The 72,089-nt window shown below is 34.5% G+C and overlaps 6 protein-coding genes across 8 annotated transcripts; all 6 read left to right on the plus strand.

The window, feature by feature from the left end:
• Positions 1–2,764: 2,764 nt before the first annotated feature.
• LOC145563340 (transcription factor TCP20-like) lies at positions 2,765–4,438 on the plus strand. The gene has a single exon (XM_081623785.1). It carries the CDS (start codon positions 2,808–2,810, stop codon positions 4,053–4,055), a length of 1,248 nt encoding a protein of 415 aa, XP_081479911.1. The 5' UTR covers positions 2,765–2,807; the 3' UTR covers positions 4,056–4,438.
• A 14,592-nt stretch (positions 4,439–19,030) lies between these two features.
• Positions 19,031–22,841, plus strand: LOC145563341 (ACT domain-containing protein ACR6-like). The gene is made up of 7 exons (XM_081623786.1): positions 19,031–19,244; positions 19,479–19,524; positions 20,278–20,392; positions 20,533–20,600; positions 21,125–21,733; positions 21,940–22,044; positions 22,158–22,841. Exons 1-7 carry the CDS (start codon positions 19,198–19,200, stop codon positions 22,500–22,502), a joined length of 1,335 nt encoding a protein of 444 aa, XP_081479912.1. The 5' UTR covers positions 19,031–19,197; the 3' UTR covers positions 22,503–22,841.
• Positions 22,842–26,838: 3,997 nt separating this feature from the next.
• Positions 26,839–27,747, plus strand: LOC145563342 (protein TAPETUM DETERMINANT 1-like). Its single transcript, XM_081623787.1, has 2 exons — positions 26,839–26,986; positions 27,268–27,747. The coding sequence occupies exons 1-2, from the start codon at positions 26,926–26,928 to the stop codon at positions 27,576–27,578; spliced, it is 372 nt and encodes a 123-aa protein (XP_081479913.1). The 5' UTR covers positions 26,839–26,925; the 3' UTR covers positions 27,579–27,747.
• Positions 27,748–28,707: 960 nt separating this feature from the next.
• Positions 28,708–31,322, plus strand: LOC145563344 (pentatricopeptide repeat-containing protein At5g14080-like). Its single transcript, XM_081623788.1, has 2 exons — positions 28,708–30,367; positions 30,467–31,322. The coding sequence occupies exons 1-2, from the start codon at positions 28,708–28,710 to the stop codon at positions 30,796–30,798; spliced, it is 1,992 nt and encodes a 663-aa protein (XP_081479914.1). The 3' UTR covers positions 30,799–31,322.
• A 2,780-nt stretch (positions 31,323–34,102) lies between these two features.
• Positions 34,103–34,636, plus strand: LOC145564688 (uncharacterized). The gene has a single exon (XM_081624924.1). It carries the CDS (start codon positions 34,103–34,105, stop codon positions 34,634–34,636), a length of 534 nt encoding a protein of 177 aa, XP_081481050.1.
• Positions 34,637–38,258: 3,622 nt separating this feature from the next.
• LOC145562107 (actin-related protein 2-like) lies at positions 38,259–49,515 on the plus strand. 3 transcript variants are annotated; one of them, XR_014094281.1, is made up of 16 exons: positions 38,259–38,501; positions 39,143–39,253; positions 39,440–39,574; positions 39,677–39,748; positions 39,892–39,970; positions 40,098–40,147; positions 40,837–40,940; positions 41,055–41,123; positions 41,200–41,263; positions 41,341–41,409; positions 41,759–41,842; positions 42,927–42,985; positions 44,081–44,147; positions 45,974–46,057; positions 49,020–49,207; positions 49,301–49,515. XR_014094281.1 is itself a non-coding variant. In XM_081622287.1 (15 exons), the coding sequence occupies exons 1-15, from the start codon at positions 38,460–38,462 to the stop codon at positions 49,098–49,100; spliced, it is 1,170 nt and encodes a 389-aa protein (XP_081478413.1). In that variant the 5' UTR covers positions 38,259–38,459; the 3' UTR covers positions 49,101–49,515. The 3 variants fall into 3 exon arrangements, 2 of the variants coding, with proteins under 2 accessions (XP_081478413.1, XP_081478414.1); XM_081622287.1 differs by having other exon boundaries at positions 49,020–49,515; XM_081622288.1 differs by having other exon boundaries at positions 41,055–41,118; positions 41,195–41,263; positions 49,020–49,515.
• Positions 49,516–72,089: the final 22,574 nt, after the last annotated feature.

Below are 72,089 nucleotides of genomic sequence, written 5' to 3' on the forward strand. Positions count from 1 at the left end.
CAACCTGATCAAATTCTATTGTTAAATGCATGCCAAGTGGATGTCTTAGCCTAAAGAATCTCACTGTAAATTTTGATGAGATGGCTTTCATCATCATACATAACGCTAACTAATTACACTACTTTAGCATGCTATAGAAAGAAAATAAGTAATTGTGTGGACTTATATACATATTTTTTTCATTGATGCTTGATTTGTCTTTTTTTTCAACAAAAGTCCGATTACTCACTTTTATTTCGATTTATCATGATGAGAGGCAGACTAGATATATATTCATCTTCATTAGATGATTCTTAATACTATCTCTGTTTCACACTAGTAGAAAAATGTAGAATGACACCGGTTCAAAACTCCCCTATGACACCGGTTTGATATACAATATATAGTTGGTTAAAGTTGACACACATAAATTGTCAATACACTAGTTTATCATAGCCCTATATATATACAAATAATTAAACATTAATTAAAAAAAAAGTTGATATTATGAAATTTATATCAATATCTTATAAACAACAATTATTTAATTGTTAATTTTTTTGTATAATACATTACGAGTAGTACAAAATCTATAGTCAAAATTAATATTTGTTATATTTCGTATAAAAATGTACAAACAATCGAATTTCGAGTTTATTTTTAGGCTATATTTTTTTAAATGGTAAAATATGGGAGATCTCTCTCCTATCACAGGAGGGGATCGGAGGGAGGGATGAGGAGTCTAACCTAGGTCACACCTCACACTTGGGAGAGATGGAGGGACTAACCAATTAACTATCCCTCCACTCATCACTCCTTTAGGAAAAAAAAAATATGGTACAGTAAATGATTTTACACAAAAAAAATATCCATATTCATCTACTTTGTAATTTTTTTATAGAGTAAAACTTATTTTTATGAATTACGGTAAAATAAAATTATTTACTTGTTGTAATTTTATTTATTTTATTTTTGAAGAATACTTGTTGCAAATTTAACTACGGAGTATGACTCTACGTGCAAATAAAATTAGGGGTCGTTTGGTTTGCACAGGGTAATCGGAATGGAATGAAGAAAGGGAATGAATCGGAATGGAATGAAACTCCCCCAATTTTGCTGTGTTGTTTGTTTTGAATAACAAAGGAAACACTGCCACCAATCCAACCACCACACCACCACCACATTGCTTAACTTCCTACCATTTCCAGCCACCACCTAGCCACTCCACCACTCGCTGCCCTTCTCCGCATCTCCCCGCCCCTCGCCGCCGTTCTTCGCGACCGCACTACTATCATCTCCCCCGAAAAAACCTCCCCCAGCTCGCAAAACCTTAAAATCAAATTCTCTCTCCCCGTAAAATCGTCGGCGGCTCCCCCACCACCCTCGAAACCCTAGTGTCGAAGGTTTCAAGGGTGGTGGGAAAGCCGACTGATCGTTTTACTGGGAGATAGAAAGTGTTTCTAGGTTTTTGCGGGGTTGGGGGAGGTTTTTTAGGGGGAGAGGAAGGCTGTGAGATCACGGCGAGCGGGAGCGAGGGGAAAGGGAGGTGCGGCGAAGGGCGGGGGGACGACTGACGGTGAGGGGCTTGATTTTCTGGTGGTTTTGGTAGGAAGTAGGATGGTGGTATGGGGGTGTTGGGGTGGCTAGGGAATGGGAATGGAAATACCTAGTGGGGTGGGGAATGAAGTTGGAAGGATTTGGGGGAATGGAGAGGATAAAAGGAATGGGAAAAAAGACTTAACAAACAGCAACAAAGGGAATGAGGGCAGTTGATTCCCATTCCCTTTGATAAATATCCCGAACCAAACGGGCCCTTAAAATTTACAGAGTATTAACTTACTACTCTAAGAACAAAATCAGCCATTAGCCGATAATCATAATATTAATTTTATTATTTTATTGTTTTTTATTTTTTTTTATAAAAAGTGAAACAAGTTTGTTGAAACAGATTAAACATCAAAATAAAAATCACACTTTACATACATCATCCCTCTGTAATATTATGCCACATGGACATTAGGCCATAAATTATGGAAATTGACAGTAAGTAGGGTGTTAAAACAAAGAAAAAGACTTTCTTTTTTAGCTGAAAATAATGAAGTGTCAAATGAAAGACAGTCAAAAGTCAAAAAGTAGCAGCAATCAGTTAATAAAGAGTACGAGACCAGACAAAATAGACTAAGGTTACCTTTTTCTCTGAATCTGAAGCAACAGCCACTGTTTTTAAACTACAACTACTCACTTCCTTAAATTTTTTTTTACCATTATTTCAAAGTTTTACCCTCTGATTCCCAACACTTGGGTCTGATTCTCTTGTCTATGACAGTATAAATTTCTGTGAAAGCTTTGGACTTTCAGCTAACCGTATCCATTTTTTTTTTTTTTTTTTTTTAAGGTGAAAACATCATTCTATTAAACGTTACAAAGGTCAACTGTTAGTAATCAAGAATAAGATCAGTTCTTTTGAACGTCTAGACAAACAGAGTAGAGCAGATTTCAATATAACAGGGCAGATTGAGTCGTAGAATAAAACAGAACAAGACCTCTTGTAAGAGAATCATCTCTAAAGGCCTCCAGTGCGAAGTAATTACATCAACTTAAACTTTAAGGTATGTGTATCCCATATGATATGATATGATATGATATGATATGTACCAGTATTAATATTACTAGTAGTAGTATTATCTTTTCCTTTTAAATTAGGTTCATTAAATATTGTTGTATAAAAACCTTTTAATATTCTTTCCGTTTTATATTAAAATTTATATAGTATAGATTTTAATATTGATAAATATATATAGATTTGAGGGAAAGGTGGGACAGATTTCATGGATCCCAAGGGCACAAAGCAGCCACCATCACAGGAGGATGTACCACCACCACCACTTCTTCAACCCCACCACTTCTTGAGCCTCCCACATCCTTCAATTACAACATCATCATCAACATTAATCCCAATTAATATGGTTGATAATTCCCACAATCACCTTAATCCCACCCCCAACATCTCTATTAAACCTTCTGAAATCAAGGATTTCCAGATTTTAATTGCTGACAAACAGAATCAGCAACACCATCAACAACATGAGCAACACCAACAACAAGAAGATGATCAGCATCAGCAACAACAGCAGAATCAGCAACAGAAGAAGCAGCAACAGCAAAATCAGCAACTGGGGCCTAAAAGAAGTTCAAACAAAGACAGACATACAAAAGTAGAAGGCAGGGGAAGAAGGATCAGGATGCCTGCACTCTGCGCCGCAAGAATTTTTCAATTGACAAGAGAATTGGGTCATAAATCTGATGGAGAAACAATCCAATGGCTGCTACAACACGCTGAGCAGTCCATCATCGCCGCCACAGGGAGCGGGACGATACCGGCTTCGGCTTTAGCAGCTTCAGGGGCCTCTGTTTCGCAACAGGGGACCTCAATTATCTCTGGTATCAACCAACAACAACAACACCATCATCATAAAATTGATGACTTGGGTGGTCCAAGTAATAGACCTACTAATTGGGCTGCTGCTTTGGTAGGCATGGGTGCTGCTGGGGGTAATTTGGGAATTTGGCCACCTCCGCCGCAACCCCTTCAAATGTCAACAACATCAACAACAAGTATTAATAATAACAACAACAATCCAGCAACAGCAACAACAGGAGCAACTGCAGCAACTTTGGTTGGTGATGGTGGTAATTACTTGCATAAAATTGGGTATCCTGGGTTTGACTTAGGAGGGGCTAATCTTGGTCATATGAATTTTGGACCGATTTTAGGACATCATCAACAACAACAGCATCAGCAACACCAGCAACATCAACAACATCATCAACAACATCAGCAACATCAGCAACAACATCATCATCATCAACAACAACATAGTAATCATACAATGCCTGGTTTAGAGCTTGGTTTATCACAAGATGTTCATGTTGGTGTTTTGACCCCACAAGCATTATCTCAGATTTACCAACAAATGGGTCATTCTAGAAGTGTTCATGATGTTGGAAGTGGGTTGAGTTCTTTGCATCATCAACAACAATCGGATTCGAAAGACGATTCTCAAGATTCAGGATGATTGTTTTCATAGAAAAGTAGCAGTTTGAAGGTAGGAGACAGAAACATGAGTTTTTTTTTTTTTCTTTTTGGGTATTGTATAATTTGCAAAGTTGAGGGAAGATGAGATGGATGAATGGGGGATTAATTTCAGTTTAATGCTGAATTTTCTCTCATTTTCTGTTTTTAATCACTCAAAAAAGATTCACAATTTTGGGTTTTTTTTTCTTATGTAAATTTTTAAGTGTGATTTAGAATTTCAATGTCATAGTTCTGTTGTTTGTGATCATAGAGTATGCAGGGAGAGGTGTGTTGATTATATTCAAATTATAATTAGGTTTAATTTTTCATGGAGAAATGAGAATCTTTGATTTGGATTAGAGGTGTATTGATTAAAATTTGTGATTTTTTTTTGCTGTCATGTACTCCCTCCGTCTCTCAAAGTTATTTCGTATTCTTGTTTTGAATTTTTTTGCGAGACAATCACCCTCCAAACGGGAAGAATAGTTAGAGGCGGACTTTTAGAGGCGGAGGGAGTACTAGTAATATTGTGAAATTCATGAGCTTTATTTTTAGTGTATGATGATCATCATAAATAGGGTAGACATCTATGTCTGCTGCTTCTTATGGAAATTAATGAAATAGAGGTGTAAGTGCACCATATATTTGTCATACTGTATTTTTATATAGTGCATGAAAAGACCATATGCTGACATCTGCCTCTGCATCTTACTTAATTTGTACTGAAGGCCATGTGCAGCCATTTACAATTGCAGGTTGAGGAGGTGCATTGTAGTGTTTTCAGCTCAATCTTTCTTTTTACACTATTGTTTTTATGATCATCAAATTTTATATGGTATGATTTGTACAATAGGCTAAGATGTTCTCTGATTGTTAACTCTCTAGCCTAGTGGGTTGTGGTAAGCACTTGGTACACGAGCCGGGTTAATTGCTTAATTAGTTAGGCAACTAACCGGGGATGTATAATGCCCTTAGTTTCTTAATTATGAACTAGTTTGAGTCATTAAGGGTGTACTGATAAAAATGTTAAGAAATAGACTTATTTTGCAGCAGAATAGCTGTTTGTATACAAGCATTGTTTAATTTTTTGGTAAGACTGCATATATCAAGCCTCCTAAACCGCCTTTTGCATCAGTTTGCACTGTAAGCCCATCAGCAGATGATTCTTCTTCTGTAAAATTGATGGCGCCTGTCATTTGAGACCTGAGATGTGGAGAGTGTAAGTTATTGCTGAGAAATCTAATGTGACACTCTAATAGTTAATATAGATATGGCCATTTACCTTCATTTCCTGTGGTAAGTTATTCTTTAAGTTTTTTTTTTTTTTTTTTTTGAATATTCTTTAAGTTGTTCATTTGCAGTTTAGCCACAAGTAGCAGATTGTGAACTAATATGTATTTGATGCAGACATGATTCCTATCTTACAGATAAACCTCGGTGTATAATATTGCCCTTGTCATGATCCGAGTCTTTGATGATAGCCTTTTTTTGACCGGAAGGGTAAGCTTTGTCTATACTGTATTTAATGTGCCTCCCCATAAGCCGTTTTAAGTCGAGCATTGTGATTCTCTGCCTGCTTATCATTTCTGTCACACATTACTAGGAAGCATTTCCTCAGGTTCATGAATATCATGTTATATGCCTATTTAAGAGTGATGTCCACAGCACTTGAAAAATATCCTGAAAAACTTCAATATTTGTTTAGGTGTAATACAGAGTTTAGCACATTTCCTAACACATCATAATACTGTCTTAAATTTAGAGTAATACAGAGTTTAGCATACTTCCTTTAGACATAAGAAATCAATACATATTATGTCTTAAGAATGAGTTTTGACCAAAAGATTTTGTGCTGCAAGATATTACTGTTATATTCTGTCACACTCCTTCAATTTTCCTCTTCTTACTCACTAATTTTAGATGTACAATTTTTGTTGTCCTAACATTGATTTTAATCAGCAACTATATATTACTACGTATCAAGTATTCTATGTCGGATCCTCTACACTTTGAGATGAGGATGCATGGACACTTCATAGCTACTAGCTAGTTTGACACTTCCATGGAAAATTTTCATAACAAGCCTAACCTTGCACTAGTACTCGTACTCGTACTCGTGTTTGACATAGGAATAGGGGGTGTAAGCAACATTGTATAATGTATAGCAATAATTTGTTCCTTTCTTTTTGTGTGTCGTAGTTCTGGACATGCCACTGCAAGTCAGTTTCGGCATGCATTTGCTACTGCATATCTGCAAGCTGAATTACTTCATAACCTTCCATAAAGTTTTTTCTAGTTTCATGCATGTTTCATGCACTTAAATCTGCATAAATCATGCATGTCATTACCAATATGCAGTTGTGAACTCTTCAGCCTCTTTGTAACTTATTTTGTTAGTTGACACAGAGTTCACAATACACATGCCATTGCAGGGACACATACCCTATTTTCCTGGGATTAGTTTTCTGCCTCATATTAAGTGCTAGTTTTGTTTAAATGCAATTTACATTAATAAAATGTATACTTTGTTTGTTGTTGTCGTCAACTGTTAATCTGTTGTAACAAATTATGCAGGAAATGCAGAATTTAAGCCTTATTTTTGGGTGGGTGTAACTTTTCCCGAATTGAGGGAAGTTTATACAAGTATGTGTTTAGTGCAATGTTTATGCAAATAGGTAGACATTAGCTAGTTTTGTTTTGTTGGTTGAAGTCTTGGGGAGTGCCCGGAGTGGTGTATAAAAATTGGATCAAATCTCGTTACATCATTGTCCTTTTTGATTCCTCTACCCTAAAAAAAATGTTGTATGTTAATGATTTCCACAGAAAGTGTTAAAAGACTTTAATTTAGACATAAGAGATAGAACAATGTTATAAGGATTGGAAGACTAAATGATTTGTATATTTCTAGTTAGCACGTAATATGGTTGTTTTCCTTATACTAAATAGTTTATATTAACTTTTTAGGAATGTATAATTTATGATACGGCTATTGATTTATAAAAAAATAACCGATTTACAAAAATTTGCGTTTTTATTTGTTAGAATTATCAATACTTGAAACAATACCGTCTTATTTGTCTCAATAGTAAATAATTAACTTATTATACATTGCATATTCGCATGCATCATACGGAGTATATAGTATCATACACCAGTACACCACCTATTTTTAGTGACGAATATGGTGAAAATGTGTCCTTTCACTAAGAGAACATGTCTCTTTAATTAAAGGAAAATCCTTAATTTGATTGCTCCATGTGAAGCAATTTCACTAAAATGGGTCTTTTCATAAATAAAAAAAAAAATCTATTAAATAATAAGATTTCTCTGATTATAGTGAATCAAAGCATATTCATCATATAAATGTTTTAACAAATTAAAAGCCTTAAACTTAACATCATTGAGCTAAACCTCAATTTTCTTATCTGCTGCTAGATTTGTGGAGGCGAAATGTGTTATAGTCCCATTATTTTTCAGTTTCATTGTTTTCTTTAAGCTTTTCATGACTACCTTTTATACATTTGTTATCATCTACTACTACACTTTATAAGACTCTATTATACGAAGTATTTAATTAAATGAGTGTTATTTTTTTGTGATTAGAGAGTCACAAGGGCGTGCGTGAGAATCGATCTAATGATCTCTCCTGGAACCAGGAAGGGAACTCTAACCACTTGAACTATCCCTCACTCTCTAATTTAATGAATGTTAATAGTAAAGTTGTCACGTGTAGACATGTAGAACTTGTATTCATCTTAAGATCGATTTTCTTGATTTCCATTGCTACAATAACTAAGTTAAATTATGAAAACATTGCAGTACGTACTACATGAATCTTGAGTACCGTACCAATCATAGCTACGGAGATAATTTCTTACCCTATAAGACTAATTTCTGAGAGTGAGGGAGTATTATACTTGTATTATTGTAAAATATCTTTTTTAATCTTTTAAAGAATATTGGACTTTGGTTTCAGAGGGCCAATAATACACATCGTTTTGGATATATAAGTCCTATTACTTCCATATGTACTCTAATTAGGCCTGGCCCAGTTTAGTATTCTTGTAAGAGAATATAGTGCGTTTCCAATGATTGCTTAAATGTTTGACTTGTTCTCTTGAAATTGATATTTTGTTGACAAATTTGTCAACACATAATTTTAATCACTAACAACAGATCATGTCAACAATACTAGATAAGTGAAATCAAAGTTAATTCAACCATTTAAATCAATAATGTGATGGCATAGCCCATAAGCAATGTATTCTTCTAGGAAATTTTTTCTATTCTCTCCAATAATTTAGGAATTTAAAATTTCAACTTTGACATTATTATAAATTTATTATAATTTCTATTTTGTGAATATCTATTACAAAATATATTTGGTTATAATTAAGTTTATTTATTTTATGTATTTTGAAAGACTTAATTTAGTTTAGTTGTATTTGTTGACCAATCAACATGATTATTAAAATTGTCCGTGGTGGAAGTTGAGCAAATACTCATTCTAACAATCTCATACAATATAATGAAGATTACGGATTTGATTATATGTAAACGTATTATATTCCTTATTTAAGATAAAAGGTGATAATTTTGGAATTAAATCAATCATTCATAATATCTCTAAACCAACGTGATAATGCTTTTGTTAATTTAGCTGTCTGTTGATTAATGCATATACAATAATACAAGTATAATACTTTCCTCAAAAAAGAAAAAAAAAATACAAGTATAATATTAACCTTTTATAATTCTATTAATTAACAATGAAATTTCCATATCTAAAATGGTATCTTTTAATCTTGATTGTTCTTTAGCACGTGGGAGTTGTTTTATTTAGATTCCCACGCTTGAATCTGAATCTGAAGTATAACTAATTATAAGTAAATAAGAGGAAATCTTGAATCTGATGCACACACCTACACAATCGTAAAAAGCATGGAACAAAGAGTAGTATACTAGTATATTAAGTAATTTTTTTCTAAAATATGCATCTTAAATTCTTACTATTATATGCCAAAGCCCCCTTCATCATCAAATCATATTTGTGTCGTGTTTTTCAATTATTAGTATACGAAGTATTGTTCACTAAATTTGAAAATTCAAGATATTTATATGTTCTATAATTTACATTTGTGTGGATCATTATGCTCGCTATGTATACCTTTCCAATCAAAATAATAGTAGTTCGTATTTGTTAAATTCAATTTTTCAAATAATTGTAAAATTTATAAAGCCAAACCCCAAAGTTATTAAAATTTGATTGAAATCATTTTATAACACACTTATCTAGTATTCTAGTTCATCATAAATCAATTTTGAAGAGCTCTAACAAATAAAGGGATCATTATGTTGAATAACGAAATAATATATAGAAAGTGAAGGTCATATAAATCGAACAAGAATAACATAGCTGGCTAATCGAAAGTGAGCTTAATGTCACATACACCCGGAAAAAAAAAAAAAAAAAAAAAAAAAAAAAAAAAAAAAAAAAAAAAAAAAAACTACATGGAGTAAAATAAAGTGGGCTTGTTCTCATTTACCGAACTAAGCTGAACTGAATTGAATTGAATTGAATTGTTTATGAGAGAAGGAAATTAGGAACTGAGCTGAGCTGGGCTGAGCTAAACTGAACTGAAATTAAGCTGAAAAGAACAAGTCCTAAAGATTGAGATATCTTCATTTATTTTATTGAAATCCAATATTAAGAATTTGTAAATTAAACCAATTCATATTATTTTATGAGGTGATATCACAAAAATCTACTACATACTTCCTCTGTTTGTTTTTATTTGATCCGCTTTGACTTTTACACTAATTACCACCCCTCAGCTCTTTTGACCGTCTTTTGTAAATTTTATGCAAGGAAAAACATATTCAAGTAAGATCTTATTAGAATCCTCTCAATAAGTACTATTACAATATATAACTATTACTCGTATAATTTTTACTTATAGAGAATTAAAATTATTAATGGATAAAGTTGTGGATCGATAGACATGTTAAGTAAAAAAGAATGGAGGAAATACATTACGGAGTATAATTTTAGGTGATATCACACCCAAAAAAAAAAAGAATCTTAACTTTTGGCACTTAAATGCCAAAACACCAAATGCATGTGCAAGTAGATATTGTAATTAGGAGGTCTACTTCTATAGTTCTATATAAAGCTAAAAATATCTCAATCGCAAAAGGGCATGACAAACTTTTTTATTATAAAAAATAAAAATTACACTTATAGGTTGTTTATTTTTTTCCCAGCAGCCACTTTTATTCCAAGACAATTAATTATTAAAGAGATAAGAACCTCCTCCTCTTTTTGTTAGGCCACAAAAATTATGCTACTCTTTGAATCTCATAAAAGAAGACACCCTATAGATACAATCTCCAAATTCGGTCTCTATGCACTTTTTAAGATTTTGGCTTCATTTCTGAAGCTCTTTCGGGTACTCTAAAGGACGTTTCACCATACATACCAACTCTAGCTAGATATCTAGAATTCTAGCTTTAATCTATCGCATGTGTGTAGGGATCTTAATAGGGTTGGTCGGATAGTATCTTAAAATTTTTGTATGTAAACGCTTGTACCTTAAAACTTTCATTGGTTGGATGCGTAGAGAAATTTCTTTTACCAACTTAAAATCTAATCAATCTCATATGTGTTTATTTTTAAAGTATTCTGATTTAGTTATAAATTGTAGTACTTTTTTGATAGGGAAACACTAATTGTCGTATATGATGCGTGTTGTATTGTCACTCAAATTGTAAGTTAATCAGGAGAATTTTATTTTATTTTTTTCAACGACATTTGGTTAAGGTATAAAAATTAATAGAATTAATAAATAATTTATTTAACTATCACAACAAAAACAATTTACTTTTTTGTTAGTTTGCAAAGTCTTTAATTAGATTAGTTTGTTTTTTGCAAAAAAATTTAAAACATCTAATGCTTATCTATAAGTTGTATTCTCAATTATATCGTATCTTGTTAGTATCATCGTTTTAACTTTTCGTTATACACAATACACACGAGATGTGCTTAATTTATATAGTAAGGAGTAATTGGCCATTTGCCCCCCCAAAGAGAACAACGACAAGAAGAGAGCAACATCCACTAGTGATCAACATCTATCTAAATTAATTGGCCAACTTCGACTAAAATTGACACTGAGAGCTATTGTCTTAATTAATTAATTCGTAGAAAGACTTAGCCGCTGCAAATCAGAAGTTTCAAATTAGTGTTGAAGAAAGTAACACGAGTGCCATTTATACGTCTAAGACAAATATTGATATTTAGTTAACCTTATGTGAATTGATTGCTTTGGCTCTTAATTTTTGCAACTTCGTCTAATTTAAGTTTGTACTAAAGTGTAACTCGATATTGTTGCCATGCAAGCCTTATATTATAGGATAAGGTGAACAGTAATATTTTGCAGATTAACTTCTAGCCTTTCCTTATTTGTACTGTGTTGAAAAAAAAACCTTTTAGCCTTCAAAACATGGGCTGGAGTCCTAGAGATATACATAGTATGATAAACCCTGTGTTTCAATTTTATTTTTTTTAAGAAAATTGAATGGTAGCCTGTCTTAAATAAAAGTCAAAATAGAAAGAAAATCTAAAAATAGAAAATAAAAATAGCACGTTTTCTGCCACAGCATGTGATCGACTAACACACATCAAAATACAAATCGGGTAATCTCTGATCGGGTAACTCCTGTCGAGTAATCCATGACCGAGTAACCTCTGACTGACCGAGTGATCCTTGACCGATCGAGTAACCCCTGACTGACTAACTTTGACCAATTGAGCAACCCCATATCAAGTAACCCCAACCACACAAAATGGTCAACCACATATGAACTCTATGAAATAAAAAACAATGTGCTTCACTATTTATCCATTGACTCCACACATTATTCTACGTGGTACTCTCTCCGTTTTTTTTAAATGCATCACTTTGACACTTGCACTATTCACATACCATGGTTGACTTAATTTTTTTACCTCTAAAAAATAAATAAATGTTATTATATAATATATCAATAGATTTGTCATAATGTCTAATTTCATAATATAATTTTGTTACTCGTACAATTTTTACTAATACACAATTAAAGATATTAATGGTAAAAGTAGCGTCTCGGAAAATGTGTCGGTTAAAATGATGCATATAAAAAAAATAGAGGGAGTATAATTTTATGCAATGAAATACTAATAATGATTAAAAATAAAAAAAATAAAAAAATTGTTACTCCCTCCATTTCATAATGTTAGTCCCATATATTATTTTGGGCGTTTCAAAAAGATATACCCATATTGAATATATTTCATTTATAACTTGATTATTTTTGGAATTAATAAGTTGTGGATTGATGACATTACTCCAAGTAAGAAAATCTTTACCTTAAATTATGCAATTATAACTTGTGCTTTCCTAATAAAAAATTTAAAAAGTTAAATAAGATAAACTAATTATGAATTATGTTGTACTTTAATGTTAGATTCCAAATATATTTCTTTTCTTATTTTATGTGATTGATTCCATATGGGACTAACATTATGAAACAGAAGAATTATTCTATATTATTTGTTTAATAATAAAAAAGCTATACCTCGTATGGACGTGACATAATAATAACATTGCGGATAGAAGAGAGACATGATTAACTAAAAATTGCAAATAAATTTCCAAAAAGATGAATAAGACCTTTTTTTGGTTGGAAAACCTAAAAAAAGACATTTGATTGGCACTTTATTGATTAGTTGACAACTTAAGGGGATTTTAGTTAGTCGTAGTATCAAGTATGAATTGGACACGTCCGCACAACTGGACGGCACTAATTGGATGGTGATTGTCCATCCAAGTGGCATCTTTAATCATCTATCATACTGTTGGAGGTGGTTCAAGGTTAGCGAGGATAGCTAATCAAGCAGCGGATTATTCCATATTATAACAATACAAAAAAATTATTACAGTACGAGTAGTTGTTTATTTGAAAATATCCTCGTTATTTCAGTGATATAGAAAAGATTGATGGATGGAGAAGAAAACAAAAAAATTTAAAAATATAAGAGCAAGCTTTACGACATTTTTTTTTCCACTAGGAATAACACGTGTTATTCTTGATATAATTTTTATTATGTAATTATTATAGATATATGTGATGATATTGGTTACAATCTACAATGGGATTAGGATATGGATTCTAGCCTTGACCTTTTGGTGCCACATATTTTGCCATATGCAAGATACTGTATACAACTTGTTCTAACTGGATTTTGCAATAAAAACTTCAAAAAAGATTGATTCTTATCGATTTTATTCCGTTTTGTAGCAAATTGGCTTATCAGCACTTGATTCTAACATCTTTTCATAAAACTTAGCTAGGTATTATTGAATCATTTTCTGATCTTATCTTAGAATCCTTCAGTATGTGGAAAATTGGGACCATTATTTATTGTAGATTCCCTCGTGTGTCTGATTTAATCAATTCAATTTTAAACATTAGACAAAAAATTTTATATCATTATCCTTTACGGCTCTCTCCACATCCTATTCAAAATTTGTTGGAATATAACTTTACACATAATATATATTCCCACAAATGCTGACAAATTGGAAATTTTTTAATCAATGTTCAGGGCCTATTCATATTTACTGAATTGAAATGAACTGATTGGAGCTAAACTGAATTGAACTGAACTGAGCTGAAATGAATATTTTATGAGAGAAGGAAATTAAGAACTGAACTGAACTGATCTGATCTAATCTGAACTGAACTAATTAGAGCTGAACTGAATTGAAGTGAAATGAAATTAAGATGAAGTGAACAGTCCCTTAATCAGTGAAAATTTACAAATAAAATTCATTATTTATGGAAATAATTGTCAACCATCTATTTCCAAGACCAAAACAATTTTTATTTATTTTTTTAGTAGATAATGCAATTAATATAATTTCCAGATGGCAGTGCCGGGTATTCTCTACGTAGATGGCTTGTGAATCACTTTTTAATAAAAGGATAAAGATAATAATATGCCAAATAATTAGTTGTTTTAATTGGATTAATATTCCAAAATTTCCGAACAGGAATCTGTCTCAAATTTGAATTTTCTTCCATGTCCAACTTTCAATATTCTAATATTTAGGTAGAAATTATTGTCTAATAAATATCTCAAACATTTGTTTGTTTGTGCCAATACCTTAGGACTTATTCTCTTCGGTTTATTAATTTCAGTTCAATTCAGTTTAACTCCAATCAGTTCAGTTCAATTCATTTCATAATTTCCTTCTCTCATAAACAATTCAATTCAGCTCCAATCAGTTCAATTCAGCTCAAATCAGTTCAGTTCAATTCAGTAAATTTGAACAGACCCTTAGCTTGACAAGATTTATAAAGGGACCATATTCCTTCTTAATTATAAGAAGTTAGTTATTCCATTGTATACTAGCACTTCATATTGTACATGTTAAGCTAATTCTTCTAATTAAGCTAAGTCTTCATATAAAATACATCAAGGTGCATTAGGTTATTTATAAAACACCAAACGAAAAAATTAAGATTTCCCATTAAGCTAAGGCTTCTAGTTAAAATCAATAACTTAAACAAAAACACTACGGAGTACACATTTTTTATTGATATGGGGAAATAGACAAATAGTAGTTGAGGATTCAATACAAAATGTTTGGCTAATTAGGTAATTAGACGTGAAAGGTAATTAACTAGCCAACTTCTTTGCATTAAAACTTCCACCGGTACTTTCAATTCCCTTTTCATTAGGTAATTAGACCTCCTAATTCCTTATAGTGTTTTATTTTAAGTATATTTATGCCTACTTCAATACTAAATTAAATAGATATGACTCATACCAGTACTTAATTCCAACTTTTGAAAAGCTTGAATTTTAAAAATAACAAGTTATAGCCCGGGTGATGTCTCGCGTCATTATAAATTTATTACTTAAATTGAACTATATATATTTTGGCTTGTTTGTCACTGAGAGCTTAAGTTTTTTTTTTTTTTTTTTTTTTTTTTTTTAAAAAAAAAAATTTAAAATGATGATAGCTTAAGTAGTTTGTTGATTGTATGGGCTAGTTTGACTATAAAAATAATTTTTTTGCATCAAAATCAACTCGTTGAAAAAAAAAATGATAAGTCAAATGTTTATAAATTTGATGAAAAAATATATATTACTCCATAATGCACAAAAAAATCTTTTACTCTATAATTGCAATTTAAAATAAAAATGGAGTAATGTTTAATTTCTTACAAAATTTATTATTGTATAATTATTAAGGAGTTACATTTCAAGGGAAATTGTTATGCATATAAAGAGATTATCAATAAATTAAACTAAACATTAATACATGGAGGTTAATGCATGGAGTTTGTCAATCATTAGTGGTATGGTATGATTTGGTGACACATCATATGTCAAATGACAAAATTGGTGACACATGGCAAAACAACATGTCTTGCCATGAGTTTTAATACTACCTCCGTCCCCAAAACTTCGACTTTTTTGGGTTGATTTCGCGGTTATTAAGAAACTTAAATGAAAAACAATAAAAACATATTAGAAAGATAAATTTACATGGGGTTTGTAAAAAAGTAGAGTGATAAAGTATTAAAAATACATGAAAAAATAAAATTTTATATGGGAAAGCTAATTTTGCACAAATATTGTTGTAAATTGGTGGGTATTTTAATGCAAATGGGTTGATCATTTTGGAATTAAAATTAGGTCAAAAGGGTCGAAGTTTTGGAGACGGAGGGAGTAATTTATATATATTGGTTGATATTAATATTGATATTGATTGTCAAGTCATTCTATAGTAGATAAAAATACATATAGTAGTAGTCGGCTGTCCTACTGGAATTGATGTCATTGCCTTGTGCTTCGTATTGCTTTACTTTATATTTTCAAAAGTTTTAACGGGTATTTCATATAACTTTTTTTTCTTAATGTCGATAAAAGTCAAAAAAACATAAAAGACAAGTGATACTACATTACTACATAATATAAACAATAATATATCTGGTCATGTTTTAAGTACCACCTTCAAATCTTCCAAGACGAAGGCTTATACTATGCCTATCCTCATCTATTCTTTAAAAAAAGTTTACCTTTATCTCTTTACGTATTCATTATATTGATTTGTTAATTCCATATATGGTTCTATGGGGAAGAATAATTTTGCGAAATCTTCTAATACTAGTCTTGATCAACAGATTTTAAACGTGACCACACAAGGTTACTTTAGAATCCAGAATATCACTTTTCATAGGAATCAAAATTGTCAAACACAACTAGTAGACATTAAACTTTGTCTTGGCTGACAAATTATAGCATATAACTCGTTAAAGGGCTTTTTTTTCAAGAAATTGGCTCCTCAAAATGCTAAAGGGTAATTTGCGTCTCATTAAAGTTATCCTCCAAAAATTGCCCCAACTTGATTCTCCAAGGTTAATTAAGAGTCTTGAGATCATACAAGAATTATTAGAAAGAGTGTTTCTGGTAAGATAATGTCACAAAAATTAATGAAACTAATTGCCTTAGCTTAATGAGTTGAAAGAAAGAAAAAAAAAAAAAAAAAAAACAAAAAAACTTAATGTGTTAAGGCTCGTTCTTTTGAGCTTTTGGGCAGGGTAAAATAGAGCAGAGTAAATATCAGCAAAGTAGATTGAGTAAGCAGAGTAACTCTAAAAAACAGGACCTGAATGAACAAATAATGGGAACTATTATTGTAGATGTTATGTGTATTAATATGGAGATTGGAGTCCATTGTAAGTTTAATAATACTTGTTTCTTGTTTGTCATCAATAGGAGCCAAGTGGCGCCATAATAATTTGGGCACAAACAATTTGAATATCATTACATTTTGGTCATGAAATTATATATGCCCAAAAAAAAATAAAAAATAAAAAATCCGTCAGGATAGAAGCAACATTAGAATATTGTGACAAAAGTAAATGTTGATTAATGTTGTTTAAGATTTATTATATTTATCTTATTTTTACTTTTTTTTTTTTTGGATCTTGCTAACGAATGCCCTCGTGGCGTTGGATAAGCATTTAAAATATTACCTAAAGTGGTATTAATTTGGGAAAGCATGACAAAATTACGCGTTGATTGGTGTAATTAATGTTAATTTTTAATTTAATCCTTCTACATTTTAGCTACCTTGTCCAACGCCCCGGGGGCGTTCGTTAGCTTTTGCCTTTTAATTTTTAATTCAAATAACATAAGTTTTGTTAAGGGGTTATTCTAGTTTAAATTACAACTAAAGTAATAAGGATAAAGTGATTAGAATATATCCTTATATTGTTAGTCCCTAGGAATTATACAAAACATTTCCTCTAAAAGGACACTTATTTTTGCTATTATTGTGTTATTTAGACAATAGGGTTGAATTCTGGAATGACATTAATAATTGCATTGTTGTCGTTCTAGAATCATATATACTGATTTCAGTTCAATTTTGCAGGTTAGATTTATAGAGAGGGGGAGAAAAGAATAAGGGAACCCTCACCTTCATATAGTCCCTAGTAGAATTAAATCTTATGACGAGGCCAAACCCACACTATTAGGTTTAAACTTTGCTTGACTTAAATTTATCAATAATATATATTACGTTGAAACATCAAAAGATCAATAAATTGAATAATACGAGTGGTGATTAGTGAACACACAATATTCATATCCACTCTCCCCTCCCCCCCCCCCCCCCCCCCCCCCCCAAAAAAAAAAATGGAGTGTTGACCTTTCCAAAATCAAAATTAAGATAAAAAACCTATTCAACAGTTTGTACGGAGTAACAAAGATTCCCATAACTACTGCTGCAAGATTGATTTTATTATAGAATAAAACTATCTCGTGTAATAGCAGTGATAAGCCAATACTCACAAGTAGATCTGGTTATTGGGCAGGCTAGGGTAAGTGTGGATCATATTTTATAGGACCAATAGCGGGCAGGGCCAACGCCGGTTAGGGATTAATAGCGGGTCGATATTAGACGTGCCAACAACTTTCTATTAAAATATATATCGAATAAAGTCATAAATAAGTATATATGAAACGAAAATATTTATGTGAATTTTTTTACATTATCTATTAAATTGGACAAGCATTTTAGCTTTAGGCCATGTTCTCATCAGATTATTTTCAGTTTAATTTAGTTCACCTCTAATAAGTTCAGTTCAGTTTAGTTTAGTTTAGTTCAGCTCAGTTCAGTCAATGAGAACAGGCCCTAAGCCAACAATGACCCTGTTCTCATCAGATTATTTTCAGTTTACTTCAGCTCTAATAAGTTCAGTTCAGTTCAACTCAATTCAGTCAATGAAAACAGACTCTTATATTAACCTTACTAAATAAGAATCCTGTCCATTAAAAACCCTTTAAACTTCACCCTAACCCTAACCCTAACCTTACACTATTCATATTGTCTTTAAACTACACTAATCAATAACCAGATCTACCCTCAAGGCCACAAGTCACAGGACTCACAACACTAACTAACTACGGGTAAAAATAATTTGAAAGAAGGAAGGAAGGAGGGAGGGAGCAAGAGCCAAGGTACTTGAACTAACGACCACCAACGTGTTAAAAAACCAGTAGCTCACATAAGAATTGCCGCCAACAATACCGGCAATTACACGACCAATCCTCACGTGACTTCCTTAAACGCCGTGCCTACTCTGCAACCTTATCACGTGCCGTACGGATCAAAAGCGACGGGCTTATTAATCGGGTCCCCAAACCGCCTCCTATGGCCCATTTTCTCTCTCCTTTGACCGCGGGCAGCCCAATAACCGTCCTTTCCTCCAATCAAAACTCTCCACGTCAAAAAAACGAGCAGCCAAATCAAGCATTAGAAAATTCTCGGGCAAGTGGATAAACTGACCGTAAATGAATAGTAGTAAGACGGCTGCCTACGTTTCCCCCAATTTAACAACATTCTCTCTCCTAATTTTTTCTCTCTCTCTTCAATCTTTACTCTCCTCTGTTTACTACTATTACTACTTCCACAAATATTGGAGATTTTAATTTATTTTATGAATTTCATCATTCTTAATTAAAGCTTAATTTTTCTGGGTTGTTTTAAAGTTTTCATCTTGGGATTGATTTGTTGAGGGTGATGGACGATGAATATGCTAAATTGATTAGGAGGTTAAATCCACCAAGGTAATTTCTTTCCATTTTTTTTTTTGAATTCCTTTTTGTTATTAGTTTCTATCGAAGTTGGATTATTAGCTAATAATCAATTAATTTTGTGATTATACTTCTGTAAAATCGTGAATAGGAATTTTGGTAGGTGATTTAACCGGATTAAAAAAAAATAAAAAAATAAAACAGAGGAAATTTGTTTTTTATTTTTTATTTTTTGATGATTAGTTTCTTATTTCTTAATTCTTGCAGAGTTGTATTTGACAATATATCTTGTGAAGAAGCTACTGTAATTCAGGTATTTTTTACGGTTCCTGAATTATTTTCCTCTGTTTTTCTTGTATATTTATTATCGACTTATTTGGGTAAATTGGGTAGGGTATCATTTTAAGTATGTTTTGACACTAATAATAAATCACATTTTTGATACCTCAATTACAGTAATTGATTTTGACACTCTCATAAGTCTCATTACTTGCTAGTCGATACACAACTATTTTATGTCGAGTGTGTTTAAAGGGAGCGTCAAAATCAATTTAGAAGTGTAGTGATTATTTCTTGTCCCATTTGTACTTATGTAGTATTCCTCTAGGAAGTACAGAAGGACTCTAGATTTGAGGTATTTCTATTTTAAAACCCGAGACGTGTCCGTGCTACATAGGTAACCCGTAAGTCCGTAACCCTTGTTCTGTACGTACCACGGAGTCATTTGTTAGGTAAAATTCTTGAAGGGACATGTTTTTAGGGTACGGTACGTTAACCGGCCATAAAATAAAAAATCCATGTTTCATTACACTAGGAAAAGGTGGAATAATTTTTTTGTTACCTTTTATACATGCTTAATGCTTCTTTTATTCTAAACATGTCACGTCATGATATTATTTGATTATTAGGGGACAAAATTGTTAAAATGATGTAATACATAGGTACAATTTAAAGTTAGGCTGCAAAGTATATACTTGTATTAAATTTTAATTAATGAGAATATGATGTATTATTATGACTAAATTGATGATGAAGTATGACTAAAATGTAGAATGATGTTGTTCAGGTTGACAGTGTCAACAAACATGGAACTCTTCTACAAGTTGTCCAAGTTCTTGCTGATGTTAACCTGACAATTAAAAAGGCATATATATCGTCCGACGGCGGATGGTTTATGGATGGTATGTTCTTAACTTCTTACACCATGTCATTATGAAAGTTCTTTTATGCATATAATATCTAGAAGTTTTGCACAATGTCAACCATGTCTTTGTTTCTGATATCAGCTTCTGATTGCTGTTTTTTTTAATCTTTCTTTCAGTGTTCAACGTGACCGATTATCATGGGAACAAGATTAGAGATCAAGAAGTCATCAACTACATCCAAAAGGTGTATACTGCTTCCATATCGTTTAGTTAGGGCCTGTTGGGTTTCACTGGTTAGCTGTCAAATTCTGTTTTTCGGGTTTTTGAGATTTCAGGAGCTGTATGATATACAGTATGATATATGAAATATTAATTTGTGTAATGAAATATTAGTCATTATAAGTCTCAACTTTGACAACAAAAAACTTGAAACTAGCAACAATAACAAACAAGTCTTAGTATAGTTGATGTCATTGGTTGGTTTGGTTCTCAAATTGAGCTGAACTACTTGTTTGTACGACTGTGGATCTTCATTTTGTGAAAACCAATTTTCGGGTTTGGAAGGTTTGTACTTTTTATCTACCAACAATTTTGAACCAATACTGGAAACATGACAAACATCTATGTAAAGTGTTTGTAATATAACGGAAACTCTATTCTGATAACAAATGATCTGCTTGTCCTGTATATGTTCAGAATTTGTATAATCAATGTGTGCTTATTGCTTAACCTAATGTTGCTGTTGTTGTTTTCCCTGTAAACGTTCAGACAATCGAGAGCAATGCCTCACTTTTGCCTTCTCTAAGAGATTCAGTTGGAGTGATGCCCTCTGAAGACCACACCTCAATCGAGTTGACTGGGACTGACAGACCAGGCTTGTTATCAGAAGTATGTGCAGTCCTCACTGATCTCAACTGCAATGTGGTGAATGCTGAGATATGGACTCACAATTCTCGAGCTGCAGCTGTTGTACATGTAACTGATTATTCAACGGGGCGTGCAGTCAATGATCCAAAAAGGCTACTCAGAATAAAGAAGCTTCTTTGCTATGTACTTAAAGGAGATAGTGATTCTCAGGCGGCACAAATGAGACTTTCGCCTCCTGATAGTACTCACAGAGGCCGAAGACTGCATCAAATCATGTTTAATGATAGGGACTACGAAAGAATGGAGACTATTGGGTACCCTAGAAGTTTGCATACGTATAGTAGACCTCATGTGACAGTTTCAGATTGTCCTGAGAAGGATTATACTGTGATTATTATGAGGTCCAAGGATCGGCCTAAGTTGCTGTTTGACATCGTGTGTACACTAACTGATATGCAGTATGTGGTTTTTCATGGAATGGTCACCACTGAGAGGACAGAGGCTTACCAGGTAACACACCTTCCAGTATCAAATTCACTAGGGAGTATAGATTTGTGAGGCATTTTCGCAATACACTGTGCACATCTGTCTTCAGAATACTCTGCTACTCTTTTTTAATCACATTACACACCCAATTTGCTAGCTCATGGTTTCTTTGTTACTGTATGTAGACTCTTGAATTTGTTTTGTGTATTTGACTGAGCATTTTATTATAGGAATTCTACATTCGACACGTTGATGGGCAGCCCATAAGATCTGAAGCTGAGCAAGAACGAGTTGTTCAGTGCCTTGAAGCAGCCATAGAAAGGAGAGCATCAGAGGTATGCTGAAGTCTGAAATATTCTGAATCTTTGTCCTGCTGTAGTTAATAATAACGTATACTTGCACCATGCTTTATCATGAACTAACATCAAGTCATATATACGATCCTCAGGGCTTAGAGTTAGAATTGCGCACTGAAGACCGAGTTGGACTCCTTTCAGAGATAACCCGCATTTTTAGGGAAAATGGGCTAACCATCCAAAGAGCTGAAATATCCACAAAGAGTGGCAAAGCCGTAGACACTTTCTATGTAACAGATGTAGCAGGAGCTCCTGTGGATCCAGGGACAGTCAATTCTATCCAACAGCAAATTGGCCAAACCATATTGCAGATAAAACACAATTCATTTCACACTCCTAAACCAGCTCAGGAAACTACGATTAGTTTCCTCTTCGGGAATCTTTTTAAATGCCCGAGTTTACAGACCTTAAAGCGAAACAGCAGGTACTGTAATTAAACTGTATAGTCTTGTGCAGCAATTGAAGTCCAGGAATGTGCAGCAAGCGTTTCTGATATGAAAATATAGCAGATAGGGAAGTACATAATATGCAGATAGGCAGGGTAAAAGAAAAAGGTTGTACTTAATGATACATATGCATCACACTATGTAAATGTTCAGGGCAGTGTAATTAGCTCCAGGTTGTAGATAAGTAGGCTAAACAACCCTTACTCACTGTGAATATTAAGGTTACTCGTATATACTCGTAGTATATAGTGGCTTCTGTACAGAAATTGTGATGTAAATATCCTTTGTATGTACATATTTATTAGTGAAATCTGTATATATTACTCTGTAGGTTTATCACCTTCTTTTGTTCATTTCCCCTATTCAAATTCATTGGTAATCATATTCAAGTGTATCTAGATTCTAGAGCGAATATGTTACACCTCTACCATCTCCGGATTTAGTACTGAAGTTCAGTTCTCATGGGAAGAGTGGGATTTTTCTTTTGGGGGAGGGGATTCGGAGATGTGTAACAACCAGGACGACCCTATACTGATACAAGAAGCCACCTTAACCAGCTAGCCAAACAAATCGTTGAAAAAAAGACTAGTTCATTTGTTTAGCTCTCTGTGTTAGTATTACTACCTTGTAGTTAGGTTTGAGCTGCACTAAAATGTTTATAAGTAATCCTAAATTCTCAAAACAGCAAACCTACATAGGCAGATAACTGCTTCACTTCAACCATTTTTCTTTGCACTTGGATTACAAGAAAAAAGTGTTGAGAAGTTGCAAGCCCAACAACTTTTGAAAGGCCCAAATCAATCTGAAGTAATTGTAGAACAAGCTCCAGGCCCATGATCATGATCATAGAAAAATATCAATATAAACAGTACTTTGCATGCTTATTAACATGCCTTAAAGTTTAGGGGCAGTATAAAAAATGAATGAACTACTATATTTAACATCTTTGAGTAGGATTGATGGAATAATCATTGAACAATGTATGCTTTAAGCATCAATCTTTTTACTTTTGGCTAAAGCTTTTCATTGAGATTATGATGAAAGTGCTTACTATAACTTCATTTACACACCAAATCTTATTAGATTATACTTTGTAAGTTTGTAGCATATATGAGGAGTAGGGTATGTTGAGAATTGAGATAAGATCGGTTTATTCTCTTACTTTTATCTCTTTCGAGTAAAGCATTATGCAAGAAAGACTTTTACAGATTTAATTTTGTTAAGAATGTACAATATGTTGATGTCAACAACCAAAGTTAGCTAGTATAACTAGTAGCATAGACCCAAAGTTGAATCATGTTTTATGAATTTTTTCATTTATATTGCTTTCTGAATTTACCATTCATTTTAATTTCTAAGTGTCACAAGTCTCACTCTCACACCACGACTCTTAAATTGATGTTAATACTTAAAAGAGACACCAATTCAAATGTAGACCGTAACATTGTTGGTTATTGTTGGTTGTAAGATGTTAGCAAAGTGATGCACGTACATGCATTATTGTATATGGAATGTCAACATTCCTTTGAATAAGTCACATTGAATAGAATAAAGGATTGAACCAAAAGCTCAGGTTCAAACAAGCAAAGAACATGGGGAACTAAATGAGGGCAAGTGCACCAAACTCATCGCATTCACATAATCACATTATTGTCATGTAGCACCTATTAGTACCGCTTCATCATTATATTAATCTATCATATTTATACTCATTCTAGAAGGATCCAACTTCACCCTCCAATTGAAGCTAAGGTCGGGTGCTCGGTTCGCAAAATAAATTCATGTTCATATTCATAGCTACTTTAATGTGTGCACACTAGTTCATATTAGTTGCTACGACTATGTGTTTGTGTTATATCCCATGGTTTTGAAGCTACGCATATACATTAACCGAATTACTTAAGGGGAACTTTGATCCTAAAATCAATTGATATTAGCTCTTATGGAGTTATGGTGTGCATATTATTAACCGTGATTATATCTTATGTATTGTAATAATACAATGGTTGGTATATTAAATTATTTCGTATCAAAAAGAAGAATTATTAAGTTGTACCGAGTATTAGGCAACGAATTTGTCAATTCGATGTGCTTAATTAAGCTAGTTGGACCTACTTGGCCATGTTGTATAGTTGTTAATCATTTCATATTTTAAATCAAAACAATAATAGGATAGTTATTAAGCACTTGTGTCATTAAGAAAACATATGGATCCAATTACAATACGTAATCAAGAATTCAAGAGTAGATCAAATTCACATGACCAAAATTATTAAATGTTGTTGCATCAACTCTTGCATGGTTTATCAGTTTATCTATGCTATACTAAAGAGCATTGATCTCTCCAAATTTAAAAACTTCCTCCATTCCAAAATAGAAAGCCCACAAATCTCTCAAAGTTTTGTTCGCATTAAAAGTTCAGTTTTCATTTCGCCATCCATTATCCAATGATATATATATATATATATATTATTATTATTATTATTAAACTTTAATTAACAAATATTTTAACACATGATTTGTACTACTTTTTTCTTTTTCTTTCATGTACTCGTTAATCATAAAGAAAAATCATAGTTATTTTTTTTATTTTGGCCTCTAAATCATAAATGACTCGAGCAATACAAAATAAAGGTAATATTAGTATATACGTAGGGCCTCTACTATTTCATATTGTACATACAAGTATATATTAAAGGATAGAGCTATATACTTAGGGCCTATTCACATTTAATACTGAATTGAACTGATTAGAGCTGAACTGAACTGAACTGAGCTGAAATGAATATTTTATGAGAGAGGGAAATTAGATGTTGAATTGAACTGAACTGATTGGAGCTGAACTGAACTGAACTGAAATGAAGCTGAAGTGAACAGGCCCGTAGTATTTCATTACACCAAGTCGTAATTCATCACATCCACATCCTTGAGAGAGGCCAAAATCACCCAAAAAAACAAATCAAACCTAGTCATCACAAAAAGAATTGATACACATTTCGTTATACTATATCTATCGTAATTCATCGCATATGCATCCTCGAGAGAGGCCGGATGCAACCAATAAAGAAAGAGATCGAACCTCGTCAAAAAAAAAAAAAAAAAAAAAAATGGTGGGAAGTTATAAGGTGACGAAAGTGTCATCACCCTCAATCAAATTGAAAGAAGCAAAGGTAGATGGGCAGATAGAAATGGGCAACTAAATCCAAGTTGTAACCAACAAAGCATGTGCTACTTTCAAATGCTCACATGAATTGTGTATATAATGCACATGTCATTGCCCACTTATTTCTCCTCTTTAGACTTCAACTTGGAACATCCCATTTTGTTCATATACTATACACTATTATTATATAATTAATTAAACTTAAGTCGTTGATCAAATAATAAGACAAATCAAAGTATGTGGTATGGTTGATAAAATCGCCCACATATTATTATGCCCAATAGTTTTATGTGTTGCACCTTATCAGGATAAATCACATGGTGGGCTAATTTGTGCTATAGTGCTTACATACGGAGTACGGATATATTTCCTTAAACTTTACGCATTCATCCTCTATAGTAAAAAAAGAGAAAGACTATATACTGTATAATTATTCTTGAGATTTAAGATTGACTTAATTATTTTACTCTTGTGTGGTACTCGACGACATCAACTTGTTTTAATTAATGAGATTTTGTAGATAACTTCTTTTTTCAGCCTCAAAATTTGCTTATACTGCACATCTAAATTTATATGAATTTAAACTTTTTTTACAATGATTTTCTTAAACTATATATTCTTAATAGTACAAAGCTAAAATTTTAAATCTTGTGGCTAACTCATCCTAACTTTTAATAATTAACAAGATCTTACGCAAATTTTGTCACATATGCATGCATAATCTTTATTGAAAACTAGAAGTTAAAAGCAAGATTTACCATCATTTTCATACTTAATTTGATAAGCTCCATAAAATTAAACAAAGATGAAACAAGCCAATGATGATGTCGGTAAGAGCATGGTATGTAAGAAAAGAGACAAAATTAGCACAAATTAAGGAATGAACAAAATTTTAATAAAAAAAATACATAACCCAAAAATTACATAATCTTAGTTGAATCCTACTTATAATCTACAAAAGAGTGTAGGTTTAATAGTAGTAATATTTTAATTAGGTACGTAAACAAAAGTTAATTCAAAGCCCAAGTAGGAAAATGGCGCAATTATCGCCGACTGTTGGTATGAGTTTAGTGTCATTCTTTTGACCTTCTCTCTCTACTTGCAAGTCAAACTTCTATATATATTCCACTTTAACTTTGAACTCATTACACAAACTACTCTATTTCTCTCTCTTTCTCTCTTAGCTTCTTTGAAATTATTACTAGATAGTTGTATTTTAATTTGTTGCAAAAGAAGAAAGGAGAGAGTAACATGGCAACTTCAATTAAGATCATCTCTGTTGTTCTTTTCGTCCTCCTTGTTTGTCAACAGGGTAAGTTTTCGTCTCTCTGTTTATTATTTTGAGTTAATTATTTGAACGACTAACAAAAGTTTCTACAATGGGTGTCTTTTGTGTCTATCAAAAGACACCCATTGTAGTATAGAACAACCACAAGTCCACAACTTCATTATTCGTTCATGGGCTATGGACTTGTGGTTGTTCTGTTACCAAATAACAACATTTTGCGAAATATAGAATCACGAGTTATGTTTCTCGTCCTTTGAATTAAGAATTGACCTTAATTAACTAAATTGTCATTTGAATATTTGCAGGTTACAGTTACAAATGTGGTTTAAAGAACATAAAAGTGACAACAAAAAGAACAGGAACAACAATAGAAGGTCAGCCACAATATGCAGTAACCGTAACCAACAACTGTCCATGCGCTCAATCTCGAGTATACTTGAGATGCCTTGGTTTCAGCTCTGTGCAGCCTATTAATCCCGGTGTTTTTAAGGTGAAGGGTGACAGTTGCCTGATCAATAATGGCCGTCCGATTGCTCGAGGCAAATCAGTCAGCTTCAAGTATTCTTTCTTACAGCCAACTGATTTGGTCCCTCAGAGATCTGAAATCACCTGCTGATTTATCCATGTTATTTACTTTGGAAAAACAGAATTGATCTTTTTAAAATTCTGTTTAGTTTTTCTTTGTTATAGTGTTTTATGACTGGAATGCAGCATAGGAGATGTTGAAAGTTGCATCCCCTGCATTCAAAGAATAGATTTTATGAGAATATATATTGTTTGTCACATTTTTAATGTTTCATCCTTTGATTACAAATGAGAGTTTGTTTTGTATGTGTGTCAAAACATGCTGCGAAATTCAGGGGACTGTTAAAATGGTTCATTAGACACGAAATTTTGTTGTGCTATTGCGTAAAGGGACACACAACTACACAAGTACTAACAATTTTTGAGCATGGGCATGTTGCTTTCTAATTGGACAAGTGCAAGGACATTACGTTATGAAACATTCCGAAGTATGTACGTGTTTTCTACATTACAAATTAAATGTATCGATACACATTTTAAGTTGAAATATATACTAAATTTCGCAGTATTTCTTATCTCAAGGCTATTTAATTTGAGCATTTCCGTGGTTTCACAGAGATTGCTCCTCTTCCTCGCTCTTTGCATTTTATCCTTCATTAATGTATGGTTCACGATATATAATCGAGACATCTTAACCTTATCATTTACTTCGTATTATATATTTACATATCATTACTTCATATTTTTGCTAATTGATAATTAACTTTGTCTATTGTTAGTAGTGTAAGAAGTCTACTAGTACAACTACATGTAGCTTCAAGCATAGTGGTGGAGATAACAAATAAATATATTATTGGTTGTACGTGAATGAAAAGTTGTGCACCCCTAAAAAATAAAACTAGTATGAGACAAACTTAAAGGGACGGATTAAAATAAAAATGAGATAAATAATAAAGAACGGAGGAAATATATTATACAAATTCCAAGTTAAGTCATTTTACCCATTTACTTGGTTACTCCCAGTCTTCCATCTCACATGCTAAGACACATTTCTCCAACAAACCACACTACCAGACTCAGATACACCCTATATAAATCACCTAACACCAAAACTTTGTGCGTTAGTGTTACTTTAAAAAAAACGGAGGGAGTACCTAATATAGTTTGGTGGTTAAATTTTGAATTATAGTTTCCCATTGCAGGTTTCCCTCCAATATCAAATGCAACCTCCGGTGAGAGAAGCAGCGACCCAAATAAGCAGAGCTTTGATCTCAGCTTCCACCAACTCGAAACCGATTGGATCATGGACTCGGTCGCTCGAACAAACTCTTCACCAACTCGGTTGCCGTGACTCGCTCAACCCATCACTCGTTGCCCGAGTCATCGACCCTCATCTTCTTCGCCACCCATCTCTTTCATTGGGTTTCTTCAACTGGGCTGCTCAACAACCCAATTTTTCTCACTCCTCAATTTCTTATCACTCCATTCTCAAATCCCTTTCAATTTCCCGCCAATTTAATTCCTTAGAGAAGGTTCTTAAAGAAGCCAAATCTCGAAACTTTGCTGTTGATCCTTCTTTTTATCGTCCTATTGTTGCTTCCCTTGTCAAATCGAAGAAATCCCATGAAGGTTTTTTGATTTTGAAAGATGTCGAGTCGTCGATTTTCGATGTTGGGGCTGAAACTTGTAATTCTCTGCTTGTTGGGTTGGTTTCCGAAGGGCGGATTGATTGTGCACGCAAGCTGTTCGATGAAATGCTTGTGAGAGGTGTGAGTTTTAACACTCTAGGAATTGGTTTGTTTATGTGGAGGTTTTGTCGGGATTATCAAATGGATATAATTTTAGTTGTGTTGGATAGAGTTAGAAGTGGTGTTTCGAGGTTTGATGGGTCGATAGTTGCTCTTTTGATCTTACACGGGCTTTGCGACGTAGGCCGAGTGACCGAGGCTTATAATGCATTAGAGGAGTTGAGGAATAGAGATTGTAAGCCTGATTTAATGGCTTATAGGGTTGTAGCGGAGGCTTTTCGGTCTAAGGGACCGGGGTGTATCTTCGAGGTGCAAGCGATTTTGAAAAAGAAAAGGAAGTTAGGAGTGGCTCCAAGGGCTACTGATTATAGAGAATTTATATTTACCTTGCTTTCAGAAAATTTGATTTATGAAGCTAAAGTGCTGGGGTTAGTGATTTTGGAAGGCAATTTTCCTATTGAAGATGATGCTTTGAATGCTTTGATTGGATCGGTATCATTGGTCGATCCATGTTCAGCTATGTTGTTCTTCAAGTTCATGCTCGAAAGAGAAAGAATGCCGGATCTTATTATCTTAACCAATTTGAGTAGAAACTTTTACAAACATGGTAAAAGTGATGATATGTTGGATGTTTTTAATGTTTTGTCTTCTAAAGACTATTTCACAAACTTAGAGAACTATTATGTTATGGTTTCGTCTATGTGCGAGGCTGGAAAAGTTAGAGAAGCTTATGGTGTTCTTCAAGAGATGAGGAGGAAAGGTCTATACCCTGACATCTCATTTTATAATGTTCTTATGGACGCATTATGTAGGGAGGATCTTATTCGTCCTGCAAAGAAGCTTTGGGACGAAATGTTTGCTCATGGGGTTGATGGAAACTTGAAGACTTACAACATCCTCATTAAAAAGTTTGCAGAAATAGGTCAAATTGATGAAGCACAAATACTCTTCGATAACATGCTAAAGAAAGGTGTATTGCCTGATGCTGCCATATACACATTTCTGCTTGAATGCCTTTGTCAAGACTCGAAATTTGAAGCCGCGATTCAGATTTTCTACAAGGTTGCTGATCAGGATACAACGATAGCACAAGCTATTGTAAATCCACTTATTCTGTCCCTTTGTAAAGGAGGTAGTGCTTCTTACGTAGTGCTTATCCCTAGCAGACTCGTGATAGGTGTTTCTTCCTTCAATTTGATAATTGAGATCAACTTTGTCTTTGATGATGCAGGTTGTTTACTATATGCTTCGAAATTCTTGTGCAGTAATTGTCACCTGAGACATAAAGAGTCCCATGTTATTTTGTTAAAATATCTTGCAGAAGCTCAACAATTTGAAACTGCTATCGACCACCTGAAACAGGTTATGGCTGCTTCACCTTCTCTGCTGCTGGAAATATCAACTGAAATTTTGGCGCTTCTGGCTTGTTCTTCCAATCCAGAGCCAATTCTGCAGCTGATTCAAGAAATGCAACATAATGAATTCGTTCCCACGAATGATAAATGGAAAGCCATTTCTAGGAAATTGCTAACATCTGTTTCAGGTTTAAGGCACCCATTATAGCCTCCAAGCAGGGATTCAGATCCGGATATGCAAATAATGATACAATTAGATTGGGTCTGGTGCTTCACCTGTGGGATTTTGAACTGAATATTGTATACTGATTGCCCTTCTGATATGTCAAATCTAGCAAATATGCAACAAAGATTGCAACTTGCGAGCTATGGGTCTCATCTGACAGGGTCTGCAGTAGTTTATGACTAGTGGTGTGGGTTCTGTTCAAGCACTTGAAGTTGAATTTAGGGTAGAACTTGGGGATTGCATAGCTCAGCTAGTGAATCTGAAGATCATGTTCCAGATGTTCTTGAGGTCGTGGAGATAGCTACAAGCCTACAATGAATAAACATGAGATAAATTAGCCGAGCTTGAGGGATGGTGGCAATATAATGGTGGCCAATGGTTTAGATGCATGCTTGAACTTATTATAGGAACTGAGTGAGGACTGCACCTTGAGCGGCTTGCAGTACCAGGAATATGCAAAGATGCAAAAGCTGTGTGGTTCCTCATTTTGGACAAAAGCCACCCACATCCCATCATTAGTGTAATTAGTATTTATGGCTCTATTAGCTTACTTGGTATTATAGAAAACAATCAACCACATTGTTACAAATCTTACAATGATATACATGAGAAGGTTGTTAGTCTTTTTTAACTCCATAGATGAATATGACAACCTTCCTCCACCCTTAGCAAGACTTGAACTCAAGACCGACAAATGTTACTATACAAATCTTACCACCTTAGCCATTTATTTGTTGTGTGAATTTACCCGACCAAATTATAGTTAACTGGGATAAGATGATTACTCCCTTCTTGTTTTAATAAGTATTACAGTTTGACTTTTTTCACTATTCACATAATGTGTTTGACTTGATTAATTTACTAATATATTTTTTTAAAAAAATGTTATTGTATAATACATTGTTGGATTCGTAATAACGTATACTTTCATAATGTCAGTTTTCCTATAGTTTTATTAAGATATGATTAGATAAATTAATGGTTAAAGTTGTGTTTCGGCATATGTGTTTGGTCAAACTGTAACACTTATTGAAACACGGGGGGAGTACTTTTTAATTGTACTATTTGTTACATATCATAGGATAATTTAACAGCTTTAACACTCTGTTTTTTTTAAATGCATTAATTTAATTTTTGCACTATTCACATACTATGGTTGACTTAATTTTTTCACCTCTGTAAAATAAATAAACGTTATAATATATCATTAGATTGGTCATAATGTCTAGTTTCATAATATAATTTTTACTAATTAACAATTATAAATATTAATTGTCAAAGTTGTATCTCGGCAAATGTACCGGTCAAACTGATCCAAATAAAAAAAAAAAAAAACAAAATGAGTACTATTTTTCAATTTTGATGAAAGATAAGAATTTTTTATTGAATAGTCAATAGTTGAATATGAATCATGTAGAGTAACATACAAAATATTGAATATGATTCTCCTAAAACAAATCTTTTTCAAAACAAGATGATTATCCATACATAAGAAAAAAACAATCAACTATTCCGGAATCAATAACATAAGTAAGCTAGTGACAAGTCCCTAGTGCTAGGGTTTGTAGTCCTTGCTCTAGGGTTTGTAGTTTGACGTGTGTAGTGCCTCTTTGTCGATGCAATTCCTTCTAAAATTCAGTGCCCTTTGCAATCATGGAGTCGGATTTAATCAAGGAGTGGGAAAAATTCAATCTTACTGAGGATGAAGTAGCGATAGTTGGTCAAAAAAGCAGCGGTGATCTGGAGGACAATTCAATTGATCAACTTCGTCTCACTCTCGTAGGTAAGTTATGGACTGTTAAGCCTTTCAATGTGGATGCTATGAAACGAACCTTATCGAATGTATGGCGCATGAATGATAATTTAGCAATACGTTCGGTAGAAACAAATTTGTTTGTCTTTCAATTTTTTGATGAAGTTGATAAGGAGAGAGTCTTGAAGGGTAGTCAGTGGTTCTTTGATGGGAAGCTTCTGCTTCTTAAAGAAATTCTTGGTGAAGAACAGCCTTCGGAGATAAATTTCTCCAAATCTCCAATATGGGTTCGATTGTTTGACGTTCCTTTTAATAAGCGCAACCCAGCAGTGATGAAAGAAATTGGGGAAGCCATGGGTGGTTTCCTTGAATTTGATGAGTCTGATCCTTTAGGTTGGGGTGAATTTATGCGCATTAAAGTTATGATAGATATAAATAAGCCTCTGAGACGGGGATTTTTCTGGCTACTGGTGAGTCAGGGTCGAAGTGGATAGATATTAAATATGAAAGATTGGGCGATTTTTGTTTTTTATGTGGCAAGATTGATCACACTGATAAGGAGTGTCTGGGAAAGGAGTCAAGTAGTGAAGGTAGTGAGACTGTGGTGTACAAATATGGAGCTTGGATGAGAGCATCTCCACCGAAATCTTCACAAAAATCCTTTGCTGATCGTGAGAAGGAACGGTTGTGGAGTGACAAATTAAGTTCTATAAGGGGTAGTCGAATGTCAGACAAGCCGGCAAGTAGAATGATCAGCCTTGGTCCAGTTAGTGCAGCAAGAAAGCTTCAATTTCCGTCCCCAACTGGTAATGCAGTTAGCTCTAAGCCAAAGGAGAGGGAGGCCAGATTGGCGCTTGAGTTTGATGTACAAAGTAATAAGCATGTTCTCAGGCCAAGAAGCGTGGTGGAGTTGGGAGCAAAAGGGGAGTTAAAAAAGGCAGGGGATATAAGTAGTATGGAAATAGGGAATAAAGGGTGGGCAGAAGAGGGCGGGGGAGAGATAGGGAGGGCTATTGATTCTCTTAATAATGTTGTTGAAGAGGGAGGCATTGCTACTGAGAAGGGAGGTGAATCTGCTGGGCGGGGAAGTGCAAGTCATGGTGTGGGAAATATTACTATCAATTCTAGGGGTAAGGGTGAGGGAGTTGGGGGACTAGGAAAAACTAATAAAAAAACTTGGAAGAGGTTTGATAGAATGGCAGAGGGATATGGGAATGGGATAGGCAGTACGGGAAGTGATATAGGGGGGATAGACACAAGTGGAAAAAATAAGAGGGGTGTGACTGCAATGCTTGATGAGGAGCTGATGTTAGATGGTGGAGTAATGGAGAAGAAAGGCAAAGCTGATGTATTTTTTTATCACTGGAGACAGTCAAAATCAAGTAGCGGGAGTTGGAGTGAACCAACCCCGCGAAAATCAATGAATACCTTGTGTTGGAACTGCCGAGGGGCTGGCAACCCTCGGAAAGTTGGAGCATTACGCAAATGGTGCTCTTCTCTTGCCCCTAGTCTTGTATTTTTTTATCAGAAACTATGATTAATAATAATGCTTCTGAAGCTCTTAAGACTAGATTAGGTTTTGATTGTGCTTTTGGAGTTAGTAGTAATGGAAATTCGGGTGGTCTTTGTCTTTATTGGAGTAGCACTTTTGTCTCTTTTGATCTTATTTCTTTTTCTGCACATCATATTCTTGGCCAGGTAACTCAAGGGGAAGAGGTTTGGAATTTTGTGGGGATCTATGGGTGGTCGGGGTCCTCTGATAAATACAAGACTTGGCTTTTGATTCGAGAGCTTTGTGAAAATATGTCAGGTCCGACCTTATTTGGTGGTGATTTCAATGAACTTTTATATATGAGTGAGAAGGAGGGTGGCTCGGATTCGGAACGTCGTGAAATTGCTGGGTTTCGTGATGCTCTGGATGATTGTGGCTTGCGTGATTTGGGTTATGAAGGGCAATGGTACACCTGGGAGAGAGGTTTAACAGCCTCTACCATAGTCCGTGAGCGCTTAGACAGATTTTGTGCAAACTCCGAGTGGTGCTCTCTCTTCCCCGACACTTATGTGTAACATCTTGTGAGATTTAAGTCTGACCACACTCCTATTATTGTTAGACAGAGAAGACCCAAGCGAAAGAGAAGAAGGGGGGAAAAATCTTTTAAATTCGAGACAGCATGGTTACTTGATACTACTTGTGAGAAGGCTGTCCACGATGCTTAGAGCAACTCTGAAGGTCTGTTGATAGGAGACCGTATGGAAAGTATGTTGGGAGTTTTGAGGAAGTGGAGTGGCGAGAAATTTTCAAATTTTGCGAAGCAAATTGATGATCTCGAAGAGGAACTGAAGGCTGCCCAAGGTCGAGGGATCACAGACCACAATATACGTGCTTGTTCAGCAATTGAAAAGAAGTTAAAAGACGTTTATGACAAGCAAGAGGCGTATTGGTATTTGCGGTCGAGAGCAGCTGAAATTAAGGATGGGGATAGAAATACTAAGTACTTTCACCATAAGGCTTCTCAGAGAAGGAAAAGAATAGAATTGAGGGGTTACTTGATGACAGAGGTGTGTGGTGCTCTGATGAGGATTATTTCGAAGAAATTGTCCAAAACTTTTACACTGATCTTTTTTCTTCAAATGCTGACCCAAGTTTGAGAAGTGATGAGGTACTTGAGGCAATTTCCCAGTCCATTACTCATGAAGACAATGCTAGACTACTCCGACCCTATACCAAGGATGAGATTTATGCTGCAATCTGTGAAATGCATCCTTGTAAGGCTCCGGGTCCTGACGGAATTCATGCCATTTTTTATCAGAAATTCTGGCATATTATTGGTGACGATATCTCAAATTTTGTGTGCAATATTCTTCATGGTAGAACCTCTCCGGCAACTGTCAATCGTACCAACATTGCACTGATTCCAAAGGTAGATTCTCCCCGTTCTATGTCTGAATTTCGTCCTATAGCTCTCTGTAATGTGTTGTATAAAATAGCGTCGAAAGCAATGGTTATGAGACTCAAAACGATTCTTCCGGGAGTAATCTCGGAGAATCAGAGTGCTTTTGTTCCCGGGAGGTTAATCACTGATAACGCCCTCATTGCTCTTGAGCCTTTTCATTCTATGAAAAAGAGAAGCACTGGTCGTAATGGCACTATTGCTCTGAAACTTGACATGAGCAAGGCATATGACAGGGTAGAGTGGCATTTTCTTGAGTCTCTTCTTCGGAGGATGGGGTTTGCAGAGAGTTGGGTCAGTGTTGTTATGAGTTGTGTTTCAACTGTTTCGTACTCTTTTATTATCAATGGTGCTGTTTGTGGTGATGTCAAACCTGCTAGAGGTCTGAGACAGGGGGACCCCCTCTCTCCATACCTTTTTATCATGATTGCAGATGCCTTTTCTGGACTCATTTCGAAAGCTGTTGCAGATAGGAAGATTCATGGGGCCAAAGCGAGTCGTAATGGTCCTGTCATTTCTCACCTCTTCTTCGCAGATGACAGCTTGCTTTTTGCTAGAGCCAACCGAGAGGAATGCTCAAAGATAGTTGAAATTCTCAACAGTTATGAAGCAGCTTCCGGGCAAAAAATTAATTATGAAAAATCGGAGGTCTCTTTTAGCAAAGGTGTGAGTCTCTCTATGCAAAAGGAACTTGCTGAGTTTTTGAAAATGAAGCAAGTAGATTCTCATGGTAAATATCTTGGCATCCCGACCATTGTTGGAAGATCGAAAAAATATGTTTTTGTAGCTCCTAAGGAGAGGATTTGGAAAAAGTTGCAGGGTTGGAAGGAGAAGCTTTTGTCTCGTGCGGGAAAGGAAACTTTGATAAAATCTGTTATTCAGGCCATCCCGACGTATATTATGGGTGTCTATAAAATTCCTCAAGGGGGTCATTGATGAAATTCGAGCCTTAACGGCTAGATTTTGGTGGGGGCACACTAACAATCGTCAGAAAGTTCATTGGATTAATTGGGACGCTCTTTGTTCTCCAAAAAGTCTTGGGGGCCTTGGTTTTCGAGATATGAGTGTTTTTAATGATGCTATGCTTGGTAAACAGATTTGGCGACTTATTTCTCACCCAAATTCGCTTCTTGGACGTGTTTTTAGCAAGAAGTACTACCCAAAAGGAAATATCCTCAAGGTGTCTTTGAGCCCAGTCAGTAGCTACTCCTGGCGCAGCTTGTGGGGTGCTATTCCTATTGTTCAGGAGGGTTTGATTTGGAGAGTTGGCAATGGCTGCAAAATTAATATCTGGGATGAGCCCTGGGTAGCAGACGAGAATGGGAGCAGAATTCTTTCCCCTAGGAGTGATGTTGTTAACTTTGTGCGTGATCTAATTGATTTTAACAAATCTGATTGGAACACCGTCCTTCTTGCAACAATCTTTAATGAGCGTGATGTGAATTGTATTACAGCCATCCCATTAAGCTCTTGTTTCCCAGAAGATCAACTGACCTGGGCTTTCACAAATGATGGGCTTTATTCAGTGAAGACAGCATACATGATAGGGAAGAAGTGTAATTTGGACTTATTTCATAAGTCATGGGTAAATTTGTGGAAGCTGGGAACCACTCCAAAGGTTCGTCAATTATTACGGAGAATATGCACAAATTCCCTCCCTGTGCGTGCTCTGCTAAAGTTCAGGCATATGACTGATGATGATACATGCCCGTGGTGTGGTAAGGAAGCTGAAACAATGAAGCACGCTTTCTTTACCTGTGAAGCTGTCATGGACCTGTGGGTGGAGGCAAAGTGTGAAAAGCTGATCGGGGGTGGTACTTTTTCTGATTTTAAAGATCAATTTGAGCTGTGGTGTGCAGGGGACGAGAAAATGCTACAAAGAGGGGCTGCTCTCCTTTGGCTAATTTGGGCAAGAAGGAATGAGAAAGTTTTCAACGGCAAAGAGACTCCTCATAGCATCGTGATAACAAGAATGCAGCAATTGGTCTCTGATTATGATCAGTATGCCACTCGAATTTATGGCTCAAAGGTTGCTGCAAAGAAGAAAAGCCTTGCTTCATGGTCTGCTCCCCCTGAAGGCACTGTCAAGATCAATTGCGATGCTTCCCTCTGTGTTGAAGGCTGGGTTGGGGCTGGGACAGTTGCTCGAAACCACAAGGGTGAGGTTCTTTTTGCGGGTACCAGGAGAACAAAATGTAGATGGCCCCCTGAGATTGCGGAAGGTAAAGCTATCCTCTTCGCTGCTCGTCTTGCACGCAAATATGGCTACAAAATCATCATCCTTGAGTCTGATTGTTTGAGTATCATTTCTCGTCTCTCTAAAGCCTCCTTTTTTCTCTCGGATTTAGATTCTATCCTAGAAGATGTCTTAGATGTTTGTTCGTTTTTCTCTTCCGTTATTTGGTCTCATGTAAAGAGGAGTGGGAACTTTGTAGCGCACCATTTGGCAAAATTGGTGCCTTTCGGTGATGAGCAAGTATGGATTAATCATTGTCCTAGTGATGTAACACCGTATGTACTAATGGACAATTTGTCCACCACTTAATGAAGGTTCCCTTTCCTTTGCTTCAAAAAAAAAAAAAAAAAAACAATTAAACTTTATTATCAAATTAAATAAGTACAAACTAACAATCCAGAATCTTGCTCAAGCCACACGCTAGTTTACTACTCCGTACTCGTAAAACAAAGCAAGAATACTTCGTACATTACACGATACGAGTACATTTTTGTCTCTCTCCTCAGTCCTCACCCACCTCCATTCCAATTGTAGTAGCTCCTCCATCAAACACACGATCAATTCAAATTCAATTTGATGGTGTAACTTTCACTCCAAGATTTTAATCAATCATTTCTGCATTTTCAATATCTTCTCTTTGATTCATCTTCTCTTTATATTCTTGATCATCTAAAAAAACCTAAAATTCCAGAAGATCATACTAATGGACAATAAAAACGTCGTCGTCTGCGATAATGGCACCGGGGTAACTTTCTTTAATCTTCAATTTGTTATTCTCTTTTATTATTGCATTACGAATTTTAAAAATGATAATCTCGTTATTATTCATTGTCAAACCATGAATTATTTTTATGGAGATATGATGATTTTTCCCAATTGTTGTGAAAACCCTTGATTGTTTAGTTTATTTGATGATTAATTTTGGGTTTATAGTTTCCAATGTCTGTCTTAATTTTTAGCTACATTGAGTTTTAATATGTTAGGAGTTGTCCAATTTTGCATTTTCAATTATTATGGTGAAAAAAGTTTAATTTTTAATAATGTGATCCTTAATGGTACAATTCAGATTCAGCCATGGAATGTGCATACTAGTAAAACATTGTATTTGTGAGAATTGTTGCTAGATAATGTTCCGTGGGATAAGTGATGGAAGAAGTATTATCGAAACGAGGCAAATGGGGAGAGCTAGGAAGTATTATTGAAACAATCCCTAAAACTTAATAGCAATATAGATGTCATTTGTTGAAGGAAAATACTTGATTTTCTTGATCGTTGGGACTCGTATTTTCTTTTTGCTAGGAGGTTACCTTGTTCAAGTTGTATTAATTGTTTTATATTAGAAGAGTTGAAGTGTTGACAAGTATCCCTTTTATCCTTTTCTTGTAGTATGTTAAGTGTGGATTTGCTGGAGAGAATTTTCCGACTTCGGTTTTCCCTTGTGTGGTGGGAAAGCCTATGCTACGGTATGACGAATCGTTGATGGAACAAGAATTGAAGGTGGGAATTTTTAAACTTAGGCAAGTGAATTCTTCTTTCTTTACTTGTGAAGGAGGCTGTTTCTGTTAGGTTCCTCATCTTAGGAGCCTTATGCAGAACATCTGTTTCATTATGTCTTGTAGTTAGCTTGTAGGTCGTTTGCTACTTATGAGGATTTCTGAGAAGGCTCATGGGTTCATTATGCAGGACATTGTTGTTGGAGAGGCTTGTGCAGACTTGCGAAACCAATTAGATATTACTTATCCTGTCAACAATGGTATAATTCAGAACTGGGATGACATGTGTCATGTATGGGATTATGCATTTTTCAATGAATTAAAGGTAGAATACTAGAATCTGTTGCTCTCTTTTAAAAATGCTTGTAAAACTAATTCAACTCTAATTTTATATGCTTTCTCTCTGTTCTGTTGCAATCTTTGGCAGGTAGATCCTACAGAATGTAAAATTTTGTTGACAGATCCACCACTGAATCCATCAAAAAACCGTGAGCAAATGGTACTTTGTATTTTGTTTTTCCTGTTCCGGTCGACATTTCTTAGGAAATTTGTATAATTAAACCTGCATTCTTATTTGTTCATCACACTTGCAGAATTTTTAATTGTTATATAAGGATGATTGATGATTTGATCATCATGTAGGTTGAGACAATGTTTGAGAGATACAATTTCTCTGGTGTCTTTATCCAAATCCAAGCTGTCCTAACCCTTTATGCTCAAGGTGCTGTAAGACTGTAGCTCATTTTTTATCTGCAAAATGCTGCATAATACCTTTTAAGTATCAGTACTCCTGTCAAACAATGTAATCATATGTACTTGCTTATGGTATCAGCTCTTAAATTTTGCAGGCTTGCTCACAGGGCTAGTTATTGATTCTGGGGATGGTGTCACTCATGTGGTAAATTCTGAAAACATAATATTTTTCTTTTGCTTATCGAGTGAGGTCATTTGCTTTGGTCTTCCTCCCTCATTTGGTGAATAGAAAGTTGAAAAAGAAGTAAATTTTATATTTGTGGATTGCATAAACTTCTATTGCAGTTATTTCTGAATTAGGTCTTGCATATAATTCTAAGCATATTATTCCAATCTTTCATTGCAGCACCTTCAGTGCTTTGTAAGCATTTTGCATGATGTCTCTATTGCCAATGCATAACTTTGGCAATTATTATTTTTTTTAATTATCTATAAGTAAAAATCATATATTGAGATGATACCAACAGAATCCCACTTGGCATGTTTTTCTTTATGTGTATAAGTTACCAAAGATGGTCAAAGGTGGTTATATGATTAATGTCAAAAGTAAACTATTTATAATGAAGAATTTTTAAAAGTTGAAGGAACAAAATCTTGCGGTTTTTCATCATTAAACCCTTTTTGCTCCATGTCATCACAGATCACCTATTTTAGGTTAATTAAACGCGTGCTCGCTATCTATTACTTGTTGCATGTATCTATTATCCTATTCTGAAACAAGATGTGATTGAAGCTAGTATATTGTTGTTTAAAAAAGAACTTAAAGTGCAACACAGGATGTTGTTCCCATGTGGATCAATAGTAATTAAAGGTCCACATGAACTTCTTTTCCAGGTTCCTGTTGTTGATGGTTACTCGTTCCCACATTTGACAAAGCGAATGAATGTGGCAGGGAGGCACATAACATCTTACCTTGTGGATTTGCTCACACGAAGAGGGTGAGAATCAGTTCAATTAGCTATAATATGGTACTATAAATGCTGGTTTCTCTCTTAAGCTTGTTGGGGGAATTGTTTATCAGTTTGGTTGACTCTTGATTCTTTTTTCTGAAGGTATGCCATGAACAGGGCAGCTGATTTTGAAACTGTCAGACAAATCAAAGAAAAGCTTTGCTATGTAAGGTCAGGATACATATGTTGGAAGAAACTTCCTGTATGTATTTCTATCTCCATCTATGACTAGTTTTCTGTAGTGCAGTTATGATTACAAACGAGAGTATCAGTTGGGACTTGAGACCACCATTCTAATGAAGAAGTACACTGTAAGTCGATGTGTTTAATAGCTTTCCACACACACTTGTGCAAAATTTTAAGTACTGATAAGGGTTTCTTCTCCCAGCTGCCAGATGGAAGGGTTATAAAAGTGGGCACAGAGCGTTTTCAGGCTCCTGAAGCACTTTTCACTCCAGTAAGCAGAGATCAGCTTACATTTGTAATATGTGCTTGTATTAAATTTCTATTTTTTCCAAAATGAATGATGATAAATAATCCACTTTAATTAAGGGCACCTTGCTGTGAATCACTATTTTTGTTACCTTTGTTCTTTTCTCTAAGATCTGAAACTTATGTTATGCCAAGTGTTTTCTGACTGATTAATTGTTGTTACTGGTATAAGCTGATAACCAAATATGTTGTAGACCTTATAGTCTAAAGGCACTAATGTTATGGAAGATCATTATTGAAAGCCAAAGTGAAAGACGTAAAGTATCGTTTTTCATGCATTATTGCTCAATTATACTACATTTTATTTGCCACAGGAACTTATAGATGTTGAAGGTGATGGATTGGCTGATATGGTATTCCGCTGTATCCAGGAGATGGATATTGATAATCGCATGATGGTAAACTCTTTGATAATTGTTGAATGTTATTTACAATTGGTTGCTCTAGCTACGTCATCTCTTATTATGCTCCCTTAACTACTTTTCTTATTACACATTATCCGCCACTTCAATAGTCCAATGCAATATTGCTTTTCTCTTTATAATGCCAAAAATTATCAGCAATGTTGGAACTCTAGTGCAATGATTAACAAGTCCTTAATTTGTAACCCTAAGGAAATGTTAGTGTATCTGTAAAGGTTGTATATCTGAGTGCAGCAAAGATGTGAAATTGAAATGGATGTTTGGGAACACTATAATGTAGATAATCGTAGGGAAGTTGGAGTTGCAAATATTGAGGATATGATAAGGGAGAATTACTTTTGTTGCTAGGAAGGTTGGGATAAAAAATATTTCTAAAGAAGTCAAAGATGATTATAGTGGGAGTTAAGAGTGACGTGTAGGAAGGGAGTTTGGTGGAACATGTAGCACTGGAAAGAAGCAAATGGAGGAAAAAAATTTTGTGGATGACCAAGAGAGATAAATTCTTGGTTCATGCAACCAACCAATTTGGGGATAAGGCTTTGGTTTTGTTTGTTTGTTTAGTTGTGCAAGTCAACTTTTTGTGTTGTAATCTCCAAGAAATATCCCATGGTTTTTATTTGATTGTAAATCCTGGTATTCAACTATGATATTTTTAGAAAAGCACATCTAGTGTATGAATATTGCCAAAGGAAAAAAAAAATGGACAGAAGAGTTGAAGATGATATGTGCCAAAAAATAAAAATAAATAAATTCCTAAGGACGGAAGGGGCACTGAATCTAAAACCAGAATTGCTTATGTAGTTATATGTTCTTTTTTTCACATATGCAACTCTGTTGTTATTGAGAATAAAACCTATAGCTTGTAGAACGGATATTGATTTTGAATTTCAAACTGAAAGTAGTAGATACAAGCACGGGAATGCATATTTTTGACAGATCAGGATGTCATTTGTGACAGTAGAATCATAGCATTTTCTTCAAACATTATATGCATGTTTTTTCGTACTAGGGTTAAATTAATTTCAGTCAACCACTGATAGATATGCAATCTTCTTTGCAGCTTTATCAACATATTGTTCTCAGTGGGGGGAGCACCATGTATCCTGGACTACCAAGTCGGTAATGTTTGGAAACCTTTGTCTCATGTCCAAAAAAAATTTAATAGCTGAACTCTTATTTTTGAGACACTTGCCTTATTTTATTATTTATACCCTAGTTTGAATTCAAGACCTGTACAACTATAAAATTTTTGGCAGGCCTTTTTTTCAGCATGCTCCTTTTTCTCTTGGGAATGTTCCCTTTGTTTTGGAACGACTTATACAGTGATACATGCATACTCGAAAGAGATATTACTTACTTAAACGGGATGGAAATTTAACAAATTTTTATGTTAACATTTAAAATGAGATCCCTATTTCTAGAATAGCATAGCTGGGCGAACATATAAAATAAGATAGTAAAGGCTGTACAATTCTCATTAAAATTCCCCTATGTTATTCTGAAAGGTATGCTACAGCATAAAGCTTACTAATAAAAGTCACTTCATATCCCGTATAGAATCAATCTCTTTTTTACGTTACACTTGCTTTACCTTAATTGTATTGAGGGAAAAAAGATCTTACGCCAGGTTAGTGAACATGGACTTATAAATGGATATTTTTTTATTAAGGGGTTTTTCTGTAAATTAGAGGAAATTAAACTATATTTTTACTGTTCCATTATTACTCTGTTCACTACCAACATTGCCCATGTTTTTTCAGAAGTATGAAATACAATAAGAGAATGGGCCTTAACTAACAGTTTGCTAGTATAATAGAAATAAATAAATTTGACCGGGTAATATGGATTTTTTAACCAAAAAAGACTGTAAAAATTGGATTACGAAAGTAGATACGTGGACATTATGTATGTGAATTGTGATGGAGTTCTATTTATGGAAGATCAGTGATGAATGCCTTTTGAATTCTAATCTGTCATAATAGTCATCATATAACTGTTTTCATTCTATAATCTGAAACTTGCCAAGACATATGCCTTATTTTCATGCCTTGTTCCCTAGCTCTCTGTTGCCTCTATGTGCTTCATGCCTTTTAAAACATTATTACCTTTTACGTAATTTTCTTTGAAATGCTGGATGGGACTTTTTTTCTTGGGTCTTTATCCCTTCTTTTTCTAAATGTATTGAAATTGATGTGTGTTGTGAATGAATTACAGGCTGGAGAGGGAAATTTTGGACCGATACCTCGATGTTGTTCTTAAAGGAAACAGAGATGGATTGAAGGTAAGCTTTGAGATACTATTGACTGCATGGCTAAATATCATAACTTAGTGGCTCATTCAAAAAAATCTGTTTGAAACATCATATATGTTCTTTGCCTTGCTGTGGAAGCTTCAAATAGACTTCATCCATAGTTAACTTTATTATGGTTTCTTAAGAGCTTTTCATAATTTTATTTTTGATCTTTATCATCAAGTAGCTAAGGATAAGCAATCTTTGTCAAATACATAATTAAAGCTGGGCATAGGCCGCGCCATGTAGGCCCACGTGCATTATGCTCAAGCAGGTTATGTCTAGAATGGTCTAAGATAAAATCGTGACATGCTAGGCTCATGTCGATCATTCAAATAATGGAATCCTTGCACGGCTTGACCTATGTATCTTGTAGTATTCTGGCTCGCCGTGACCTGCTAGCTGGCCTGGTAGTAATACTATACTTTTGGTAAATTGGTAAAAAAAACATTTCAATATGTAGACCGGGCCATCGTACTCATGCTAAGCCCGTGCCAAAATTTGAAAATGATGTCCATGCACGACCCATGGCCCACTGGCATGCCAATGTAACATTTTGGGCTTGTAGAAGGCTCGTGCTAGGTCAGGCCACTTTCATGCCGTGCTTGATTGGCCCTCATGCTGAGCTCTATACATAATGTCAGTGAGGTTTATAATTTGGCGATCTATAACACACTGGTTTGGTTACTGGCTTACTGCTTATCCAACTATATACATGCCAATTAGCTCTTCATTGCTCTGTGAGCTACTTTGGACTGTGGAACGTAACACTTGGCAATTTTGTATTAAACAGTTAAGACCTGGCTAGTGAACTCGAATTTCATCTGCTTTATCGGGCATGATAATTTTTGTAGTTATGTCTACTTGACAAAATTGAGGTGATTAAAGGTTAGGGGCAGGTGTGTCAAAAAAAAAAAAAAAGGTCAGGGGTAGGTACTGTGGGTGGAAAGAAGACTCTGATCAATTTTTTAGTGAATTTTACTTTTTTTAGATGATTTAGGGGCTAGAGGAACCGAACTTCGTGTAAAAAAATTGTGCCAAGAACTTTGGCTACAAAACTGTTTTCTATCGTCAGAAAATGTTAGTACTCCCTAGAATGTAATGCAACTAGTCATGCTCTGGTTGTAGCCTTGTGATTGTAATGTTCACATCCATGAGAAATACTTGCAAGTTGTAAAACTGAGGCCTAATTTTGTAGCTACTAATTTTCTCAAAAAAACCATGTATCTGTGGAAGTGGCAGAATGCTGTGTTTTCCACTATCATGAGGAGTGAGAATTGGAGTGGTTCTATGTTAGAAGTGCAACTTCCATGTTAAATCCTGCAATAGAACTAAAATAACTCATATCTTCTTTAAAATTGATGATTCCGTTGACCTCAATATTCTGACCTGATTTAAGCATTCATAAACTAGATATTGGGGTTTAGGTTTTGGAAAGAAGCAAAATTTTCAGGTGATGAAGATTCTGTAGATAGTTTGGTCGGAGAGGAATGCCTGCATCTTTTAACAAGCGTTGATGGTGTATATTCCCTTTTGGAAGGGTGGTAAATTTGTGGCAATTTGTTCTTGTGCTTCAGGTGGTAACATTCTGTTTTTTATATTGTTTTTAGACTAGTCACGGGCTTTTCAGTATGAATCTATTTGTGTTCTTTAAACATTGTTTTGGCTGTTTAGGTATCTCTGTTTAGTGTTTTGGCTTGAAGTGCTTGCTCCTGGACTCCTATCTGCTTCTACCTGGGGCTTCCCATGGTATGAAACTATGAATATGATTCTTCATTAATGAGTCTTTTATACATCTTGTTTATTTCAATCTGTAGAAGCTGAGATTAAGGATAGAAGACCCACCAAGAAGAAAGCATATGGTGTACCTTGGAGGTGCAGTTCTCGCTGGAATAATGAAGGTACCTCTTCCATGCTCTGTTTTCCCTTCATTGTTGTGCCTTACTTTGTTATTTTTATGACCAACAAAAAATTCAAAAGACACGCTCCACATTGCAACTCCAACAATGTGTAACTACTGTACAGTAGTAGTCACCTTTCTTAAAATACGTCCAGGTTGCTAAATTAGCAAGAATAAACAATAGGTTCGTTATATGGAATTCATTTCCATGAGGTGTTAACTCTTATGACTTTAATTAGTAACTAGTAACTTCTAATGCAGCCGATTGGACTGTAAAATCTTGGGCAAAATTTTCAGTTGTGCACTAACAAAATAGGGCAAGCTACTTTTCAAATGTCATAGCTTCTAATTACTTATAATGTAAGAATATCCAAGGGTCTTCTCCTTTCAGCAGGTGCTTAGGGCAATGATTCCTTACCAATGCACCCTTCTCCGTACACTTCCAAGTTGAAACCAAAGTCAACATTGATTGATGTTGAACAACACATATACAAACACAACAGTGAAATAATATACTACTAATAGAATAATACGGAGTAGTATAAATTCTAAATCAACATCATAATGGAACACCAATGAAGATGGACTCTATAGACCTTAATAGGGCCCCGAGATGCCTACCAACTTATAGGACTCCAGTGGCCCCCCTACACCTTCACTTCAATTTTGGATTTTTTTTCCAAAATTGGCCTGAGAGCGTGAGTTATAGCCTTCATTTTTGGATAATTTCCGACTTTTTTGGACCTAGAAATGAAACAGGTTAGGGTGCTTCCCATAGACCCCAAGAAGTATCAAAGAGTCTATTTGGGTGTTTGGAACCATCCAATTTGCGTTTAAATTGCTTAAATATTCATCTACAACCTTTGCCTACCTTCATTAACTCAAGGGCACTACAAACTTTTTATGATCGACTAGTAGTCATATATGGTTCAAACCAATATTATATGACCTCGAGATGCATCCCTCACAATCTTGAGATTGTTTGACACCAAGTTCCAAAACCTCAAAAATTGGTCTGATTTCGTGTATCAGCCTTTACTTGTCCGATCTGAACCCGGAAAGAAAAGTGTTTGGGGTTCTTCCCATGAACCCAAGGACACCTCTTGAGGCCATTTCAGTGGGTGAAAGCATCCACTTTGCCTTAAAACCTTTAATTTATCCATTTTCGTACATGTCTCCCTTAATTAATTCAAGGCTACCACGAGCCTTTATATAACTGACTAGTTGTGTTTAATTAGATATGTGGGCTTTATTTCGTGAAATTATGGAGGTTTTGGATGTATACTTTTCCATCTTGGTATAAAAAGGCTTTCGTTCCATTATATATACATATGGGACACCATCATATGAGTGAAATCTAAAAAAGGATACAACAGTGAAATTGTTACCCGGTCAAGATTTTGGATCGGTACTACTATGTTGTTTGCGAGGAATTAAATCCTTTATGGTCACTTAGGCGAAAATTTGGGTATGAGTGGTTTTATGCAAAGGGCTGTTTAAGTCCAAAGCATTCATGGGAGAAGTCAAGTTCTCTACTCAGTTTTCACTTGCATGAGTGTTTAGATCTTTTATTCTTCTCAAGGTTAAAACTAATTCTTTGCATTACATGTTTTTTTTTTTTTGAAAGAATAAATTTGATTTCTGTTCTTATTAAAAATGATTGAACTAGGGACTTGGTCAATCTTTTTTAACTGACAAATCATGATTTCACATTTTCACTTGCTCAGAAGATTCAATTTGTACAGAGAAAGACTTAGCATCACAATAGTGAATCTTATGGGTTTGGAAATTTGAAAGTTTAAGTGTTATGGTTGATTGGTTATAAATCAGTTGGATAATGAGTGATCTCAGAATAACTGGAAAAAAAAAACATGAAATTTGTGTGTCAACAATTGATTATATGAACCTGTTTGGTCGTTGTATACAACACCTACACACAAAGCTGATCATGTGATGTTGAAAAAAAGCCTGTAACCTGACATTTATATGAAGCTTTTCTTCTATATGGTGGGTGGATAAGTTTAATTAACATAGTATAGAAAACAGAAAAAAAGGGTAAAAATTAATGAAGTTTTAGTAATTTTTTAACAAGTTTTTTGCCGAATTAGCAAGTGTGAATGTGAGACGATTTCTCTTAATTTTGGTTGGGTACAAGCTATTTTGTTGTCAGGCAAGGTTGAGTTGGTGGTAATTTAGAGGGTTAAACAAATACGGAGTACTATTTATTGTTCTACAAACTGTAAACAATACAAAATTTGTGTTTCTCCTAGATATTTTCCCTTTGTTTGATGCCTGTATCAGTACCGAATCTATCTGCCTTCCATTGGGGTGATGATTATATATTCATATGTGCTTAATTCAGAAATTTAGATTGAGTGAAATGTAGGATTGGATGAGGATTTAAGTACAACAATCCTTGTTGGCATTGCCAGGAAATAAATGAGGAATTTTAATATATGGGTCCCCCACAGAATTATTTCTGGTATGGCAATGTCTGAAATTGGTATTTATGGTGACGATAGTACATCTGGGGCTTGCTGCTCTAGATTCATTTCTCGGAGATTGCATTGACCCATCGGGTACTTTACAATCTATAATCATATGAAATACTTGGAGTTTAACTAGTACTCTGTAGTTTTAATTGTTGATATGGACTCTACTAGTTCTATTAATGTCTATATCATATTATCATGTGGGTAGATTAAGATATTTCCTCGTTTCTTTTTAGTTCTTCCAGAATTTTCGTCAACCCTGTAAGGTAATAAAGTGATGATTATAATCATAAAATGCCTAGATGATTTAAATGGAGTATTGCGAATAGCTAGGTTGTTTAGTAAGAGAGGACATGTTGAGGTCAAATGTTGTGGTATGAATTTACTCCGTTTTTACTAAATAGTATCATCCAATAAGAAACGTGATCTTGTGTTCTGTGGTACATATGAAAAAAGTCTCAATTCATGCAGGATGCACCAGAGTTTTGGATCAGCAGGCAAGATTATCTGGAGGAAGGAGTTGGCTGTCTGAGCAAGTGTGGCCAAGCATGATTGATCTGTTCGCTTCTTCGACTCGAGCAAATAGCAGGTTTTCCACCTCTGTTTACTTCCTCGACTTGAACAGAAACGGGTTCAGCTAATCAAGTGGAACGGAGAAGGTTGTGTTATAGACTATATTAGTGATGAAACATTCAATTATAACATTTTTTTGGAAACTTATTGTTGTAGTTTCTGTTTTCGTCTTGTAACAGAAGACACTACTATATGGTGTGGGAGGTATGGGATTTTCAGTGACTATGCTCAATAGTGACTAAACAGTTCTTTTTGTAATAACTCAAGCAAGTGGAGAACTTTTGTATTGACTTGTATAACAATTTCTAGGCTTCATTTCTCCTACCTGATTGGCTTGTATTGACTTGTATACACGATTGGCTTCATTCTTCCTACCTGATTATACTTTCCTAGACCAGAGGTTTTTTATCCTATACTACATTATCCTATAACAAACCTCTTTTACAACAAACCTCAAACAAAGAATTACATAACTTATTCATATGGGATCTAGCATCACAAAAAAAAAAAATGAAGAACAGAAAAAAATTGTTTGGTTTCTTTTTACTTGCAACATTTAGACTTTTACAATATTCACATACTTTACTTTGACGGTCTTTTATGATTTATAGTTAGGGATATACATAATTGTGTGGGATATATCTAGATTCATCTTGTATTATGCTTGCATAAAATAAAATTTTAATATTTTTTCTTATTGGTATTAAAGAAATTTGTGATTGAAATAATAGATTGTCAAGCATAAAATGAGAAGTGTTGTAAGTAAAAATAAATAAAGGAAGTATATATTTTCCATAAATGGATAATATAACAACAAAATTTCTTTTCTTTTCCTTTTTACTTGTTAATTCCCTCTCTCTCTCTCCTCATCATGCAACTTTATTTTTTCTCTCTATATAAACTACTCACAAACAAATTTTACGTAGATATCAGTGAATGTTCATCATTGTAAAATAAATTGAGACAAAGGTAGTATGGTGAGTTGGCAAACAACACTTTTTCTAACAATACTGGAGTTTTACAAACTTCAAAATTAAACTACAAACATCATGACAAGCCCCTTATTAGCGTTGCCCGGGCAACATTCTCCCTTTTTCCTACTAAAAGATATAATTTTGATAATTTCATACCTGCCTTTATTTTTCATTAGGTGATTAGTTTAAAAAAAATTATAGGTTCAAATCTTGTCCCTTTTATCGAAATCTTTCGTTAAGGTTCGATTCATCACATTATTTGTTAGTTTTGTTTCTAAATCAGATTTAGTTTATTAATTGTGCATATTTAAAGTAGTCCTTCCCCTAGGCGTGCCTAAAGCCCTAAAGTCTCTTTCGTTTTTAATGGAATTTTTCTTGTCGTTATGGTAACACAATACAACGGGTCGGAAATCTAATTGTTTTAAATGATGAAATGAGCAAAAGGACGCAACTTCATAGTCGATCCTCCGCTTATCACCTAAATTAGACTACATAGGAGAAAAAGAATACTTAAACGGAAAGTGGGTGGAAAAAAAAATTAATAGTTCTTACCAGGCACGACTTGGTAGTGTTATGGCTGCTATTTAAGGTCAATTCACTTCATCTTATAAAAATAACATCGAGTAACATTAATTTCAGCTTAATTAAATAAGTTCAGTTCGGTGAAAATATTTTCCCACTATAAAATTAGTAACTTCAAACAAGAAATATAATAGAAATCAATTAAAATAATTTCAATTGAGTAAAATTAAATTCAATTCAACAAAAATAAAGTAAAGTGAATCGGTCTAACATCATCTTAATCCCCAATCCAATGTATAAATTCTATTAATGGATAATTGACAAGTGAATGAACAATTGAACATGAGGGGTTTCTCGTCAAAAAAAAAAAAAAAAAAACATGAGGGGTTTAGGTTTTCCTCAAATATCAACACGGCCACGGTCCGTACGCAACATATCTCTAAATTTCACAAAATAATCAATTCACATTAAATGATAACTGTTAGACATTTATGTCCTATTATTAGAATATTAATAACTGTTTTAAGGATAGATTTGTACATTCTATGAAAGCTGGGTTGGACAATTGAGTAAAGGAAGCAAAAAAAATTTGTGCTTCAGATTGAATTAAAAGGGTGGCCGAAATACATTATTTTAGAAATGTATGACGAAATAATATATCAATCACATAGCTTTTTTTTTTTTTTTTTTTTTTTTTAATGAAAGACTTAGCTTTTTATAGTTATCCCTTCGATTTGTGAGTACAAATCATTGTTGATAAAATGATAAGTGCTACATTGGCTTCATAAATGTTCACATTTACTTCGTATGAATATAGCACGATTTATAAACTCCAATTTTATAGTGTTTGTAATTTATATGTAAGAAAATACACAATTAAATGAGGTTTTGTTATATTATCTAAATATGAATATTGGATCTCTTGGGATCTTAGATAACTAATTAATCTAAATATGAGTATATTGGATCTAAATATGAGTATATATCTAAAATATTATTAAATTTGTAATAATATTTATTTACCTCTAACATATACACTTTTAGCTCTATTATCTTACGCTCTGAGGCTCTTATTAGCTTTTTCCTTTTTAAAATATAAATTTTTAATTTTAATAATTTTTACAAATTAGATATATTAATTCGAAGTATTCCATTGGCAATCATAATTAAATAAATAAAGAAGAAACAAAAAGTGGTAAGTTCAATACTCCCTCCACCCCTAAATATAATTGTCGTTTGGAAAATAAAATGGGGATTGAGAAATTGGAGGAAATGTTTACAAAAAGGAAGAGAAAGAAAGTGTATTTTTTTTTTTTTAATATTGAATAAATATTAAAGTAAACAAGTGGAGTAATGATGCATAAAGAATGAAACAAGTTAGAGGGTATTTTTTGCATATTACCTAATAAAGAAAAAAAAAAAAAAAAGGGATTTCCAAGGAACATTAAATAGTAAAAAAAAAAAATGAGAATTATATTTAAGACCACTCAGAAGTACCATTCTGTATTTCAATCCCAGAATATCTTTTGTCTTCAAAATTGCACTCAAAAGTACCTTAAAAAAAGAGTTGTTTCATGTAACTTGATGATGCAATAGCGTTTAGGACGGAACTTGATTTAGGAAATGTTGTTGATCTAACACTTAGCTACCACGGCTGAATGCTTTTTTGTTTTTGGCATCTTTCGTACGAATAATCTTGATAGCAACGTCCCAACAATTATTTGGTGAATATATAATGTTAAATATTTATCATCTCATATTATTTTCGATTATTTGTAGTATAACTTAACTAACATACTATGTTCTCGTCAAAAAAAAAAAAAAAAAAAACCTATGTAGATTGTAGACGTACTACTTTTGGTAAGGCCCAACATTTAATTACAAATTTACAATTTGTCATGTGCTTGCATCATACCTAAACTAATTGCAACAACTACTTTCTTTGTTGTTCCTTTAAGATTTTTTTTATATTTAGTTGATAGAATGATACGGAGTATTAAAATAATTACAACACAACGGTTAAGAGATTATAGAAGGAGTTTTTACATTCTTTACAATACAATCATTAGTAATTTATCTAAGAAAATTTGAAGTGTTAAGAACAACAACAAATGGATGTACTATGACCCTGTTTGGTAAAGATTAATCTATAAACCATATAAAAGTTCAAGTGGGAAGTTACTGTAGCTTAGTAACAGTAATTCCTTATGAATAGTAAAAACTGGAGCATTTACACTCTTGCCCTTGATTGTAAAAACTTTCCAATTCTGCCCAAGCTTGTGTTGACCGTGTTTTCTTGCATAGGTGGTTTTCCTTTTACTTGCATGGGTGGGTTTTGGTGTGCTGTCGAGTCTGACTGACAGGTACGGCCATGTTTTTGTTTTGTTTTGTTTTTTTTTTTTTTTCCTTTTTCCAGAAAATTTTCCTGTTAATTGTTCATTAGGAGTTGAATGTTTGTTTATGTTGTTGATGGTACAGTCGTATTTGATTTGTGCTCTCAGTAATGCACGATTAGTTACATTATGATATGCGTTTCAATTAATTTGATTATTACAGTAATTAGGCTTAAGGTGTAGTGCATGCATTGTGAGTGGGAGCAGGTAGTTTACTCTTGAGCTATTGTACTTTGTTCTACTGTTTCACTGTTCCCATTCCTTAAGTCGGTGATATTGAGGTTATTAGCTTGGTTTATTTCTCCTTTGTATATATAAAAATGCCCTTTTATCTGTGGTTTGTGTGTAGGATTGTGGAGTGCCTGTATTCATTCGCTTAATCTTTGTAAGTGCAGCTTATACTGTTTATTTTGTTTCATTTTGATTTATTTCCCCTTTTATTTGTGGCCTATTTGAGCAAAATTTTTTGTTCCTTTTATATGAGAATTGAGCAATTATATTTGGCTGAAAGAATCTTGGTATTATAGATTGGTGATCTGTATTCTGTTTTTTTTAAAGAGAAATCTTCTTTTAATTTGTTATATGAGAATTGAGCAGTTAAATTTGGCTGAAAGAATTGTTTTTTTTGCATTGTATGTGTATGATGGTGTATATTGTTAGGCATGGATTAGCAGTTAAATTTGGCTCTGTTTAGAGGTGTTGTGTTTTGTTAGTTCTGTGCTTCTTTTATCAGTTAGTTAGTCTGTTTCTTGTAGATTGTTAAAATATGGGATATATTTTCATTATTTGTTCGTGATGAAGTGTAGCTATGCTTGTGCGGTTACTATTTAGTGTTTATTTGTATGTTGCCTTTAAGCTTTTGTTGTTTAAAATTTTTTCTCTTCTTTTTGGGATTTTTCTCCTTTTTGAAATGTAGCTGTGATTGATTTTGTTCCTTGGTGGGTTGTTCAGGCACGTTGGAAGCATTGTGGATTTCCTTGTCAGTGTTGGGGGCTTGTCGTTTTCCAGGTGGTGTGCTCCTTAATATATTTGTTCTTACATTTCTATTATGCTTACTTGCTTTTGAATTAAAATATGTATGTCTTTATTTGTGTGGTTTGTTACACTGCTGGTATTCTGGTTTTAATGCTTTATGTTTTGTTGCTTGGAATGTATTACATTTGGCTTTTATTCTTTTTAAAAATTTATGGGTTATGTGTTGTTTGGGTATTCAAGATTACTTTTTAGATGAGAGTAGGCCTTTCTTCTTTTTAGTATATAGGTCTTTTTCCGTAGAGTATATATAAAAGTCAGCTGAGAAAAGTCCATAGAGCAAGAGATTGTTTATGGTTGTTCTGTGTCATGTCTATAGTTTGGTTTAAGTAGCACAATGGTACATAGCCTACCCTGTGTATCGTCTTTTTTTATAACATTGATGCTGAGTTGTTTTTTGGTCCATATGCTTTGGATGTAGTGTCCAGCACGGTGCTGGTATTTATTTAAATGTCCTTGGGGGAATGTCTGTTGTAATGGCAATGCAGTGATTGTATGTCTAAATATGGATGTTGCCATTACAGGTTATGGCTGCAAGACCCAGTAAGGTTTACATTCCTTTTGAGCCTCTTTTGCAGCAGATAACTGCTTGGCTTCAGTTCCCTGCACCAGTTTATGGTCTCATTGATAGTGCTAGGAATAATGCCTGGGTCCAAGTTGTGAGGGCAAATAATCGATCACGTTTAACCTTCTTTGGTGGTGATGCAACTACAGTTCAGGAATCCCGTGAAAGGGCAGCTCATAAGGCTGTGAAAAAACTGATGTTTCTTTATGGTGTTAAGGTATCTGACTTTACATATGATCAGCTTAGGCTTCATGAATTGTGTCTGAAGCTGTTTAGAAATAGGTGTGCTGAATTATTGCAAGATAAAGGGAAATCTCCTAAGCCAGTTACAGGGGAGAGCTCTGGGCATGGCTTGGGTGTGAACAATGTGCATGTATCCATTGATTTTGCACAAGTGTTGGTGATTGTTGTGCGGAAAACTGGTGCGTCTGTAACAACAATTGAAACAACTTGGGTTGAGGGTCATGGCTTTGTCTCGTGGGTTATGATTAGCTGTCCCCGAAGTAATAGTGGAATGGAATGCATTTTTAGTGAGTTTTGTGCTTCAGTAAGCGTTGCTGAACAAAGGGTTTCGAAGAAGGCGGTGTTTTACTTAGCTTGTAAGTATAACCTTGAGATTGTTGATGCTAACTATGGAGCTACAGCAAAGATGAGCAGAGAGTGCTACTTGCTAAGAGAGAAGTACTTACTTCTAAAGGCACATCTTCACAGATTGGAACATGGTTCTCCACAAGCTCCTACTGCATTGCCTATAGTTCATGAGGAAAATGCATCTCCAGTTGATAAGGCTGCCCTTGTTCCTGTTAGGAGCACTCCGTCGGTTATTCCAGCTAAGCGTAAGAAACTACTGCAAGTGGCGCATGAACAAGAATTAGAGGCAAGCACTTCGGGACAGGCAGTATCTGGCTTGCTGGAATTAGGGCAGTTGTTTTGTGGCTCTGAGTAGGCTTAGTTAGTTATGTATAGCTGCAGGGGATGATGGTTTTTGTGTCCTTTTGTTGTGTCTGTTTAAAAGCAGCTGATGATTCCCTTTGGTTTTATAACAATTTGTATAGAAATTGCTGTTAGGGTATTGGGACTGTTGTTTTGTTCCCGATGTTGTTAGGATGGAGGCAGAGAGCTGCTCATATGTTTATATTGTAAGGTAATTAGAGCAGCATATATAGAGTTGCTGCTTCTTTTGTTGTAATGAAACTATGGTTTTAAATGTCTATGTAGTATTTCTCTATGTGTGATGAATTGTTATATTTAAAGTTATATTATTAATGTTAGCTGTGATTAATATGTTGGATCATATATGTTGTTCAACAGTGATGTGTTGCTCCTGTTTAGTGCTTGCTGAGAAAACTGGTTATCTACAAATTAAATTAAATGTATATTATTGTTCTTGGGATGCAGATTTCGAGCGTATATATTATGAAGCAAAATATCGGTGTCTTTATTATTGCAACTGGAAGTTAGTAGATATTGGTGGTGTCTTTATTTATGGGTATTACTGACTTCGTATATACATAGTGATATGAATTGTATTGTATAGTGCAATTAGGTTTCGTTAGTGCAATTATTAGTATGTACATGTAATGCTTTTTACCTTTTTTAGTAAAGATATGTATTTTGAACTTCGTAGATCGTCAGTATGGTATTCCGTGTTTATCACGTAAAAGTCACGACAGAATGAAAAAGGCTTCCAAACAGGCGTCTAAATTAGACAAACATGGGTATATTTTTATGCATTTCTGCCAATTGTATATAAGGCTTTTTTGGGACTAGGGTGTGCGTTGAATACTAAACTGAATTTTTTCAAAGGTTAATTACAAGTGAACAACAAGCCGGACAATCTTCTATGTCACGCATTTCAAGACGAAATCGATTACTGAATGGAGCCATGGAGGTGCAATCTGATAGGTATGCTTATATATTGACAGGGATCAATTTCCTGAAGTTGTGATATTTTGTAATGTGCATAGGTTTGTTTGCAGAATACAGTCAGATTGTGTCCCTATTATGTGTGGCAATGAAGTAGCCGAGGCATCCTTAAGGTACTTATCAGTATTTCCATAGAACATATAACTTGTTTGTGTTGTCAAACCATATGACTGATTCGCTTGGTTTCTATTGCCATACTTTCACTGAATTCAGTGAACAGCACGGACCTAAGAAACTACCACGATCACGTGTAACTAAAAAAAAGCGTAGTCTTGATGAAATGGTGCAGCTACAACCAAAGAGGTAGATGGTCTTTTAACCGGTGTTGTAGGTTTTTTAAAATGATACTGGTTGTAATGCTGTTTTCTTTTTATGTAGTAGTTCAGTGCACAAGAAAAGGAAATCTCAGCCAAAACCTAAGCCACAGTGTAAGTTACTGAGAAGCTACTTTTCATAGAAATATGTATTTGTCATTGCTGTGTTTTTTGAGGATGGTTTGTTTATTCAGATGTATGGAATTTGTGTTCATGTAGTCATTCCTGCTGCTATGTCTGGTCAGTCACTTCCAATTGCACCTCTGAAATTGCCGTCTCCTGCATGGTGTGTGAAATGTGGTGCAAAAAAGTTTGCTTTTGAAACTTTGAAATTCTGTTGTGGTGATGGAGATATCAAAATTGCAACAAATGAATACCCTCCAGAACTTAAGCGATTGTTCACCTCAAGAGATGAAGATGCAGTTCACTTCCGAACTTATGCTAGACTTTACAATAACTTATTTGCATTTAGTTCTTTAGGAGGGAAGTTTGATGCAGGAACATATAAAGGCATATATGTATTTAAGATGCATGGACAGATGTATCATTTTGTTCCAAATTTATTGCCTGATAATAGTGCCCCCAGATATTTGCAGTTGTACTTCTATGATGGACAGAATGAGGGCAAAAATAGACTTAAATGTTTTACAGAAGTGAGGCAAGATATGATTGATATTCTCATGTGTGTGTCTCAGAAGAATCCATATGCAGTGTTCTTTCGGTCACTTAGGGAAAGGCAACTCACTGTAGACACAAAGATTGTACTGAATCAGAGTACAGTGCTGGATCAGCGTGTTTACAACGCTCCTGCTGTGGATGATGTTGCTGTAATATGGCCAGAAGATGCATCGTCCAGTCATAGCTTAGGTCCTCATATCTTAGTTTCTGGAAAAGGTGAAGAGTCTCATAGGATATATCATAACTATGGTTGTTATGATCCATTGCAATATCCTTTATTATTCCCTCGTGGAGAATGTGGTTGGACTCAGGGCTTAAAGAAACAATCTCATAGAACAGCAAGACAAACTGTTTCATTGCCAGACCCTATAATGTCTTGTGCTGTACATACTGCTGAGAATTTGCTTGATGAGGAGGATAAGAGTAAGTTTGCTTTAGAGAAGCCAAAATATAATATTTAGTTTGTGTTATTGTATCCTGTTTGGTTAATGGGTAATGAATAACTGTAAATGTTTTTATCGTGCAGGAGCATCTAGAAAGAACACTAGAGCAGATAAGTTCATCTCTGCAAGGGAGTACTACGCTTACAAGCTGCAGATTCGCCCTGGAAACCTGTTGTTGAGAGCTGGTAGATGTTTTCAGCAATATATAGTTGACATGTATGTCAAGATTGAAAACACTCGTTTGGATTATTTTCGAAATAATCAACAGAGTATACGGGCTGAATTATATCAGGGTATTTTAGATTCATTAGACTACGGAGAGACTGTTGCTCAAAATGTAGGCCGTAGGGTGATTTTACCCCCGACATTTATCGGAGGACCTCGAGATATGAAGAAGCGGTACCTCAATGCCATGGCTCTGGTTCAGCGATATGGAAAGCCTGATTTCTTTGTAACTATTACTTGTAATGCTAACTGGCCTGAAATAAAGGCTGAATTAGCTCCTGGTGAAACAGCACAGGACCGTCCTGATTTAGTAGCCAGGATTTTCAGAGCCAAATTATTACTTTTAAAGAAGGAAATAATGGAAAAACAAATCTTTAGTGAAGTCTCTGCAATGGTGTACGTAGTTGAGTTCCAAAAAAGAGGGCTACCACATGCTCATTTCTTAATTATACTGAAATCAGAGTGGAAAATGAAATGTCCTGCTGATTATGATAAGTTTGTGTGCGCTGAAATACCATCTATAGGTAAAAACAGTCTACGTAAAACTGTTTTGGCACATATGATGCATGGTCCTTGTGGCGTATTAAATCCAGAGTGTCCATGTATGCGTAATAAGGCTGGTACATTAGTCTGTAAAAATAATTATCCAAAACAGTTTTCTGATGAAACTACTAACAATAAAGATGGTTATCCTATCTACAGGAGGCGTGATACCGGAGAAATGGTAAAGATACGTGGCACGTATCTTGATAACCAATGGGTTATTCCATATAATCCTTACCTTTTAGCACTGTTTGATTGCCACTTAAATGTCGAAGTCTGCTCTACGATTAGAGCAGTGAAATATTTATATAAGTATGTATATAAGGGCCATGATAGAGTGTCATTCAATATAGTGCCTGGAAAGGATACTTCTGTTGATGAAATCAAGCAATTCCAGTCGGGCAGATGGGTATCACCCTGTGAAGCTGCTTGGAGAATATTTAGTTTCGATTTATTTGAAATGCATCCTCCAGTTCTACCATTGCAAGTGCATTTGCCAAATGCGCAAACTGTGCATTTGCATCCGCATGAGAGATTACAAGCTGTTGTTGCTAATTCTAAACGGTCATGTACTCAGCTGACTGAATTTTTTGCAGTTAATGCAGCCACTGAAGGAGGCACGGGGCACCTGTATGGTGAATTTTGTGAGCATTACAGATGGGAAGCAAGTAGTAAGCAATGGAAAGAAAGAGTTTTAGATAGATTTTCTGTTGGTCGGTTGGCATTTGTATATCCTGCAGAAGGGGAGCGTTTTTTCTTACGCCTTCTGCTACTGAATGTCAGGGGTCCAACTTCGTTTGAGGACCTTCGAACTGTGAATGGCCATGTATATCCTACTTTTCATGATGCAGCCTTGAAGTTAGGTTTAATAGAAAATGATGATATTGCAGACTTAACATTGTCTGAGGCTTCAGAGGTGCAGATGCCTGATGCTTTACGACGATTATTTGCCACAGTGCTTATTTTTTGTCAGACAGCTGATCCTTCTGCTTTATGGCTTAAGTTCTACCCCTTTTTGTCCGAGGATTTCAGCCATAAACATGCTACCAATGTGTTAAAGATTCACCAGTTAACTGTGCGATCGATTGAGGGATATCTTGAAGCTATGGGCAAATCATTGTCAGCGTTTGGTTTAGAGCATTTAAATGTTGAGGCTGATACTGAGTTTAGGAGAACAAAAGATATAATTGATGCTCTTGACGCTCCTATCCCAGAAGAGTGCCTTTCATGTCGGTCCAAGCTCAATTCTGAACAAAATGCTGCATTTTCATGTATTTTGCAATATGTCACTGAAGGGAAACCAGGAGCTTTTTTTATTGATGGTCCAGGAGGGACTGGTAAAACATTTTTATACAATGCTTTATATGCAGAGGTTAGACTCATGAACAAGATTGTTTTGCCAACAGCAACATCGGGTATTGCTGCAGCTAATATACCTTCAGGGCGCACAGCCCATTCAAGGTTTAAAATCCCACTTGATAGTGATGCTTCATTGGCCTGTGATGTTCCTAAACAAGGGAGTCTGGCAGCGTTATTGAAGGAAACTGCATTGATAATCTGGGATGAAGCTTCGATGGCTAAAAAAAATAATATTGAATCTTTGGACTTACTACTGCAAGATATATGTGATAATAAGACTATGTTTGGAGGTAAGGTTGTTGTGTTTGGAGGTGATTTCAGGCAAGTGTTGCCAGTTGTACCTCACAGGTCAATGAAGGAGGCAGTAGAGACCAGTATTGTGACTTCATATTTGTGGCCTAAATTCATTAAATACAGGTTGGTAGAAAACATTAGAGCTCGAGAGGATTTATCTTACTCTAGATTCTTACTAGCCTTGGGGAATGGTGAGCTGCAGGATTCGGAATCTGCTTATATACATTTACCAGCTCAGATTGCACAGTTTTGTGACAAAGAAGGGGATTTAGCTTCTGAACTGCTTAGAACAACGTTCCCTGAAATGAAGCAGGGCAATCTTTCTGCTGACTGTTTTATCAATCGGGCAATCTTGACACCGTTAAATGATGAAGTGGATTCCATTAATGCCTTTATGATAGAGCAATTTCAGGGTAGATCTGTCAAATACAAGAGTTTTGACACTATGTTGAATGATTCATGCAATATATACCCTACAGAGTTCATGAACAGCTTGTGTCCGGGTGGAATGAGCCCTCATGAGCTTGTGCTCAAGGAAAACTGTCCAGTTATCTTGCTAAGGAACCTGCTTCCTTCGTCAGGTTTGTGCAATGGTACACGTCTTACCTGTAAACGATTCTTCCCAAATGTCATTCAGTGTGTAATAGCTACTGGACAGTACAAAGGAGATCATGTCTTCATACATAGGATTAATCTCCGTCCATCTGGGTCTATGAATTACCCTTTCCAGTTTGAAAGGAAGCAGTTCCCTATTAAGTTAAGTTTTGCAATGACAATTAATAAATCTCAAGGTCAGACTCTTAATCAAGTATCCATTCATCTTCCACGACCATGTTTTTCTCATGGGCAACTATATGTTGCTTTGTCCAGAGCCAAGAAGGCAAAAGATGTTACTGTTTTTTATGCTAAGCCTCCAGAACAATATCCACCGAACACTGTTAAAAATGTAGTAGCTTATGAAGTCCTAAGGCAAGCAGGCATTACTAGAGACAATGCAGAGAAATCCAGGTAACCAATAACTTTTGAGAGGAAATTGTTAGGAAGCAGCCTTTGTTTTTGTAAACTTAAAAAATGAGGATATGCATTATGCTCTGGCTGTCTCTTGTTTTATGTGTTTGTTTGGTTTTTTTTTTTTTTTTTTAATGTGGTTTTTTGGTATCTTCAAATGTATAAACGGTTACAGTTATGATTGGAAAATTGTGGTTCTAAATGTACTCATTATATGTGTTCAGGTTGTTAGGAAGACTATGCACAGCATATAATCAATCTCTTAGCAGTTGTTGTGAATATTCAGGCTTATATACTAAGAATAGTGCTGAATAGGTACACCAAAGCAATAGCATTACTAATTGCCATAAAACTGAGCAAGGAGCACATCAGTAGAGATGGTATTGTACTTAGCTGGAAACTGTAAATTTTAAAGCTGCTTGTTACTTGCCTGAACGGAAACATAGACATCTAGCTTAGGAAAGACAACATCAACAGAGCCACAAGCAAGGCAAAGACACACCCGAAAAGGGGGGGAAAAAAAGAAAGAAGATAAACACAAAAAAGAGAACACAAAAAAAAAAAAACAAAAAAACAAAAAAAAAGAGAAATAAGAGACACTTATACACTGAAACTACTTGTAATGCACTCTCATAATCGAAGCAAGATCACACTTCAAGTGCATTATGGCCATGCTTATTCTGCCTTGTATGATCTTCATCTGGTGCACATTTAAGTGTCAGTATTATCATCTGAAATAGTTAGCACTTGGATGTGGAACATTGCACGGCCCATGTAGCGTACATTTAAAATATCACCCTGCATCACTTGATTGTCAGATACAAATTTCTCCCATCCAGTGTACATAAACACAGCTCATGTTTCAGGGAAATCAGCGCCTAAAATTTCCACCTCCCACATTGGGCCTCCATCATAGCGTTGAATACATACAGGACCGGAAAAGGCTTCCAACTGGCTGGCAGGGGCTATAAGAAGAAAGAAATAATGCAGTAATCAATCAGTTATCGAGTAAAAATATAGGCAGATAAGTATGTCGCAGACATAGATATAATCATATACAAATGCATAGTTAAAAGATGATCATGTATATCTACACTTTAGATAAAAGAACATATACACAAGAACCGAAACAGGTACATGCCACTGCATACAGGAAATAGGCTTCATATATTTAGAGTATTGAAAAGGATTAGTAATTTACCAGAGCATTTCTGTAGCATGTTCGATATTCAGTGATATAACTTGGGACATTTGTAGTCATTTTCTTACTTCCTGCAGTAGAATATCCGCAATTTATGTCTTCAATTATGATATTTGATTTTTCGCTTCTGTTGTTTTTCTTTTTTAAAATTTTTACAGCTTCTTCTGTTTTTTTTAGGGGTTGCAAAATCATGAATAGAGTAGAGTTGTTATGGGAGTAATTCATTTGCTGCCTATTCCTTTTATATATAGATCTTATAAGTGATGATATTAGATGCCTGTTTCTTGTTAGGTAGATCCCTTTAATTTCTAAATCTGTAGTTATGCATGCGTGAACCTATTCATAGTGTCAGATATGGATGCCATTTCATATCGAAAGGCCTAAGGAATCTATATATAGAGCTTAATATATAATGCACCTGCCAGTGCAACTAAGCATGGCATCGCTTATTGGATATGACTATAGCCTTAATGTTTGCAGGATTCTGTTTGCATATTCTGAATTATGGAATCATTTAGGTGGCAGGAAGTTGTATCAGTACTCCTGTATGTCAGTTGAGATTCCAAGTGCCCTTAGATAGTCTGAGCAAAACATCTATCGATAATATATCAACAATGTGTTTTGGATTATTATGCTATAGCTGGAAAGAAGCTAGCAATATTAGGCCAAACTATACATGCTGTTATTTAATTGTTTACAACCAGATTTGGTCTCAAACAATTGATGCTCAATTTAAGTGCATATACATAGTTATATCAGGCAATAATTACATGGAATGAACAAAGAGATGCACATTATGTAAACATTTCTTTAAAACTATTCTAAAATACATTATAATGCCTATATAGAACACTGTACTATTACCTCTTTCCCAATACTAAATGCATAGCTGTTTGGCAAAGAACTATATATAGTCTTACTTATATAATACATATGTGGGTAAAGCATTTACAGTGGGAGTCTAAATGGCAGTAGTTCCAGGTAAAGTTTGCATCCATAAGTGCTCACCACATTTCAAACAGCTTGTTACCAATATACATATATGACAGTTATGAGCAGTCATATGTCCATGCTGATTGTACTTTACAGCAGTCTGGACAAGTTGGCTGGTGCCTTGCCTAAATACAAATTATATACTGCTGCACTGGAAATGCAAGTTATTGGCAGAATTAAGCGTTGTGATCATTTAAGCAGCTTGATTATTTAAAAATGTCTATGCACAGACTGTCTCCTTGTATGTCAGTGCAGAGTATTTGATCTTCCCTTGAGAATTTGTTAACATTCGGAGTTTCAAATTATGTATGCTCATCTATGTATTCCATTCATCATTGCTAATGTAAGTTCTAGATATAAATAGGTGCTCTGTATAGAATTCTTCCGTTTAGCGTGATGTATAACACAAGCACTTAATGGCTACATGTATAGGTTAGGATTTGAGTTACAGGACAAATGTGGTTTAAATATGAGCCTATGTATCCCTCATTTGGAAGTGTTTACATATATTTGTCCAGCCTAGCTAGCCTGATTTACATGCAACAAGGATACCTGTTAAAAGTCCATTTAATTATTTATGCAGGTGATAAAGAGAACTGCAACATCTTTTATAATACATGACAATTTCCTTACATTGTTTATTACAGGAATATGAAAACTGCAACAAAAGTTTCTTACATAAATAATCTAGCCAGTTGCTTCTTAACCAATAGTACCAAACACTAAATATGCAAGGTTATAAACTTTGCAACAAATCCGAAGTGGTTATATTAGCAGTTGCTTAACTGCGTAAAGTAACAACTTATTTATAGGGCTTCAACAAGATGACATGCAAAACAAAGCAGCTCATGGAGAAAACTATCCTGGTCCAAGCATTACTTCAAACAGAAGTGGATATCCTGGTCGATAAACCACTAAAGCACCTAACCCGATCACAACACTTGCATGTTCGTAGAATGAGTTCACGCCATTGCATAAGGTGCATGATATGATCCTGCCTCTTTCTCGAACCACATGTAACTCAGCACACCATTGATACCTTCTATGACGCAAGAGAACAACTGTACATGGATCTGCTGTCCAAAAATGCATTGCAGCAAACTCTATCGGAACAATCTATGGCAGGAAGATCCAATCATAAGATTAGCTGATTAGCCATTTATCAATAACCTTACTTATATTTAATCATAGTGCATATAAATATACATGTAGACTGTCAAATTCGAAACTTACTATAACTCCTTGGTGAATACACCGAGCATTGAAGATATAAGTAAATGATGCCTCTGAGAGTTCTTGTTGCATTTGGTTCAAATGCATTTCCATTTCTGCATCATTTAGAGGAAGTCTTCTACGAGTGACTATTGTCTGTGTTACTGGAATCCCTAATTGGGTCTTATCATGACCATGGCAAGAGAAAATCTGAGTATAAAATGTGCATTCACCTTTATAATACATTATCAAAGTGTCTCCAACCTCAATATCATTATCAGAGATGAATTCTTTCCAGCCTCCTTCAACATACATTCCAGTAATCATATTTCCACATTTATTCCTTCTAATAACAATATCCCATGATGGACCATCACAACCTCGAAAGATTTTACCTGGTCCACACTGATTCCATAGTATATGATAGAAAACAACAGGAATCTCCTGAATCACACCACCCAATTAACAAGTTAGAAACAAAAGCATATAGATATGTGAATAAGTATTAATAGGACTAGGTGGTAATACATACCGCCATGTCTTTATTATCGTCTTCAATTTTTAGTATCCACTTCATGATGGCATCATCATAAGCCTTCAAACAGAAAACGAGAGTCATTAGATTTGACACACATTATAAAAAAAATTGTTGACATTTTTAAATTTTAAATGGATAAACTAAAATCGGTGCACCCTACACGTACCATTTTTAGAAAAGTTAAATTTAAAATTAGAATGCTAGATGATATGCTCTCTCAAGTGCCCGTCTACTCTTTATATATAGAATGTATAATAAGCTTCATTCATAAGTTGAAATGATAAAAGGTTCGACAAAGAATCTTACTATTAACTGTAGCCACGCGAAATATACGAAACCATGTTATTACTATTATTTGTACTTCATAGGACATGTGACAAAGAGTTTGACAAAGAGTCCTTACTTACTATAGAAGTAATAATAACATATGGTCAAAAATACTATTACTTTCTTCCTTACTTCCTTTGTAGTACATTACATCTTGTACTTGCTAATTTACAACCACAATAAAAAATAAAAAGGAGAAGCAATTTTTATAATATAATTTCAGATTTTAAAACTCTCCATATTGTCTAACAATGTAAGGAAATGGTTTTCAACATAATTTCAGATTTAACGAGGAAAACCAGTTTTAAAAAGATAAAACTTATATGTAAAAATTGATATCAGTCATGTATCTCACCAAACCTTCCCACCCCATATCTATTACTGTTTCGAAGTTGACTAGCAATATCACATCATAATTTGCAACTACACCGAAAAACAGATAAAAAGAGCAAAAAAGAAAAAGAAAAAACCTAACTCCCCTCAAAATTCATTTCTTCTTTAGATAAAATAAATCAATAAAAGAATAGGATACCCAAAACTGAAATCTACAGAATGAAATTAGGCAAATATAGAATGTACTATGTTACTGTTGGAGCCATACTTCAGTATGGGCTATGTACTGTTAGATTTCTGGATATTGGCAAAGTATTTGCAATTCTTTTCTTAATTGCTACTCATACTTACCTTGATTGCCTATAAATAGCAATCCTAATTTTGCCAGTAAGTCACCGTTGTCAATCTGTGAATTCTGCTTTCTATTGAAGGTACTCCTAACATTCATATCATTATATCTTTAATTTTGGTGCTGCATAATCATATAAGATGTTTGATTATTCTTGCATTTATGAGAAGTAGATAAATTCTATACGAATTTTTTTTTAACAAAAAATAGAAAACTCACTGTCATTGCATGCTACAATAGGTAATAGACTAGCATTTATTCCAGTATTTTTTTCCCTGCAAAGCGATATCATATATCTGAGTGTTTATTGCTTTAATGTGTTGTCACTGCATGCTAAAAGTAGAAAAAGATTCTTCACTCTGAGAAAGTTATTAATGGAATATTTGTTAGATCACAATAAATCCTTCTGGTAGATTCTTTTGACAAAAGTATTAGTATTTCAGTATTTATGTTTGATTGCCTTCTATGCATTTATGATTAACTGTGACTTGCACAGAGTAATGGCTATTTGAAAAACTTTTCTATGTAATACATGCCTTTTTGTAACACAATAACACAATGCATGACTCTCTTAAGCATAGACAACCTTTACATCTGATTTTGCTTGAAACTTCTGTGAACATGTTGTTGCAAAAAATACTTTGTTTGTTGGTACAACCTTCAAAAGTGAAGCTTTATAATTTGAGCATGAACTTATCCTTAGGCTAATTGAAGTATGAAATGCAATCAGCATACAGATGTAAATGCATTCTCACATTTATATAACCTGTTTAATTGAAATACTTGTATATGTTCTGTTCCTTTGAAATTAATATATCACAAGTGTACATGACATCTACATCACTTACATATTCACTTGTAAAGTAATTATGTTTTATAATCTGGAATTGCAAGCAAATTGATGATATCTTGCATATGGATATGCAACTTACATACTCCTGTTGTTTGAGCTTATTTATGTGCAGTAACTGCATTGATTTCTTTTTTGTTAATCTTACATGTTATTTTAGACTTGAATTGATCTACAAAATGAAACTCGAATCAGTTTATTTGGATGAACTCAATACGCAAAGCAAAGACTACAAGGTCAAAGTTACAATTGCTGAAAAAGGCCGTCCTCGAGAATCACCAAAGAAACCAGGGCTGGTGTACCAAACTCTGATCATGGAAGATGAAAGGGTTAGTACACAATTTCTATATATTCTATTAGTTTACTATATATGTTAATATGCATCTGAGATCTAGCTTTTTGTTTGGTTTTGCTTTGATTGCTAAGTTTTTTAAAGCTTTTTTTTTGTTAAATTGTTTTTTTCTGTTTTTATGTATTTTTTTGAATTAGATCCATGATTTTGAGGTGTTGTTTTTGATTTTATGATTTTTAACAGTTCAAATGGTGGCTTTTAGATCAGTACTGAATCTGTTATGACCTAAGAAACGGATTGAATAGGATAGTTTGTTTAGTAGACTAGCAGCAAAGTGTTAGCATAGCTATCTCTTCAATAAATTATTTCCAACTTACTTTATATGTTTCATGTATAATAGAAAATCACATAAGTTTAAAACACATCAATGCATATATTTGCTTGAGCATCTTACAAATAAAAGAATATGTGAAAAGTACAGTATTGGTATATATGTACATATGCACTTGTTATTTAATATTTTTGATTGTGATACAGTTGATTTAGAGAAATTATGTATCATCCTGCTGTTTTATTTACTGGCTAGATTCAATTGCTTAATGAGGTTTCATTTAATTTTTATGATTATTTTAGCTTCCTTTGGGTTAGGTTTTGTAGATTTTTGTTGCAGTTCTAGGAGTACGCCTGAAAAAAATCAGGGAATAATATAATAGTACAGTAATAGCAAAATATGTCTTATTTCCATGCTTCCCTGCAATGAAATGTAGGATAAGAGTATGTGCTTTGCTGTTTGGTATGTTTTTTATAATTGCTGTTTGATATGTGCTATAGATTCATACATCATTTTGCCATTATGAAATGGGGTACTTATAATGTATATATCACACAGAAAAACAAAATGCGGTGTTCTCTTTTTGGAGAACAAATACAAGCCTATGAAGATATTCTAAAGCCAACCGGAAAATATGAAATTTCCAGAGCTACTATAGGTGTTATCGATGATCAGTACAAGTTCAATGATGAGGAACTTCCATATCAAATGACTATTGGATCTCAGACAGTTGTGCAGCGTTTGAACTCTGAGGCTGGTCCTATTGTTCCTAACTATCAACCGTTGTCAACTATACCAAGAACAGCTGAACCAGAGAACAGATTTGGTATACACTTTAGTATGCTCATGCTCATTGCAGTTTTTTATATATCTTAGGAATTTACCTGTTTTTTGATTAATATTTTAAACATTTCCTTTTATTCCAGATGTTGTAGTCGTGGTCCTTTTCGTTGAGGAGCAGCCACGTATGATTGCTAATGCACGTGGACGTGAGAGCCCAGTTCGTGAAATTGTTGTCACGGACACAAGGTATATAACAAACGAAACATTCACTATTTTAATGGCTCGGGAATTAACCTTTTAGAACTCTTGATTACTAACTGCAATTGTAACATATATTCGCACATGTACATGATAGCCATGATCAATCAGTCACCATCTCAGCATGGAATGATCTTGCTGTCAAAGATTGTAATGCACTGACCAACTGGGCTGATAGATTTACTGTAGTCGGATTCACTGCTCTTAGGGCTCAGAATACTCCAAGAGGTGAGATATTTCATTATTCATACTTCTATTATACAATAACAAAATTATAGCATACTATTATGATTCAACACTTAAGCTATTGCAGGTTTCATTCTAGGAACTACAATGTCAACTCGAATTATTCATGATCCTCAAGGAGATAGAGCAAACGTGCTCCGTGAATGGTATATGAATTACATTTCCAAATGTTTGCCTATTTGATACTATGTACGCTATGACTAATAAGTTCTCTCACTTTGTTGCAGGGCAAGAGTATACCCACAGGTTCTGCTTGATAGACAAGCTAGGGTGCTTACTGTCAGATTCCCTACTGAAGAGAAGAGAATGTACACAATTGCAGAACTTAGGAGCAAAAAGGTTATACCATGACTAAAAAACATTGGAAATGCTATGTAGCTATTAATATTACTAATCCTTTAATCTATACCTAACATATACATTATAATGTAAATGCAGCCATCTAATACTATGCAAGAAGAGGTTGCATGGATAGAAGTCACTATCCCAAACGCTGAATTGAATAAAATTCATGCTTATGCTGGCTGTCTTGAATGCTCCAAACGCACAAGCCTTCCTGTAGGAACTCGTTATCGCTGCTCGGTCTGCAAGAAAGGAGATACTGTTTCCGCTCATAAGTAATTTACACATATCCTCTTTCAATGGCTATGATTCATAGTTTATAATTATTCTAATTACATTGCATTCGCATTGAACAGAGTGACCTTCAAGTTTGAAGCAATGGACAGTACTGGAGCTATGTCATTTACCACTTTTAATGACGACACAGAAAGACTCTTCAGGAAATCAGCATCCGAGATTTGCAGCATAAAGAACACTGTAAACAATCTACAGCTCAGTTTACCTTCTTATGTTGAAAATTGCATGCTATAGAATTACCTTTATCATGGATTGTGACACTTTTACATTCATTCATTGATAAACCATACGCATATTCTTGCATATACGAAATTAGTCTACGTTTTAGGTAAGACGAATCTGCATAGAATGATAGTATCGTTGCACTTCAAGTTATTAATATACAGATTGATTAGTAGCAAATTTCTATATGCATTGCTAACCAGTAATCATTATCTGTTTCAGGAGAACTTAGAAGCTTTTGCAGCTATACAACATGTCCTGGCTACCAAACCAGTTTTCATTAAGGTTGGACCCACAAAGGAACTGTCGATGAACAATGTGCTCATATGGACTCTTAAATGTGTTGAAGTAGTGGATGAAGCACCACAACCAACTTCTGAATCAACATTGGCTGCAATGGATACAGACCAAGATGAATCTGCTGTAACAGAGCAGCAGACAAAGCTGCAGAAAGAACTAATGATGGAGGAGATTGCACATGGTAAAAAACCTCTGATGATTGACCTGAAGTCAGTTACTCCTGCATATCAAGATGCAGCAGCTAAGAAGCATACTCAATTGGCTGAACTTGCTCAGATGCAAGAAATGAAACTAGCCTCCCAAGAATTTGATGTAGACATGTATCTGTTGTCTGATTCAAATCTAGAGCCTATTGAGCTTCCGCAGATTAACACTCCTCCAAAGGAAGTACTTCCGAATTGGACTCAGCTTTCACGCAAACGCAGCCCACCAAAAAGCAAGGAATCTCCTGCCTTGGCTACAAAGACAAGCGATGATGATGCTGAAGTTCAGCCTAGGAAGAAGGTGAAGACTGCACTCTTTCAAGAAGTCAATATGGATCAGGCTACAGATGAATTTGCTTCTCCTACCAGTCAAGTTGACAAGCCATGATGCTGATCAAGGCAAACAATATATGATCTCAAACTTTTGCTACTAATATTAGTTAAAAAGGAAAAAACAGTCAATATGCTACTGTGAGAATAAGCTATGTACTGCCTATATATAGAATGGCATAAATCTTTTGGGGGTTTAGTAGGAACAAATGTCCACTCAATTGTTCCCAATAAACACCAGCTATGTAAGTACTAATGTTGCTAAGTATCTAAGAATATTATTCTAGGGTTAAGTAAACAATGTTAGCATTTTGGGATGAAAGACAAAAAAAAGCACTAGCAAGTATGCATTGTACAAAGTAATATGAACTTGTGCTGCCTTATAATGCAGCACTGTTTTATGTACTGATATCCTTAAAACAGGATACTTATATATAATATTAGTAGATTTTAGTACTTCTCTGATTTTAAGTTCAAAGTTACCAGATTAAAGTAAGCATGCTCATATTAATAGCTTCATTTATGTTGCAAGATCAACAAATTTCAATTCACAAATATATTAAATTCAATATAATATTTTGATCATGCATGGATATGCATCTACCCTGTCCAAATTATCTAACTAATATTACTGTATTAATATTCACTATCACAGTAGTAGTATTAGAATCAGTAATAAAGCTTCAGTTTATTCGTTCTTATTCGAAATAAATAACAGCCTCAGCACTGCCATCTTAACAGGTCTAATCACCTATCTAACATAACAAATATCAAAAAATATTGAATGCCTCTATAACAGCTTTATATACTATAATTTACTCAAACTTTTCACACATAATAATCTTTACCAACCATGTAAAATTCATTTATCACACATACATTTTCAATGGTGAATATGTTAAACAATATTAACGAACTTCAGACAAGTAAATCAGTCATGCTAGCATTCTAAGCTAAAATATCCTATACAAAATCTGACAATCAACACGAGAGATTGATCTACACCAATTTCAAAACACAGTACAGCGCTTACATATGCCATGGAGCAATTACAAAAACCTGATATAGAGTCAAACTGTTAACAATCTATATCTAAAATGCTTTTAAGCTTCCTAATAACATTTATCCTGAATAAATAATCAGCAAAATGACAAACTAAATCCTTAGCACCTGCATCATTGACAGGGCATTATATAATGGAGCATATCATAGTGTTCTTCTACTTCCTATCACTGACTGATGCTACACTTTGTTCCGACTCTGCTTCTACAGCCTCTTCACGACG

The sequence above is a fragment of the Chenopodium album genome, chromosome 10 (genome assembly GCF_948465745.1).
Source record: "Chenopodium album chromosome 10, dcCheAlbu1.1, whole genome shotgun sequence".
Lineage (NCBI taxonomy): Eukaryota > Viridiplantae > Streptophyta > Magnoliopsida > Caryophyllales > Amaranthaceae > Chenopodium > Chenopodium album.

Excerpts from the sequence above, each read along its gene's own strand:
- LOC145563340 (XM_081623785.1), top strand. The coding sequence starts at position 2,808 with ATGGATCCCAAGGGCACAAAGCAGCCACCATCACAGGAGGATGTACCA.
- LOC145563341 (XM_081623786.1), top strand. The coding sequence starts at position 19,198 with ATGGACGATGAATATGCTAAATTGATTAGGAGGTTAAATCCACCAAG. Across the intron at positions 19,245-19,478 it reads AGGAGGTTAAATCCACCAAG|AGTTGTATTTGACAATATAT; the intron begins GTAATTTCTTTC and ends TAATTCTTGCAG. Across the intron at positions 20,601-21,124 it reads TCATCAACTACATCCAAAAG|ACAATCGAGAGCAATGCCTC; the intron begins GTGTATACTGCT and ends GTAAACGTTCAG.
- LOC145563342 (XM_081623787.1), top strand. The coding sequence starts at position 26,926 with ATGGCAACTTCAATTAAGATCATCTCTGTTGTTCTTTTCGTCCTCCTT. Across the intron at positions 26,987-27,267 it reads CCTCCTTGTTTGTCAACAGG|GTTACAGTTACAAATGTGGT; the intron begins GTAAGTTTTCGT and ends GAATATTTGCAG.
- LOC145563344 (XM_081623788.1), top strand. The coding sequence starts at position 28,708 with ATGCAACCTCCGGTGAGAGAAGCAGCGACCCAAATAAGCAGAGCTTTG. Across the intron at positions 30,368-30,466 it reads TCTGTCCCTTTGTAAAGGAG|GTTGTTTACTATATGCTTCG; the intron begins GTAGTGCTTCTT and ends TTGATGATGCAG.
- LOC145564688 (XM_081624924.1), top strand. The coding sequence starts at position 34,103 with ATGATTAATAATAATGCTTCTGAAGCTCTTAAGACTAGATTAGGTTTT.
- LOC145562107 (XM_081622287.1), top strand. The coding sequence starts at position 38,460 with ATGGACAATAAAAACGTCGTCGTCTGCGATAATGGCACCGGG. Across the intron at positions 41,124-41,199 it reads GAAAAGCTTTGCTATGTAAG|TTATGATTACAAACGAGAGT; the intron begins GTCAGGATACAT and ends TCTGTAGTGCAG. Across the intron at positions 41,410-41,758 it reads CTGAAGCACTTTTCACTCCA|GAACTTATAGATGTTGAAGG; the intron begins GTAAGCAGAGAT and ends TATTTGCCACAG.